Source organism: Salmo trutta, chromosome 13 (genome assembly GCF_901001165.1).
Source record: "Salmo trutta chromosome 13, fSalTru1.1, whole genome shotgun sequence".
NCBI classification, from domain to species: domain Eukaryota; kingdom Metazoa; phylum Chordata; class Actinopteri; order Salmoniformes; family Salmonidae; genus Salmo; species Salmo trutta.
In genome coordinates, this window is record NC_042969.1 from 28,281,593 (window position 1) to 28,352,967 (window position 71,375).

Here is a 71,375-nt window from a genome sequence, read left to right on the forward strand (position 1 = left end):
CCCAACCCTCTCCTGTATCTACTACAGTGTTCCCAACCCTCTCCTTTATCTTCTACAGTGTTCCCAACCCTCTCCTGTATCTACTACAGTGATACCAACCCTCTCCTGTATCTACTACAGTGTTCCAAACTCTCTCCTTTATCTACTACAGTGTTCCCCAACCCTCTCCTGTATCTACTACAGTGTTCCCAACCCTCTCCTTTATCTTCTACAGTGTTCCCAACCCTCTCCTTTATCTTCTACAGTGTTCCCAACCTTCTCCTTTATCTACTACAGTGTTCCCAACCCTCTCCTTTATCTTCTACAGTGTTCCCAACCCTCTCCTGTATCTACTACAGTATTCCCAACCCTCTTCTGTATCTACTACAGTGTTCCCCAACCCTCTCCTGTATCTACTACAGTGTCCCCCAACCCTCTCCTTTATATACTACAGTGTTCCCAACCCTCTCCTGTATCTACTACAGTGTCCCCAACCCTCTCCTGTATCTACTACAGTGTTCCCCAACCCTCTCCTGTATCTACTACATTGTTCCCCAACCCTCTCCTTTATCTACTACAGTGTCCCCAACCCTCTCCTTTATCTACTACAGTGTTCCCCAACCCTCTCCTGTATCTACTACAGTGTTCCCAACCCTCTCCTGTATCTACTACAGTGATACCAACCCTCTCCTGTATCTACTACAGTGTTCCAAACTCTCTCCTTTATCTACTACAGTGTTCCCCAACCCTCTCCTGTATCTACTACAGTGTTCCCCAACCCGCTCCTTTATCTACTACAGTTTTCCCCAACCCTCTCTTGTATCTACTACAGTGTTCCCCAAACCTCTCCTTTATCTACTACAGTGTCCCCCAACCCTCTCCTGTATCTACTACAGTCTTCCCAACCGTCTCCTGTATCTACTACAGTGTTCCCCAACCCTCTCCTTTATCTACTACAGTGTCCCCCAACCCTCTCCTGTATCTACTACAGTGTTCCCAACCCTCTCCTTTATCTTCTACAGTGTTCCCAACCCTCTCCTGTATCTACTACAGTGATACCAACCCTCTCCTGTATCTACTACAGTGTTCCAAACTCTCTCCTTTATCTACTACAGTGTTCCCCAACCCTCTCCTGTATCTACTACAGTGTTCCCAACCCTCTCCTTTATCTTCTACAGTGTTCCCAACCCTCTCCTTTATCTTCTACAGTGTTCCCAACCTTCTCCTTTATCTACTACAGTGTTCCCAACCCTCTCCTTTATCTTCTACAGTGTTCCCAACCCTCTCCTGTATCTACTACAGTGTTCCCAACCCTCTTCTGTATCTACTACAGTGTTCCCCAACCCTCTCCTATATCTACTACAGTGTCCCCCAACCCTCTCCTTTATATACTACAGTGTTCCCAACCCTCTCCTGTATCTACTACAGTGTCCCCAACCCTCTCCTGTATCTACTCCCAACCCTCTCCTGTATCTACTACAGTGTCCCCCAACCCTCTCCTTTATATACTACAGTGTTCCCAACCCTCTCCTGTATCTACTACAGTGTCCCCAACCCTCTCCTGTATCTACTCCCAACCCTCTCCTTTATCTACTACAGTGTTCCCAACCCTCTCCTTTATCTACTACAGTGTTCCCCAACCCTCTCCTTTATCTACTACAGTTTTCCCCAACCCTCTCCTGTATCTACTACAGTGTTCCCCAACCCGCTCCTTTATCTACTACAGTTTTCCCCAACCCTCTCCTTTATCTACTACAGTGTTCCCCAACCCTCTCTTGTATCTACTACAGTGTTCCCCAAACCTCTCCTTTATCTACTACAGTGTCCCCCAACCCTCTCCTGTATCTACTACAGTCTTCCCAACCGTCTCCTGTATCTACTACAGTGTTCCCCAACCCTCTACTTTATCTACTACAGTGTCCCCCAACCCTCTCCTGTATCTACTACAGTGTTCCCAACCCTCTCCTTTATCTTCTACAGTGTTCCCAACCCTCTCCTGTATCTACTACAGTGATACCAACCCTCTCCTGTATCTACTACAGTGTTCCAAACTCTCTCCTGTATCTACTACATTGTTCCCAACCCTCTCCTTTATCTTCTACAGTGTTCCCAACCCTCTCCTTTATCTTCTACAGTGTTCCCAACCTTCTCCTTTATCTACTACAGTGTTCCCAACCCTCTCCTTTATCTTCTACAGTGTTCCCAACCCTCTCCTGTATCTACTACAGTGTTCCCAACCCTCTTCTGTATCTACTACAGTGTTCCCCAACCCTCTCCTGTATCTACTACAGTGTCCCCCAACCCTCTCCTTTATATACTACAGTGTTCCCAACCCTCTCCTGTATCTACTACAGTGTCCCCAACCCTCTCCTGTATCTACTCCCAACCCTCTCCTTTATCTACTACAGTGTTCCCCAACCCTCTCCTGTATCTACTACATTGTTCCCCAACCCTCTCCTTTATCTACTACAGTGTCCCCAACCCTCTTTTGTATCTACTACAGTGTTCCCAACCGTCTCCTGTATCTACTACAGTGTTCCCCAACCCTCTACTGTATCTACTACAGTGTTCCCCAACCCTCTCCTGTATCTACTACAGTGTTCCCAACCCTCTCCTGTATCTACTACAGTGTTCCCAACCCTCTCCTGTATCTACTACAGTGTTCCCCAACCCTCTCCTGTATCTACTACAGTGTTCCCCAACCCTCTCCTGTATCTACTACAGTGTTCCCCAACCCTCTCCTTTATCTACTACAGTGTTCCCCAACCCTCTCCTGTATCTACTACAGTGTTCCCAACCCTCTCCTTTATCTTCTACAGTGTTCCCAACCTTCTCCTTTATCTACTACAGTGTTCCCAACCCTCTCCTTTATCTTCTACAGTGTTCCCAACCCTCTCCTGTATCTACTACAGTGTTCCCAACCCTCTTCTGTATCTACTACAGTGTTCCCCAACCCTCTCCTGTATCTACTACAGTGTCCCCCAACCCTCTCCTTTATATACTACAGTGTTCCCCAACCCTCTCCTGTATCTACTACAGTGTCCCCAACCCTCTCCTGTATCTACTCCCAACCCTCTCCTTTATCTACTACAGTGTTCCCCAACCCTCTCCTGTATCTACTACATTGTTCCCCAACCCTCTCCTTTATCTACTACAGTGTCCCCAACCCTCTCCTTTATCTACTACAGTGTTCCCCAACCCTCTCCTGTATCTACCACAGTGTTCCCCAACCCTCTCCTTTATCTACTACAGTGTTCCCAACCCTCTCCTGTATCTACTACAGTGTTCCCCAACCCTCTCCTTTATCTACTACAGTGTTCCCCAACCCTCTCCTGTATCTACTACAGTGTCCCCCAACCCTCTCCTTTATCTACTACAGTGTTCCCCAACCCGCTCCTTTATCTACTACAGTTTTCCCCAACCCTCTCCTTTATCTACTACAGTGTTCCCCAACCCTCTCTTGTATCTACTACAGTGTTCCCCAAACCTCTCCTTTATCTACTACAGTGTCCCCCAACCCTCTCCTGTATCTACTACAGTCTTCCCAACCGTCTCCTGTATCTACTACAGTGTTCCCCAACCCTCTCCTTTATCTACTACAGTGTCCCCCAACCCTCTCCTGTATCTACTACAGTGTTCCCAACCCTCTCCTTTATCTTCTACAGTGTTCCCAACCCTCTCCTGTATCTACTACAGTGATACCAACCCTCTCCTGTATCTACTACAGTGTTCCAAACTCTCTCCTTTATCTACTACAGTGTTCCCCAACCCTCTCCTGTATCTACTACAGTGTCCCCAACCCTCTCCTTTATCTACTACAGTGTTCCCAACCCTCTCCTGTATCTACTACAGTGTTCCCAACCCTCTCCTGTATCTACTACAGTGTTCCCCAACCCTCTCCTGTATCTACTACAGTGTCCCCAACCCTCTCCTTTATCTACTACAGTGTTCCCAACCCTCTCCTGTATCTACTACAGTGTTCCCAACCCTCTCCTTTATCTACTACAGTGTCCCCAACCCTCTCCTTTATCTACTACAGTGTTCCCAACCCTCTCCTGTATCTACTACAGTGTTCCCCAACCCTCTCTTGTATCTACTACAGTGTTCCCCAACCCTCTCCTTTATCTACTACAGTGTTCCCCAACCCTCTCCTGTATCTACCACAGTGTTCCCCAACCCTCTCCTTTATCTACTACAGTGTTCCCAACCCTCTCCTGTATCTACTACAGTGTTCCCCAACCCTCTCCTTTATCTACTACAGTGTTCCCCAACCCTCTCCGTCATCTACTACAGTGTTCCCAACCCTCTCCTGTATCTACTACAGTGTTCCCAACCCTCTCCTGTATCTACTACAGTGTTCCCCAACCCTCTCCTTTATCTACTACAGTGTCCCCCAACCCTCTCCTTTATCTACTACAGTGTTCCCCAACCCTCTCCTGTATCTACTACAGTGTTCCCCAACCCTCTCCTTTATCTACTACAGTGTCCCCCAACCCTCTCCTTTATCTACTACAGTGTTCCCCAACCCTCTCCTGTATCTACTACAGTGTTCCCCAACCCGCTCCTTTATCTACTACAGTTTTCCCCAACCCTCTCCTTTATCTACTACAGTGTTCCCCAACCCTCTCTTGTATCTACTACAGTTTTCCCCAACCCTCTCCTTTATCTACTACAGTGTTCCCCAACCCTCTCTTGTATCTACTACAGTGTCCCCAACCCTCTCCTTTATCTACTACAGTGTTCCCAACCCTCTCCTGTATCTACTACAGTGTCCCCAACCCTCTCCTTTATCTACTACAGTGTTCCCCTACCCTCTCCTTTATCTTCTACATTGTTCCCCAAACCTCTCCTTTATCTACTACAGTGTCCCCCAACCCTCTCCTGTATCTACTACAGTGTTCCCCAACCCGCTCCTGTATCTACTACAGTGTTCCCCAACCCTCTCCTTTATCTACTACAGTGTCCCCCAACCCTCTCCTGTATCTACTACAGTGTTCCCAACCCTCTCCTTTATCTTCTACAGTGTTCCCAACCCTCTCCTGTATCTACTACAGTGATACCAACCCTCTCCTGTATCTACTACAGTGTTCCAAACTCTCTCCTTTATCTACTACAGTGTTCCCCAACCCTCTCCTGTATCTACTACAGTGTTCCCAACCCTCTCCTTTATCTTCTACAGTGTTCCCAACCCTCTCCTTTATCTTCTACAGTGTTCCCAACCTTCTCCTTTATCTACTACAGTGTTCCCAACCCTCTCCTTTATCTTCTACAGTGTTCCCAACCCTCTCCTGTATCTACTACAGTGTTCCCAACCCTCTTCTGTATCTACTACAGTGTTCCCCAACCCTCTCCTGTATCTACTACAGTGTTCCCCAACCCTCTCCTGTATCTACCACAGTGTTCCCCAACCCTCTCCTTTATCTACTACAGTGTTCCCAACCCTCTCCTGTATCTACTACAGTGTTCCCCAACCCTCTCCTTTATCTACTACAGTGTTCCCCAACCCTCTCCGTCATCTACTACAGTGTTCCCAACCCTCTCCTGTATCTACTACAGTGTTCCCCAACCCTCTCCTTTATCTACTACAGTTTTCCCCAACCCTCTCCTGTATCTACTACAGTGTTCCCCAACCCTCTCCTTTATCTACTACAGTGTTCCCCAACCCTCTCCGTCATCTACTACAGTGTTCCCAACCCTCTCCTGTATCTACTACAGTGTTCCCCAACCCTCTCCTTTATCTACTACAGTTTTCCCCAACCCTCTCCTGTATCTACTACAGTCTTCCCAACCGTCTCCTGTATCTACTACAGTGTTCCCCAAACCTCTCCTTTATCTACTACAGTGTCCCCCAACCCTCTCCTGTATCTACTACAGTCTTCCCAACCGTCTCCTGTATCTACTACAGTGTTCCCCAACCCTCTCCTTTATCTACTACAGTGTCCCCCAACCCTCTCCTGTATCTACTACAGTGTTCCCAACCCTCTCCTTTATCTTCTACAGTGTTCCCAACCCTCTCCTGTATCTACTACAGTGATACCAACCCTCTCCTGTATCTACTACAGTGTTCCAAACTCTCTCCTTTATCTACTACAGTGTTCCCCAACCCTCTCCTGTATCTACTACAGTGTTCCCAACCCTCTCCTTTATCTTCTACAGTGTTCCCAACCCTCTCCTTTATCTTCTACAGTGTTCCAAACCTTCTCCTTTATCTACTACAGTGTTCCCAACCCTCTCCTTTATCTTCTACAGTGTTCCCAACCCTCTCCTGTATCTACTACAGTGTTCCCAACCCTCTTCTGTATCTACTACAGTGTTCCCCAACCCTCTCCTATATCTACTACAGTGTCCCCCAACCCTCTCCTTTATATACTACAGTGTTCCCAACCCTCTCCTGTATCTACTACAGTGTCCCCAACCCTCTCCTGTATCTACTCCCAACCCTCTCCTGTATCTACTACAGTGTTCCCCAACCCTCTCCTTTATCTACTACAGTGTTCCCAACCCTCTCCTGTATCTACTACAGTGTTCCCCAACCCTCTCCTGTATCTACTACAGTGTTCCCCAACCCTCTCCTTTATCTACTACAGTGTCCCCAACCCTCTCCTTTATCTACTACAGTGTTCCCAACCCTCTCCTTTATCTACTACAGTGTTCCCCAACCCTCTCCTTTATCTACTACAGTTTTCCCCAACCCTCTCCTGTATCTACTACAGTGTTCCCCAACCCGCTCCTTTATCTTATACATTGTTCCCAACCCTCTCCTGTATCTACTACAGTGTTCCCCAACCCTCTCCTTTATCTACTACAGTGTTCCCAACCCGCTCCTTTATCTACTACAGTTTTCCCCAACCCTCTCCTTTATCTACTACAGTGTTCCCCAACCCTCTCCTTTATCTACTACAGTGTCCCCCAACCCTCTCCTGTATCTACTACAGTGTTCCCAACCCTCTCCTTTATCTTCTACAGTGTTCCCAACCCTCTCCTGTATCTACTACAGTGATACCAACCCTCTCCTGTATCTACTACAGTGTTCCAAACTCTCTCCTGTATCTACTACAGTGTTCCCAACCCTCTCCTTTATCTTCTACAGTGTTCCCAACCCTCTCCTTTATCTTCTACAGTGTTCCCAACCTTCTCCTTTATCTACTACAGTTTTCCCAACCCTCTCCTTTATCTTCTACAGTTTTCCCAACCCTCTCCTGTATCTACTACAGTGTTCCCAAGCCTCTTCTGTATCTACTACAGTGTTCCCCAACCCTCTCCTGTATCTACTACAGTGTCCCCCAACCCTCTCCTTTATATACTACAGTGTTCCCAACCCTCTCCTGTATCTACTACAGTGTCCCCAACCCTCTCCTGTATCTACTCCCAACCCTCTCCTTTATCTACTACAGTGTTCCCAACCTTCTCCTTTATCTACTACAGTGTTCCCAACCCTCTCCTTTATCTTCTACAGTGTTCCCAACCCTCTCCTGTATCTACTACAGTGTTCCCAACCCTCTTCTGTATCTACTACAGTGTTCCCCAACCCTCTCCTGTATCTACTACAGTGTCCCCCAACCCTCTCCTTTATATACTACAGTGTTCCCAACCCTCTCCTGTATCTACTACAGTGTCCCCAACCCTCTCCTGTATCAACTCCCAACCCTCTCCTTTATCTACTACAGTGTTCCCCAACACTCTCCTGTATCTACTACATTGTTCCCCAACCCTCTGCTTTATCTACTACAGTGTCCCCAACCCTCTTTTGTATCTACTACAGTGTTCCCAACCGTCTCCTGTATCTACTACAGTGTTCCCCAACCCTCTACTGTATCTACTACAGTGTTCCCCAACCCTCTCCTGTATCTACTACAGTGTTCCCAACCCTCTCCTGTATCTACTACAGTGTTCCCCAACCCTCTCCTGTATCTACTACAGTGTTCCCCAACCCTCTCCTGTATCTACTACAGTGTTCCCCAACCCTCTCCTTTATCTACTACAGTGTTCCCCAACCCTCTCCTGTATCTACTACAGTGTCCCCAACCCTCTCCTTTATCTACTACAGTGTCCCCAACCCTCTCCTTTATATACTACAGTGTTCCCCAACCCTCTCCTTTATCTACTACAGTGTCCCCCAACACTCTCCTGTATCTAATACAGTGTTCCCCAACTCTCTCCTGTATCTACTACAGTGTCCCCAACCCTCTCCTTTATCTACTACAGTGTCCCCAACCCTCTCCTTTATCTACTACAGTGTCCCTCAACCCTCTCCTTTAACTACTACAGTGTCCCCAACCCTCTTCTTTATCTACTACAGTGTTCCCCAACCCTCTCCTTTAACTACTACAGTGTCCCCAACCCTCTCCTTTATCTACTACAGTGTTCCCCAACCCTCTCCTGTATCTACTACAGTGTTCCCCAACCCTCTCCTGTATCTACTACAGTGTTCCCCAACCCTCTCCTGTATCTACTACAGTGTTCCCCAATCCTCTCCTGTATCTAATACAGTGTTCCCAAACCTCTCCTCTATCTACTACAGTGTTCCCAACCCTCTCCTTTATCTACTACAATGTTCCCCAACCCTCTCCTGTATCTACTACAGTTTTTCCAACTCTCTCCTTTATCTACTACAGTGTTCCCAACCCTCTCCTGTATCTACTACAGTGTTCCCCAACCCTCTCCTGTATCTACTCCCAAACCTCTCCTGTATCTACTACAGTGTCCCCAACCCTCTCCTGTATGTACTACAGTGTCCCCAACCCTCTCCTTTATCTACTACAGTGTTCCCCAACCCTCTCCTGTATCTACTACAGTGTTTCCAACTCTCTCCTTTATCTACTACAGTGTTCCCAACCCTCTCCTGTATCTACTACAGTGTTCCCCAACCCTCTCCTGTATCTACTACAGTGTCCCCCAACCCTCTCCTGTATCTACTACAGTGTCCCCCAACCCTCTCCTGTATCTACTACAGTGTTCCCAACCCTCTCCTGTATCTACTACAGTGTCCCCAACCCTCTCCTGTATCTACTACAGTGTTCCCAACCCTCTCCTGTATCTACTACAGTGTTCCCAACCCTCTCCTGTATCTTCTACAGTGTTCCGCAAACCTCTCCTGTATCTACTACAGTGTCCCCAACCCTCTCCTTTATCTACTACAGTGTCCCCAACCCTCTCCTGTATCTACTACAGTGTTCCCAACCCTCTCCTGTATCTACTACAGTGTCCCCAACCCTCTCCTGTATCTACTACAGTGTTCCCAACCCTCTCCTTTATATACTACAGTGTTCCCCAACCCTCTCCTTTATCTACTACAGTGTCCCCAACCCCCTCCTTTATCTACTACAGTGTCCCCCAACCCTCTCCTGTATCTATTACAGTGTTCCCCAACCCTCTCCTTTATCTTCTACAGTGTTCCCCAACCCTCTCCTGTATCTACTACAGTGTTCCCCAACCCTCTCCTTTATCTTCTACATTGTTCCCCAACCCTCTCCTGTATCTACTACAGTGTCCCCCAACCCTCTCCTGTTTCTACTACAGTGTCCCCCAACCCTCTCCTGTATCTACTACAGTGTTCCCAACCCTCTCCTGTATCTACTACAGTGTCCCCAACCCTCTCCTGTATCTACTACAGTGTTCCCAACCCTCTCCTGTATCTACTACAGTGTTCCCAACCCTCTCCTGTATCTTCTACAGTGTTCCGCAACCCTCTCCTGTATCTACTACAGTGTCCCCAACCCTCTCCTTTATCTACTACAGTGTTCCCAACCCTCTCCTTTATATACTACAGTGTTCCCCAACCCTCTCCTTTATTTACTACAGTGTCCCCAACCCTCTCCTGTATCTACTACAGTGTTCCCAACCCTCTCCTGTATCTACTACAGTGTTCCCCAACTCTCTCCTGTATCTACTACAGTGTTCCCAACCCTCTCCTGTATCTACTACAGTGTCCCCAACCCTCTCTTTTATCTACTACAGTGTTCCCAACCCTCTCCTTTATATACTACAGTTTTCCCCCACCCTCTCCTTTATCTACTACAGTGTCCCCAACCCTCTCCTTTATCTACTACAGTGTCCCCAACCCTCTCCTTTATCTACTACAGTGTTCCCAACCCTCTCCTGTATCTACTACAGTGTCCCCAACCCTCTCCTGTATCTACTACAGTGTTCCCAACCCTCTCCTGTATCTACTACAGTGTTCCCAAACCTCTCCTGTATCTTCTACAGTGTTCCGCAACCCTCTCCTGTATCTACTACAGTGTCCCCAACCCTCTCCTTTATCTACTACAGTGTCCCCAACCCTCTCCTGTATCTACTACAGTGTTCCCAACCCTCTCCTGTATCTACTACAGTGTCCCCAACCCTCTCCTGTATCTACTACAGTGTCCCCAACCCTCTCCTGTATCTACTACAGTGTTCCCAACCCTCTGCTTTATATACTACTGTGTTCCCAAACCCTCTCCTTTATTTACTACAGTGTTCCCCAACTCTCTCCTGTATCTACTACAGTGTTCCCAACCCTCTCCTTTATATACTACAGTGTTCCCCCACCCTCTCCTTTATCTACTACAGTGTCCCCAACCCTCTCCTTTATCTACTACAGTGTCCCCAACCCTCTCCTTTATATACTACAGTGTTCCCCCACCCTCTCCTTTATCTACTACAGTGTCCCCAACCCTCTCCTTTATCTACTACAGTGTCCCCAACCCTCTCCTTTATCTACTACAGTGTTCCCAACCCTCTCCTGTATCTACTACAGTGTCCCCCAACCCTCTCCTTTATCTACTACAGTGTTCCCAACCCTCTCCTTTATCTTATACATTGTTCCCCAACCCTCTCCTGTATCTACTACAGTGTTCCCAACCCTCTCCTGTATCTACTACAGTGTTCCCAACCCTCTCCTGTATCTACTACAGTGTTCCCAACCCTCTCCTGTATCTACTACAGTGTTCCCAACCCTCTCCTGTATCTACTACAGTGTCCCAAACCCTCTCCTTTATCTACTACAGTGTCCCCCAACCCTCTCCTGTATCTACTACAGTGTTCCCAACCCTCTCCTGTATCTACTACAGTGTTCCCCAACCCTCTCCTTTATCTACTACAGTGTTCCCCAACCCTCTCCTGTATCTACTACAGTGTTCCCCAACCCTCTCCTTTATCTACTACAGTGTCCCCCAACCCTCTCCTGTATCTACTACAGTGTTCCCAACCCTCTCCTGTATCTACTACAGTGTTCCCAACCCTCTCCTGTATCTACTACAGTGTTCCCCAACCCTCTCCTGTATCTACTACAGTGTTCCCAACCCTCTGCTTTATATACTACTGTGTTCCCAAACCCTCTCCTGTATCTACTACAGTGTTCCCCAACCCTCTCCTGTATCTACTACAGTGTTTCCCAACCCTCTCCTTTATCTACTACAGTGTTCCCAACCCTCTCCTTTATCTACTACAGTGTTCCCAACCCTCTCTTACCTAGGGAACCGTCAGACAGTCCACAATGTTGTTCTAGTACTGCTGTCCCACACTCTGTTAAACTTATCAACTGTTCTTAAATGTAAATCCTACATTTTGCTTGACTCAGTTCTTTTGATTTTAAACCCCTTTTAAAAAGTGCTCAGAGCTAGGCCAGCTTTGTCACACTGCTAACTTTTTCTAATTCTTCCACATGGTCCTGGATAAGTTTAAATCAGGTGGGGTGTCTGGGTATCTCCCAGCAGAGAGTAGAGAGACACAGATTTACAACGTAATATCACAAGGAACCCATAATGTCTTGACACACAACAGCCTCAGAGACAGCATGTGCGCCCCAAATGGTACCCTACTATTTCATATATAGTGCACTTCTCTGACTTGAATTTTTTTTACAATGTGTTTATTTTGTTTCTTTTTTCTTCTGTTCACAGTGTGGTCCCAGCTGAGACAGTGTGTCCTGCTTGTGTGACTTCAGCCACCCAGACAAGATGGCCTTTCTGAACAGAGTGGAACGGGGTGACATGGCCAAACATGACCTCAGGGTGAGGAGTGTGGGAGGAGGAAAAGGAGAGGAAATGAAGCTGAAGAAGGAGAGGATAGAGAAGAAAGGTGGAAATGTATGGAAAGCATAGAGCCAATGGGTTATAGAACCTGATAGGGACCAACCATAGTCCACATATTCACACTTGTAATCAAACACTTGACAGGAGAACACCAGTATAATACATACAACTTCACTACATTTAACTTACGACACACAACTTCATAAAATAAACCCTCCATTGTGAATGGGCTTCCTAATTAAAATCTATTTTCCTCTTTTCTATTCTCTCTACCAGCTACTTTATACGCTTGCTTTCTTCCCTTTATTTAACCAGGTAAGTCATTGAGGACACACACAGTGTCTCCTGTGCGGCTGGTTATGGTCAGAGTGGTGCAGGAGGCAGCACTGGCTCTGTGCTCCAGGTCCTCTCTCCATGTCTATGAGCAGCAGAGGGGTGTGTGTGTGGTGTTCTATCATCTTCTTCACTCCTGGGAAACTCTGCATCAGCAACACAGCAGCAACAGCATAGGATGGAAAGGCCCATTTGTTAGTTTATGATGTGTTGGCATTTATTGTCATGAATCATTCCCTGGAGGCAGCTCTGCAGAGTAGTCACCCTGCTAACCCAAATGCCTAACCCTAACCTTAAATTAAGACCAACAAACAAAGAAAATGTATCATAACATTCTATGATATAGCCAATTTTGACTTTGCAGCTACCCCATCTAGAGGAAAATACTCTGTTCTGCCTCCAAGACAAGATTCATGACAATAAACGGAAACCTGCGATATGTTGAAGATCCAATGCAGCATTTTATCTCCATATCAAATCCTTTCTGGGTAACAATTTAAGTACCTTACTGTGATTGTTTTCAATTAAAATGGTCTAAAGAAACAAAAATAGCTTCTTATCAAAGAGAAATTCAAATACATTTTTCTCTGTTTTATGATCACAACCTAAAAATGACAGGTATATTTTAAATGACCGGTATAATATGTACAACTTCACACACACACAGGTGCACACGCACGCGCACGCGCACACGCACACACACACACACACACACGCACACAGTGTTTCCTGTGCTGCTGGTTCTGGTCAGAGTGGTGCAGGGTGCAGCAGGCAGCACTGGCTCTGTGCTCCAGTTCCATTCTCCATGTCTATGAGCAGCAGAGGGGTGTGTGTGTGGTGTTCGATCATCTCCTCCACTCCTGGGAAACTCTGCAGCAGCAACACAGCAGCAGCACAGCAGCAGCACAGCAGCAACACAGATTTGAAAGAGCCGGTGGTTAGTTTATGATGTGTCAGCGGGTTGGCATTTATTGTCATGAACTCTGCAGAGTGGTCAAAGCCTCAGTCATAAAATCTGATTTTAACCACCTAATGCCTAACCCTAACTTTAACTTAAGACCAAAAAGCATATTTTTGTTTTCATACATTTTTATGATATAGACAAATTTGACTTTGCAGCTGGCCCGACTAACAGAAATTGCTCAGTTCTGCCTCCAAGGCAAGATTCATGACAATAAACGTCAACCTGTGATGTGTTAAAAAATCCAATGCAGCCGTTTTTCTCTCAATATCAACATTTCTGGGTAACAGTGAAGTACCTTACTGTGATTGTTTTCAATTAAAATGGTTGAAAGAAACCAAAAATTGCTTATTTAGCAAAGAGCAATTTTTCAAGTAAGAATTTAGCTTGGACTGTCTGGGAGTGGTCTGAGTGGGGAGGGGAAAATGAAAAACTATCTTTTATTGGCAAAGAGGTTTTGAACTCTTTTTTTTATTGGTCTATTAACTAATTTACTGGTGATGTCACCAGGCAAGCCAAAACTCCTGCAAAAAAACATCCCACAAAAACCTCAGGTGGCCTTTTCAAACAGGTCGTACACAAAAATGGCATCATTTTCACAATTTCAACGTAGGAATATATATATAAAACACAGGAAAATCTTATTTTTTTCTGAGTCCCAGATGTGTTTGGAAACTGTAAGCTAATTTAGATAAAAGCGCCTGCTAGCTAGATGACCAATGTTTTTAATTGCATTCGCATGCTAAGCTGAAATTCTGTGGCCTGGCTGGTCTAGTGGTAATGGCGTGGGCACATAGTGTGGGCAAAGGTTTTAATCCCTTTGACACAACCTCTATCTTTCCCCACTGTCATCCCCTCACCATCTGTTCAATAAAATCAAGAAAAAATTCTAATAAAAGAAAAGTCACATTCTTGTTTGTGAGTGAATCCTGACAGAGCAGAGAGGAGGCTGTTTGTTTACCTCGCTACCCATGAGGCCGGTGCCCAGGTGGTATGTGTTGCCTTGGTGACGTATCTGGATGTTGTAGACCTTGCCTTGGTTCAGCACCATGAGCGTGTAGGGCTGCCCAGAAGACCCCTTAGAACTGTCCCTCACCAGAAACGCTCCATCCTGAAACACACACAGCTGCGTTGATACACAGACTATGTGTGTGTGTGAATGCTCGTGTGTTATTGAAGCCTACGAGGGTTTGGGGATTCCTGACCTTGTTAACCCATCTGAGAGATGCTTCAGCCTGGCCTCTGGTCACCAGTCCTCCATACCACTCAGGATCAATGTCCTGCACACGACAGGGAACAGCAACAGACCAACAGTGTTAGAATGCAAAAAATGAAGAGAAAACCCATTGGGTCTAGATCCACATGGTGGTTGGACAGGAACAACTAGCCGGCTGTTCAAAAACAAGAGTAAAACAGCACTCTAGACCGCACACACCGGTCTCCTCTCGTGTGAGTTTTTACACTTGTTTTTGAGTGCTGTTAAGTTCTTAGGCACGGTACCTATGGGGTGTTTCTGCATGGTGGTGTTTGGTAGGTTTTGTGTGTGGACCCTAAGAGCATTTCGCTACACTCGCAATAACATCTGCTAACCATGTGTATGTGACCAATAAAATGTGATTTGATTTGAAGAGAAGTTTGGTCATGACCCTAGTGTTTGTTTACTGAAACAGTGCTATCTTGTGGCCAGTGACACTTACTACATACCCTTGATCATTCTCATTAAAACGTAGGAGTTTTCCGCAAATCTTTATTACATGTATAATATTGTATGTTGATACGTAAATAACGTTTGAAAAGTAGTATGGCTGATATGGATTGCATAGATGCTCTGCTGGTGTAAAAAGGGTGTTTGATTGATCTGCTCACCTTCCCTGTGCCTGGCATTGTGTTGGGGACCATTGAAGGAGGTGGGTAAGAAGGACCAGGAGGTTTACTGCAGCTGGATCTGTTGGTAGAGAAGATATGCTAGTACAACATGTTAGGAGAATTGGCTCCATCTTCATCTCAATAGTACAAAGTGAATTATTCTCCTCGAATTCTCACTCTGAATTTACTGAAGGAACATGAACCGGTAAAAACAACATTATTTTAATTGTTTTCATCAAGACTGTCTTTCAATAGAAAACCAAGCAGGGGAAGAAGCACCTTCAGACTGTTGAGTTACAGCCAAGGGGTTAATGAGGATGGAGAGGTCTGGGTTACCTATAGTCTGGTGGCTTTGGGCCCTTTAGTTGAGGTGGCTTCACTTTGGCGGGCTGGGGAGAGCTGAATGGACTGCCCTCTCCTGGACACCATGGGTAGTCACCAAACAGACAAGAAAAACAGAAGTTAGGCAAAACATTGAATTCTCAACCTACTAGTCAACAGTAGCCATAATGTTGGCATTCTGTTCGTACCGTAGCTTACTTTTCTTTGTCTTTGCAAGACAACTTTAGTATATAGCATAAGAGGTTCTCAACACATTGACAATGCCTTTCTAATTGCCCCTTGGGGATTCATATTTAATTGAATTGAAAAGACTTGACCTGAATAAACAGACTAGGAGGCTAAATCAACAGGACAACAGACAGTTGGCATAGTTACTTGTAGGAGTTGTTTTGGTGTTTGTGTGATGATGTTGTTTCTTGGTGGGAGCGGGCTGTCCAGGCTTCTTGCTTCGGTCGACCAGGGGGACAGAAGGGCCTGTTGGGGATGGGTAGGAAGATGTGTCTCAAACGAACCACTAATAAGCATTCAAAGAAGTGATCTGGGGATGTTGCTTTAATTTAACTAAGGTAGGAAAAACCATCGAATTAGATTTGGCCAAGACAGCTCTAGTCATTTTAATTCTATGGTTTTACCTACCTTAGTTGAATGGCACCTCATAGAATGCACTGATTGTCCCAGTAGGTAGGAGTGTCGGCTAAATGACTCAAATGTCATCTGTCCTGATTTTCTGGCCTCATCTTACATCTGTGAGCTTAATCTACCCCTAAACCAGGGTTTCCCAAACTTGGTCCTGGGCCCCCCCTGGGTACACGTTTTGGTTTTTGCCCTAGCACTACACAGCTCATTCAAATAACCAACTCATCATCAAGCTTTTATTATTTGAGTCAGCAGTGTAGTGTTAGGGTAAAAACCAAAACGTGCACCTGGGGGGCCTCAAGACCAAGTTTGGGAAACCCTGCTCTAAACCACTGGCCTCCTGTTCCTTATTTTTCATGGTGCTGATCACAACAGAATAGTCCTGCTCTTTACAATATCAACACAAGCAGCTAAGAGACAGACCGTATGATCTCTGATAACATGGTCAGTGACTTACGTTTGTCTGCAGTTTCGAATGGCCTCTGAGGGGAGGGGTCTAGTCTGGATGTGGGAGGTCTGGCCAGCTAGAGGGAGCGAGAGAAAGAGAGTGAGGGGAAGAGAGAGTGACAGAGAGCATGCGAGAGTTGGAAACTTAATTAACAATGATTGATCTCAGAAAGAGAGGAGGATGGTAACATGAAAGAAAGAGCGGATGAAAAGGTTTAAGGTTAGTGGTATGAAAAGATGGTGGCTGTAAAGCAGACAGGATGAGAAGAGGAGAAAAATAAGGATTGTGTAATGAAGACTCTGATGAAGAAGACACTCACTGTGTTATGGCTGGTGGCCAGGGCCTGAGGACCAGGGCGTTGGGGTGTTCTCGGAGTCCTTCCAGTAGGAAGAGTTACTGACGGACCTCCACGCACAGAATCTACACACACACACATGCATTTGCATGCGCACGCGCAGGCGCACACACACACACACACACACACACACACACACACACACACACACACACACACACACACACACACACACACACACACACACACACACACACACACACACACACACACACACACACACACAGCCGAGCTATAGTACCAACAGTATGTATTTAATAAAGACAGTCAGTAATGGTTAATTGTACATCTTCTGTACCTATATAGTCACTGTTCCCTAGGGGCTTGGGGAGATTGAGGAGGCGGGGGATCTCCTCTGTAGCTGAGGGAGGAGGCTCATAGTCACCATCACTCTCCTCTTCCCCTTCTCCCTCTGCAGGTGGCAGGCGGTCAGACACGGCACAGATATAACTGTCGTCCTCGTCAGGGTTCTCATAGTCATTATCACTCATATCCTGACAGACCAGGAGAGGAAGGAGAGGAGAGAGGAGGAGAGGAGAGAGGAGGGGAGAGGGGAGAGGAGGGGGGGAGAGGGGAGAGGAGGGGAGGAGAGGAGAGAGGAGGAGAGGAGAGAGGGGGAGAGGAGGGGAGGAGAGGAGGAGAGGAGAGAGGAGGAGAGGGGAGAGGAGGGGAGGAGAGGAGAGAGGAGGGGAGAGGAGGGGAGGAGAGAGGAGGGGAGGGGAGAGGAGGGGAGGAGAGGAGAGAGGAGGGGAGGAGAGGAGAGGAGAGCAGAGAGGAGGGGAGGAGAGGAGAGAGGAGGAGAGGGGAGAGGAGGAGAGGAGAGGAGAGGGGAGAGGAGGGGAGGAGAGAGGAGGGGAGGAGAGGGGAGAGGAGGGGAGGAGAGGAGAGGAGAGAGGAGGGGAGGAGAGGGGAGAGGAGGGGAGGAGAGGGGAGAGGAGGGGAGGAGAGGAGAGAAGAGGGGAGGATAGAGGAGGGGAGGGGAGGAGAGAGGAGGGGAGGAGAGGTGGGTAATTACAGGTTGGTGATTAGTGATATGGCTTTGGACAAGGGTCTTCTGCTGATGATGTTAAGCTACATTTCTACATTGTGTGGATGGATGTGTGGCTTGGTAGCAATGTCATGTCAAAGTGAGAGTGTTCTACAGTACACGATACACTCACAAACGTTTCTGAATCCCAGGCTTCATCTTCCTCTTGTACAAAATCTACAGAGAGAAAACCAATCATACAATGAGGAGAGGGTGGGAGATGTTTCTCCTGAGATATAGTAGCTGTGGGTCTGGAGCCGTGGTACTGTACAGTTCTGTTTACCTTGTTGATGGCTCTTAGGTTCCCTTGATCTGGTGAAGACATGAGGAACATGGCTGTGAAGTGTTTCTCTACTGTCCTGTCATACAGCAGAGATGAGTTCTCATGGTGGAAATGTATGCTAGGCTAGTAGATTAGCATTTCTCACCTCTGACTGAACCCCCTCTCCTCTTCTCTCCTGTTGATCTCACTACAGATCCTAGTGATGACTCTAGAGAATTTATTGAAATCATTGAGTAACACAATGTTATCAAATTTAGTACTTTCTCTCACCTATCTCAGCCCCCGCTTGTTTGTTTCCTCTCTCTCTCTCTCTCTGGCACACGGGCACACCATCAAGCTGTCTTGCTCTCTCTCTCTCTCTCTCTCTCTCTCTCACACACACACACACACACACACACACACACACACACACACACACACACACACACACACACACACACACACACACACACACACACACACACACATACACACACACACACACACACACACACACACACACACACACACACACACACACACACACACACACATCTTGCTCTCTCTCTCTCTGCCTTTTCATTAGAAGATTCAACAGGTTATTTCCAGCTACACGTCCTCCAGCATCACATAAACCACATACAGTAACCACATCACAGTTATTAAAAGCCACTGACATATACAGCACTGTAACAGCCAAACACACACCCATGTCCAAACCAACTGTATTTGAATGTGGGTGTCCATTTCCACTCTCTGTAACAGCCAGATTAAATGGTCTCAGTTAAAGATTTTCAAGGAGGTTTGTGTGTGGTAGAGGAGACTGATTAAGACTTGCTTAAGGGACCAGAGTTGCTTCACAAGGGTTACTTTATCTGATTATGAAATTAAATAGTTTTGACTTTAGACTTACGGAATATGAATGGTGGGAAACTTTTGAAGGTCGCCATCTTTCATCTTCTGTAATGGTACAGTGACAGCATAGATCATTAAATAAAATGAAGTAACCGTCTTAGTTGTATCACAGTATACAAGAGCAGCTGCACACACACACACACACACACACACACACACACACACACATACGCACACACGCACGCACGCACACACACACACAACACACACCCAAACACACACACACACGCACACACACACACACACACACACACACACACACACACACACTTACCAGAAAGCGTGCTCCGTTCATGCTGGTCTTCATCACCACTTTGTCACAGCTGGACAGCCTCAGCTGAGAATGTCACAACACACCAGAGATGTCACACCAGGACAGAGGTCACACTCACTTTCTTAATGCATGCAAATGAGCTGGGTCTGAGCGCTGATCCAGGACCAGTTTTGGCTTTTAGATTATAATGAATGGACCAGGAGGACCTGGTCCTAGATCAGCAGTCCTACTGATTTGAGGTTAGAGCTTTGGGCCAGTAACCGAAAGGTTGCTGGATTGAATCCCAGAGTTGACACGGTAAAATTATGTCGTTCTGCCCCTGAGAAGGCAGTTAACCCACTGTTCCCCGGTAGGCTGTCATTGTAAATAAGAATATGTTCTTAACTGACTTGCCTAGTTAAATAAAATAAATAAATACAATACTCTGAGAGGCATCATACAGGCCCTGATCTGTTCCATATCAGCTGCTGGCATTCATATGGGCAATTCAGTACTAAATCAAAATCACAAGAAAGATGAGAATTGAATGCTGATGAACCACTGATGTAAAGAGCTGCATTATCTACAGAAGAAAACGGGTCATGAAGTGTCCACGCTCACCCTCTTCATATAGTCGGCTAGACTACGTGCGTTCCACCCCATCACCTCCGACCTGGAGGGAACACTGTCAAAACTCATCGTCTTCTTCTGTCCAAAGCTTTCCAAAGTTTTGTCTTAGTAAGCCTTGAGTCCAAGGCTCTTCTTCTAGATCCAAGGCTCTTCTTCTAGATCCAAGGCTCTTCTTCTAGATCCAAGGCTCTTCTTCTCGATCCAAGGCTCTTCTTCTCGATCCAAGGCTCTTCTTCTCGATCCAAGGCTCTTCCTCTAGATCCAAGGCTCTTCTTCTAGATCCAAGGCTCTTCTGTTGGTAAAGTCCAAGGCTCTTCTTCTAGATCCAAGGCTCTTCTTCTAGATCCAAGGCTCTTCTGTTGGTAAAGTCCAAGGCTCTTATCTTAGTAGGTCCAATGTTTTTGTCTTAGTATGGTCCACGGTTTGTAGTAAATTCCAAGGCTTTTCTCAAGTGTGAGTAAGGTCCAGGGCTTTGGCTTTCCACCTAGACAATTCACACAAGGGAATCAGATCCACACTCCAGGAAACCTCAGTGAATGTAGACAGGAGTTAACAGTAAGCCTCCTCTTGTTAGTCTCGTGATGGGCCTTAGCTGCTACACCATGCACGTCCTGTTAGCCATATATGTGGAGAGATAAATATTTAGCATTAATTTAATGGCGATGGTACTGTTTCTACAGGCCTCCCTGGTGTCTCTGTAACTGTGAGGAGGCAGTGTGGACTTCAGTTTGTCACCCACTGCCTTTCCTGTCACAGGCAGTCAAAAGAGGAAGTCTAGTAGGCCACAGAGGATGTAAAGAAGAGAAGAAAGTGTTTTGGCCCAAATGGCCCACTATCAGCCCTGGACCAAAGTAGTTTCCTATATAGCAAATAGGGTGCCATTTGGGACGCAAATCTAGAGCTAGCCTGCTTCACTGTGTAGGCCTGTAGACAAGCCATCTCTATACTTAGCCACTCAACATCAGATTCTAAATGTATCACTGCCCATGTGACTTTAAATGTTCTATCAATATGCCTTAAACCAGGCCTGTACTAAGGTCATTGTATTTGACACTGATCTGGTCCTTTATCGTATGGTCCTCTCTCTCTGCATCAGACCGGCTGCTATGTGTCGATCTAACATTACATTTCAGACTAATATGTGTTTTCAAACACAGACACCTAGCTACTGTTGCTAGTCTCACTCTCACTGGACCCTCCTCTTGTAAGATTGTTTAGGACAGAAAGACAGCCCTCCTTTACTGTATAGTAGGTTGAGTTTAATATCTTCCCAGCAACAGTTATTATTAGATGATATGTGATTGTGTCCTGAGTCTACGGCTGCGTTTAGACAGGCAGCCCAATTCTGATCATTGTTTCACTAATCCCTTTTAACCAATCAGATCAGCTCTGAAAAATATGTGAAAAGATCTCATGTGATTGGTCAAAATACCAATTAGTGGGAAAAAGATGAGAATTGGGCTGCCTGTCTAAACACAGCCTATGGCCCCTATGATGTCTTATTCAGGCTGCTGCCTGTGTTGGATGTCTTATTCAGCCTGTTTGATTTGATTTACCTGTATTTGAAACCCAAACACACAAAAATGGAATGACAATTGTATGTAGCTCTAAACCTCACAGGATGTTCTTCACACTCCAATATGGTGGCCAAACGGTCCACTTGGATCATGGCATTTCAATTGGAATATCTATTTTACTGCATTTCTATGAACATTATCCAGGCCTGCAGACTGTTGTGATGGCACAGATAGCCATCCCACCATCCAACCCACTACTGAACCTGGTATCTCACACCAAAGTGAGAGAGGAGGGTAGAGGGGAGGTGGTGGGGATAGAGGAGGGAAGGCTGTCCAGGGCTGTCTGGGTATGAAGACAGCCATACCCCTGGGGGGTCCTAACAAAGCCTGCCCTCCAGCCTCCAGTCTCCATCATTATTGAGAGACATTCCTTCATACAGAGGTTGCAGCTGAATGGCACACATTACCTGTACCGTGAACTGCATTCAACCAGGGCCTGGCTCTGGCTAAAAGTAGTGCACTGTATAGGAAATAAGGTGTGTGAAACCTAAGTAAGTTGAAAACAACTGGTTGGTTGAACCCCAGGGCCTCTAGAGAACAGTGTTCCAGTGTGTTGGTTGAGCACCAGGGCCTCTTGAGAACAGTGTTCCAGTGTGTTGGTTGAGCCCCAGGGCCTCTAGAGAACAGTGGTCCAGTGTGTTGGTTGAGCCCCAGGGCCTCAAGAGAACAGTGTTCCAGTGTGTTGGTTGGTTGAGCCCCAGGGCCTCTAGAGAACAGTGTTCCAGTGTGTTGGTTGGTTGAGCCCCAGGGCCTCTAGAGAACAGTGTTTCAGTGTGTTGGTTGAGACCCAGGGCCTCTAGAGAACAGTGTTCAAGTGTGTTGGTTGGTTGAGCCCCAAGGCCTCTAGAGAACAGTGTTCCAGTGTGTTGGTTGGTTGAGCCCCAGGGCCTCTAGAGAACAGTGTTCCAGTGTGTTGGTTGGTTGAGCCCCAGGGCCTCTAGAGAACAGTGTTCCAGTGTGTTGGTTGGTTGAGCCCCAGGGCCTCTAGAGAACAGTGTTCCAGTGTGTTGGTTGGTTGAGCCCCAGGGCCTCTAGAGAACAGTGTTCCAGTGTGTTGGTTGGTTGAGCCCCAGGGCCTCTAGAGAACAGTGTTCCAGTGTGTTGGTTGGTTGAGCCCCAGGGCCTCTAGAGAACAGTGTTCCAGTGTGTTGGTTGAGCCCCAGGGCTTCTAGAGAACAGTGTTCCAGTGTGTTGGTTGGTTGAGCCCCAGGGCCTCTAGAGAACAGTGTTCCAGTGTGTTGGTTGGTTGAGCCCCAGGGCCTCAAGAGAACAGTGTTCCAGTGTGTTGGTTGGTTGAGCCCAAGGGCCTCTAGAGAACAGTGTTCCAGTGTGTTGGTTGAGCCCCAGGGCCTCTAGAGAACAGTGTTCCAGTGTGTTGGTTGAGCCCCAGGGCCTCTAGAGAACAGTGTTCCAGTGTGTTGGTTGGTTGAGCCCCAGGGCCTCTAGAGAACAGTGTTCCAGTGTGTTGGTTGAGCCCCAGGGCCTCTAGAGAACAGTGTTCCAGTGTGTTGGTTGAGCCCCAGGGCTTCTAGAGAACAATGTTCCAGTGTGTAGGTTGGTTGAGCCCCAAGGCCTCTAGAGAACAGTGTTCCAGTGTGTTGGTTGAGCCCCAGGGCCTCTTGAGAACAGTGTTCCAGTGTGTTGGTTGAGCCCCAGGGCCTCTAGAGAACTATGTTTCAGTGTGTTGGTTTGGTTGAGCTCCAGGGCCTCTAGATAACTATATTGGGTTCTAATCTACAGGCCCACAATGCACATTCAATTATGATGTGTAGCCTAAACGTGCAGCCATTTCTAGATGTGAAATGGGCCCTTGCATGGATACATATCCCTAACAACACGATATGGTTGTTGGCTCAACATTTAAACGTATGCATTTAAGTCAGGTCTTTTACCTGGATAGACACAGATGTATTGTGTATGAATATAGCCTATATTCCCATACAAAATACACTATAGTAGGCTACAGTGTTTATTGTTCCTACAGGGATACACTTGGTTGGCACTTCCGGGTAGGCCAACTCTCTATACCAACTTAGATGTCATAATATATTTCTTTAGACATAATAGATCGTTTTTACAGTGAATTTGGAAAGTATTCAGACCCCTTGACTTTCTCCACATTTTGTTACGTTACAGCCTTATTCTAAAATGTATTAAATCGTTTTTTCCCTCATCAATCTACACACAATACCTCATAATGACAAATCCAAAACAGTTTTTTAGAAATCTTATTTACTTAAGTATTCAGACCCTTTGCTATGAGACTCGACATTGAGCTGAAATGCATCCTGTTTCTATTGATCATCCTTGAGATGTTTCTACAACTTGATTGGAGTCCACCTGTGGTAAATTCAATTGATTTGACATGATTTGGAAAGGCACACACCTGTCTATATAAGGTCCCACAGTTGACAGTGCATGGCAGAGCAAAAACCAAGCCATGAGGTCAAAGGAATTGGTAGAGTGGCCAGACAGTAGCCACTACTCAGTAAAAGGCACATGACAGCCCGCTTGGAGTTTGCCAAAAGGCATCTAAAGGACTCTCAGACCATCTGATGATGTCATAGGCGTCGTAAGGATTGGACCAAGGCGCAGCGGGTAAAGTGCTCTTCTTCTTAATTTATTTAAAGAAAACACTTAAACAAAATAAACAACCGACGACAAACAGTTCCATAAGGCTCCCAGGCTATACAGAAAATAACCACCCACAAAACACAAGTGAAAACAAACCCAACTAAATATGGCCTCCAATTAGAGACAACGACAACCAGCTGCCTCTAATTGGAGGTCATTGACAAAAACCCAACATAGAAATAGAAAACTAGATATACACATAGAAATAGAAAATATAGAACAGAAACCAAAAAACACCGAAACACACAAAACAAACACCCCCTGCCACGCCCTGACCAAACTACAATGACAAATAACCATTTTTACTGGTCAGGATGTGACAGTTGAAACCAATATTTAACTCTCTTTGGCCTGGAGGAAACCTGGCACCGTCCCTACAGTGAAGCATGGTGGTGGCAGTATCATGCTGTGGGGATGTTTTTCAGTTTTTCACTACATTCCTAAATACAATTATGTACTTTTTACAAATTTTTACTCCCTACGTGTTCTGACACCCAAAAGTACTTGTTACATTTTGACAGGAAAATGGTCCAATTCAGACACTTATCTAAAAAACATCCCTGGTCATCCCTACTGCCTCTGATCTGTTAGACTCATTAAACACAAATGCTTTGTTTGTAAATTATGTGTGAGTGTTGGAGTGTGCCCCTGGCTATCCATCAATAGAAATACAAATACAATTGTGCCATCTGGTTTGTTTAATATAAGGAATTTGAAATTATTTATACCTTTACTTTGATACTTAAGTACATTTTAGCAATTCCATTTACTTTTGATACTTAAGTATATTTAAAACCAAATACTTTTAGACTTTTACTCAAGTAGTATTTTACTGGCTGACTTTCACTTTTACTTGAGTCATTTTCTATTAAGGTATCTTTACTTTTACTCAAGTATGACAGTTGAGTACTTTTTCCACCACTGCGAACTACCAATCTAACAAGAGAAAGACAAAGGATGCACTACCACATTTAGACATTGCACCTGTTGTATTCTACTATTCTAATGCTCAATAGTAAGTTGAGACCCCGACTGAGATCCTAATTTTTAAAAGTAATAATTGGTTGGGGGCCCCCTAGAGGCCGGGGGCCCTAAGCGACTGCTTTTGTTGCATATGCCTGGAACCGGCCCTGCGATTAGCAAGCATTAAAACAATACAATATGATCTGAATAGGTGTTATAGTAACACCTTATCAATGACAGTGGCGTGTATTCATGGATGCCAAATGAAGCCAGGCTTCCCCAAAAAATGGACCAATAAAAAATAAATAAAAAATGTATCATTCCTCTCTTTCTGTTTCATCATGTTCCTTAAATTCGCAAGAGGCTGAATGTATCTCACCGGAGAAAGCATTCTAGCAAGCAAAACAGTGCCCCTCTGTCTCTGTATGTGGCTCGGTGGCTAGCTAGCTAACTAAATTTTGCACTTTGCTAAATTAGCCATGGATGGAGATAGGGATTTGGACATGTGGTTTTACTTAATTCTCCGTACTGGCCAATGATTATAACGGTGATTCTGATCCAACCATTAATTCAAACATTGTTGTGCCATGTTTTGTGGACTTCATCAGACAGAGGGTGCTCTCCGGTTTTGTGATGAAACCAAGGTGTGGTTGAATTGATTCTGCCACTGTGACATATTACTTAACAGGTTATAGAGCAAACAACGCAATTATCACAACACATAGGTTGTAATATGTTTTTTTTTCCTGGCATCCCCAGTGATTTGACCCACGCACCGCTACTGTAAAAAACATTCAATGTTACCAGGCTACATTCTTTTTTACCTTTATTTGACTAGGCAAGTCAGTTAAGAACACATTCTTATTGACATTGACGGCCTACGCCGGGCCAATTGTGCACCGCCCTATGGGACTCCCAATCACAGCCAGTTGTAATACAGCCTGGAATCAAACCAGGGTCTGTAGTGACACCTCTAGCACTGAGATACAGTGCCTTAGACCGCTGCGCCACTCAGCAGCCCCTTGGGAACATCCATATTATGGTTGTTTGTTTACAAAGAAGTATACAGGCAATACATTTATCTCTAATTATTAGACCAAGTTTTTGACCTGGTTTTCAATACTACAGGGATATCAGGCTTGTAGTTGTATTAATTATGATTAATGACTTGTCTGAACTATAGGTGTGAATGTGCTGATTAAACTTCTGTCTCCCTCTACTGGGCCAAACTGTCTGCAAATACCCACTATTGCCATGATCATTCCATCCACTCAAGAATCATGTATTATTTCATAATTAAATGTATTGTATTGGTAGTTTAATGTGGTATATTGTTATATTCTCAGTTTGGACTGTCCATACCCCCCTTCAGACTACTATCTTATTCTCATTCATCGTCAGAGAAAGTCACACCCAAATCGGTCGTTTTGTATTATACCATTTTGTCTTTATTTCATAAAGAAAAGTAAAAAGTGAAATATGAAAACATCTCAATAATCCCCCCACCTTCCCCTCTTAGCCTGGATGCCTGACTTGGTTTGGTGTTCAACAACAAAACTGACTGATTAAGAAACAACCCCCTAGCCCTTAGCCCCTACTCTTGGTACTTCTGAGTGGTTTGGATGGGTATACGATAGGAAATAAGGGCTAGGGAGTAAGGGGGTTAGAGTCTAGGGTGTAGGGACTAGGGAGTAAGGGGGTTAGAGGCTAGGATGTAGGGACTAGGGAGTAAGGGGTTAGAGGCTAGGGTGTAGGGGCTAGGGAGTAAGGGGGTTAGAGGCTAGGGTGTAGGGGCTAGGGGGTAAGGGGGTTAGAGGCTAGGGTGTAGGGACTAGGGAGTAAGGGGGTTAGAGGCTAGGATGTAGGGACTAGGGGGTAAGGGGGTTACAGGCTAGGGTGTAGGGGCTAGGGAGTAAGGGGGTTAGATGCTAAGGTATAGGGGCTAGGGAGTAAGGAAGTTAGAGGCTAGAGTGTAGGGGCTAGGGCGTAAGGTGGTTAGAGGCTAGGGTGTAGGGGCCAGGGAGTAAGGGGGTTAGAGGCTAGGGGGTAGGGGCTAGGGAGTAGGGGGGTTAGAGGCTAGGGTGTAGGGGCTAGGGAGCAAAATGGTTAGAGGCTAGGGTGTAGGGGCTAGGGAGTAAGAGGGTTGGAGGCTAGGGGGTAAGGGAGTAAGGGAGTAAAGCCTAGGGTGTAGGGGCTAGGGAGTAAAGGAGTAAAGCCTAGGGTGTAGGGGCTAGGGAGTAAAGGAGTAAAGCCTAGGGTGTAGGGGTTAGGGAGTAAAGGAGTAAAGCCTAGGGTGTAGGGGCTAGGGAGTAAAGGAGTAAAGCCTAGGGTGTAGGGGCTAGGGAGTAAAGGAGTGAAGCCTAGGGTGTAGGGGCTAGGGAGTAAAGGGGTGAAGCCTAGGGTGTAGGGGCTAGGGAGTAAAGGGGTGAAGCCTAGGGTGTAGGGGCTAGGGAGTAAAGGAGTAAAGCCTAGGGTGTAGGGGCTAGGGAGTAAAGGAGTGAAGCCTAGGGTGTAGGGGCTAGGGAGTAAAGGAGTGAAGCCTAGGGTGTAGGGGTTAGGGAGTAAAGGAGTAAAGCCTAGGGTGTAGGGGCTAGGGAGTAAAGGGGTGAAGCCTAGGGTGTAGGGGCTAGGGAGTAAAGGAGTGAAGCCTAGGGTGTAGGGGCTAGGGAGTAAAGGGGTGAAGCCTAGGGTGTAGGGGCTAGGGAGTAAAGGAGTAAAGCCTAGGGTGTAGGGGCTAGGGAGTAAAGGGGTGAAGCCTAGGGTGTAGGGGCTAGGGAGTAAAGGAGTGAAGCCTAGGGTGTAGGGGCTAGGGAGTAAAGGAGTAAAGCCTAGGGTGTAGGGGCTAGGGAGTAAAGGAGTGAAGCCTAGGGTGTAGGGGCTAGGGAGTAAAGGGGTGAAGCCTAGGGTGTAGGGGCTAGGGAGTAAAGGGGTGAAGTCTCGAGGGTAGAGGGTTTCTGGCCCAGTACTTGTTATTTAAAACAGAATCATCCTGGCAGACATGTTACAACTCCATCCTCCTAATGAAAGATAGACCCCTGTGAAGATGGCATGCTGTGTCTCAAATGGCACCATATTCCCTATAGAGTGGACCAGGTCAAAAGTTTTGCACTATATAGGGAATAAGGTGCCATTTGGAATGCATCCCATGTACCCTCCTCCACTACTGCATCTCCTGGTGCCCTACAGCACCCTGTTATACAACACAAAGTGGCTTAAAGTAGAATACTGACAGACAGACAAAACAAAGTTATTTTGTTGGTGGCATCTCTGTCTCCTCTCCTGTTTTCCTCTCCTCCTCTTCTCCTCTTCTTCACCATTCACATCAAGGAGTGGCATCCCCTTTCCTTTCCTGTTCAATGGCTGAAACAGAAGACAGCAAGACACATACTGTATACATGTGGTGGAGATGTTGGGGAGGGAGAATGTGAATTGGGCTCCGGTGGTGTGTGGTTGTGTTGCAGAGACAATACAGAGTCCATCCCAAATGGTACCCTATTCCCTAAATAGTGCACTACTTTGACCTGGGCCTATAGGGAGAGAGTGATGCTGCTGATTCAGTGATTTGTAGTAAAGAAGTGTTTGTATACTGCAGAGCTAGAGGAAGGTTGACAGCAATAGAACTGACAACACCTATAGCTGCTAAGACGATGGCAGGGGAGAGAGAGAGAGGGGGGAGAGAGATAGGGGGGAGGGGGGGTGCAAGAGAGAGGAAGGAGGAGAGGAAGAGAGAGAGAGAGAGAGAGAGAGAGAGAGAGAGAGAGAGAGAGAGAGAGAGGAAGGGAGGGAGGGGGAGAGAGAGAGTGAGGGGGAGAGAGGGGGAGAGAAGGAAAGGAAGAGCACTGCAGAGGCAGAATGAACCCTTCCCTTACCACACCCTTAAAACACACACACCACACTGTCGTGATCACTCACTCTCTTTGGTTGGCAGGGGGTTCTTCTCTTTCGTCTCAGTCTTCTTCAGTTTGGTCTTGTCGAAACAGGCGATCTCTGTCAGGTCAGGTTTGTCAGACATTGTTGCTGTGAAAGAGAGTGATGGAGCACAGAGAGTGGTGGAGCAGGGAGAGAGAGAGAGAGAGATGGAGCAGGGAGAAAGATGGAGCAGGGCGAGAGTGAGAGAGAGAGAGAGATGGAGCAGGGAGAGAGATGGAGCAGGGAGAGAGAGGGAGCAGGGAGAGAGAGATGGAGCGAGAAAGGGAGGAAATGAGGGAGGGAGAGAAAAGGAGAGAGAGGAAGAGAGGGAGAGATGACCTGAAATATTCTGCTTTTACAAAATGTGATGCTGTTTTCAAATGAAACACAATACCTTGCTCTTGTTAAAGCTTTTAGAATTGAGAGAAATCCTTGTGTCAGTTATTTGACCTTGGCTGATAAACGAGCTACACACAAGGCAGAATCTTGGTAAAATATTTACTGTTCATGTGTATGCCATCGTGTTGAACACAGAAGATGATGAATATGTGAATTTTGCCATTCTAGTTCCTAGTAGATATAGGGAGTGTGTCCACCATGAGATATGCTAAACACGCACGCACACACACACACACACACACACACACACACACACACACACACACACACACACACACACACACACATACACACACACACACACACACACACACACACACACACACCTCTTTCCCCACATACACACGTGAGCTGCAGCCGCCCCCACATGTGTTCGGGTCCATCATGCCACCTTTCCACATGCCTACACACACGCTATCATTCTGACACCATCTCTCTCTCTCTCCCTCCTTCCTTCCCCCCCTCTCTCTCTCCATTTACTGAAGCTGGTCTCTTTGTTCTCTCCCTCTGCAGTCTCTCTCTCTCTCTCTCTCTCTCTCACTCTCTCTTTTGTTCTCTCTTTCTCTTTTTTCTATCTCTCTCTCTCTCTCTCCCTCTCTCTCTCAGATCTCTCTCTCTTTCTCTCTCAGATCTCTCTCTCTAAGATCTCTGCATCCTTGCCGTCTTTTCTCCTCCTGAGTCTCAGCGCTGTTCCACAATGTTAAAATGCAGTCCTGGCCATCATTGCCCCTTTCATAGCCCAGTCCTACCTCAGCCTCAACCCCAGCCCTACCTCAGCCCCAGCCCTACCTCAGCCCCAACTCTACCTCAGCCCCAGCACAACCCTACCTCAGCCCCAACTCTACCTCAGCCCCAGCACAACCCTACCTCAGCCCCAGCCCTACCCCAGTTCCATGTCAGCCGCAGTCCAGTCCAGCTCTACCTCAGCCCCAGCCCTACCTCAGCCCCAGCCCTACCTCAGCCCCAGCCCTACCCCAGGCCCTGCCCTACCCCAGCCCCAGCCCTACCTCAGCTCCAGCCCTACCTCAGCCACAGCCCCAGCCCTACCCCAGGCCCAGCCCTACCTCAGCCCCAGCCCCAGCCCCAGCCCTACCCCAGGCCCAGCCCTACGTCAGCCCCAGCCCTACCCCAGGCCCAGCCCTACGTCAGCCCTACCTCAGCCCTAGCCCTACCCCAGCCCTACGTCAGCCCCAGCCCTACCCCAGCTCTACCCCAGCCCTACCTCAGCCCTACCTCAGGCCCAGCTCTAACCCAGCCCTACCCCAGCCCTACCCCAGCCCTACCCCAGCCCTAACTCAGCCCTAACCCAGCCCTACACCAGCCCCACTTCAGCCCCACCTCAGCCCTACACCAGCCCTACACCAGCCCCACCTCAGCCCCACCTCAGCCCCAGCCCCACCAGAGCATCAGCCCTATCCCAGCCCTACCTCAGCCCCAGCCCCACCAGAGCATCAGCCCTATCCCAGCCCTACCTCAGCCCCATCCATCTATTCCTCCATCTTTCCATTAATTTGTTCTTTCCATCCTTCCATCAGATCAGTACACTTCAGTCTTCAGTGTTCAGCCACACCCCAGATCCTTTGTTTCAGTACACAGAAACAAAGCTAAAGAAATAAAGATGGAGAGAGATAGAGAGGAACGAGAGAGAGGAGAGAGACTGAGGCTTACCTTTGTTACACACAGCAGTGTGCTCTAATCCGTCGGGGTAAGGATGGAAAGAGATGGAGGTAGACAAGGCTGTGAGTGTCTTCGGGTGTCTGCACGTCTAGGTCTGCACAAGAGTGTGGGTTTAAGACAGAATAAGGGAGGAGGGAGGAGGGAAGAGGGAAGGAGGGAGAAACTAAGAGGGAGGGGGAGAGAGGAAGCACTAAAATATTGGTAGGGAGCAAAAAGAGAGAGCGAGAGAGAGAGACGATAAGTCTGCCGTCTCCTTTCTCTTTCTTCATCTAGTTAATATTCATGTTCTCCAGGGAAGACATTGGTGGAAGAGACAACCAATAGCAAGCTGTCATGCTGTGCTACTCATTAAGATAGTGTATGATGCATTATTTAATCAATGCGCTGAGGTGATTTTGGGGAATTGGCATTCTGAGGTCAGGGACAGATGACGTAACACTTGAATGTCTCAAATACCATTATTTATTTATTTTTCATAACAATTTAGTAAAATAATTACATTGGTTTTTATAATACATAATGTAATCTTCTAAATACTGTAATTTGTCTGTACAGTATATAGTTTTCTGATCTTTTTCCATATTTTTTATGTTTTTGTTCAAAATGGCACCTTATTCCCTTTATACCAGGGCCAATGGTGCTTTGAACAAAAGTAGTGCACTATATAGGGAATAGTACATACAGTGGCTTGAGAAAGTATTCACCCCACTTGGCATTTTTCCTATTTTATTGCCTTACAACATGAAATAAATAAAAAAATGTGGGGGTTTGTATCATTTGATTTACACAACATGTCTACCACTTTGAAGATGCTAAATATTTTTGATGGTGAAACAAACAAGAAATAAGAAAAAAAACTGAAAACTTGAGCGTGCATAACTGTTCACCCCCCAAAGTCAATACTTTGTAGAACCACCTTTTGCAGCAGTTACAGCTGCAAGTCTCTTGGGGTATGTCTCTATAAGCTTGGCACATCTAGCCACTGGGATTTTTGCCCATTCTTCAAGGCAAATCTTCTCCAGCTCCTTCAAGTTGGATGGGTTCCGCTGGTGTACAGCAATCTTTAAGTCATACCACAGATTCTCAATTGCATTGAGGTCTGGGCTTTGACTAGGCCATTCCAAGACATTTTAATGTTTCCCCTTTAACCACTCAAGTGTTGCTTTAGCAGTATGCTTAGGGTCATTGTCCTGCTGGAAGGTGAACTGCCGTCCTAGTCTCAAATCTCTGGGAGACTGAAACAGGTTTCCCTCCTGAATTTTCCTGTATTTAGTGCCATCCATCATTCCTCCAATTCTGACCAGCTTCCCAGTCCCTGCAGATGAAAAACATCCCCACAGCATGATGCTGCCAACACCATGCTTCACTGTGGGGATGTTGTTCTCGGGATGATGAGAGGTGTTGGGTTTGTACCAGACATAGCGTTTTCCTTGATGGCCAAAAAGCTCAATTCTAGTCTCATCTGACCAGAGTTCCTTCTTCCATATTTTTGGGGAGTCTCTTAAGCCACTTTGAGTGCCTTTTGGCGAACACCAAACGTGTTTTCTTATTTTTTTCTTTAAGCAATGGCTTTTTTCTGTCCACTCTTCCGTAAAGCCCAGCTCTGTGGAGTGTACGGCTTAAAGTGGTCCTATGGACAGATACTCCAATCTCCGCTGTGGAGCTTTGCAGCTCCTTCAGGGTTATCTTTGGTCTCTTTGTTGCCTCTCTGATTAATGCCCTCCTTGCCTGGTCTGTGAGTTTTGGTGGGCGGCCCTCTCTTGGCAGGTTTTAATGGTGCTCCATGGGATGTTCAATGTTTCAGATATTTTTTTATAACTCAACCCTGATCTGTACTTCTCCATAACTTTGTCCCTGACCTGTTTGGAGAGCTCCTTGGTCTTCATGGTGCTGCTTGCTTGGTGGTGCCCCTTTCAAAGTGGTGTTACAGATTCTGGGGCCTTTCAGAACAGGTGTATATATACTGAGATCATGTGACAGATCATGTGACACTTAGATTGCACACAGGTGGACTTTATTTAACTAATTACGTGACTTCTGAAGGTAATTGGTTGCACCAGATCTTATTTAGGGGCTTCATAGCAAAGGGGGTGAATACATATGCACGCACCACTTTTCAATTATTATTATTATTATTTTTTTTAAACAAGTGATTTTTACATTTTATTTTCACATGTAGTGTATGTGAATGTGTGTGGATTTTGTGTGGGAGTGTCAATGTAGTGTGTGTGAGTGAGTGTGTATATGGTGTGTATATACTGTCTAGTGAGTGTGTATATGGTGTGTATATACTGTCTAGTGAGTGTGTATATGGTGTGTATATACTGTCTAGTGAGTGTGTATATGGTGTGTATATACTGTCTAGTGAGTGTGCATATGGTGTGTATATACTGTCTAGTGAGTGTGTATATGGTGTGTATATACTGTCTAGTCAAAATCAAATCAAATCAAATTTATTTATATAGCCCTTCGTATATCAGCTGAAATCTCAAAGTGCTGTACAGAAACCCAGCCTAAAACCCCAAACAGCAAGCAATGCATGTGAAAGAGGCACGGTGGCTAGGAAAAACTCCCTAGGAAAAACTCCCTAGAAAGGCCAAAAACCTAGGAAGAAACCTAGAGAGGAACCAGGCTATGAGGGGTGGCCAGTCCTCTTCTGGCTGTGCCGGGTGGATATTATAACAGAACATGGTCAAGATGTTAAAATGTTCATAAATGACCAGCATGGTCAAATAATAATAATCATTGTAGTTGTCGAGGGTGCAACAAGCACGTCCGGTGAACAGGTCAGGGTTCCGTAGCCGCAGGCAGAACAGTTGAAACTGGAGCAGCAGCATGGCCAGGTGGACTGGGGACAGCAAGGAGTCATCATGCCAGGTAGTCCCGAGGCATGGTCCTAGGGCTCAGGTCCTCCGAGAGAAAGAAAGAAAGAGAGAAAGAGAGAATTAGAGAGAGCATATTTAAATTCACACAGGACACCGGATAAGACAAGAGAATACTCCAGATGAAACAGACTGACCCTAGCCCCCCGGCACATAAACTACTGCAGCATAAATACTGGAGGCTGAGACAGGAGGGATCAGAAGACACTGTAGTGAGTGTGCATATGGTGTGTATATACTGTCTAGTGAGTGTGCATATGGTGTGTATATACTGTCTAGTGAGTGTGCATATGGTGTGTATATACTGTCTAGTGAGTGTGCATAGGATCAGTGCAACATAGTCAGTGCAGATAGTCCAGGTACCATTAATTGACTATTTAGCAGTCTGGCTATTTAGCAGTCATATGGCTTGGGGGAAGAAGCTGTCTCGGAGCCTGTTGGTCCGAGAGCCGATGCTGGACGGCAGCAAAGTGAACAGTCTATGGCTGGGTGGCTAGAGTCTTTGCCAATTTTTTGGGCCTTCCTCTGACTGCGTGATATAGATTTCCTGGTTGGCAGGGAGCTAGGCCCCGGTATAGAGTTCCTGCTTGGCAGGGGGCTAGGCCCTGATATAGAGTTCCTGGTTGGCAGGGAGCTAGACCCTGAAATAGAGTTCCTGGTTAGCAGGGAGCTAGACCCTGATATAGAGTTCCTGGTTGGCAGGGGGCTATGCCCTGATATAGAGTTCCTGGTTGGCAGGGAGCTAGACCCTGAAATAGAGTTCCTGGTTGGCCGGGAGCTAGACCCTGATATAGAGTTCCTGCTTGGCAGGGGGCTAGGCCTTGATATAGAGTTCCTGATTGGCAGGGAGCTAGACCCTGATATAGAGTTCCTGCTTGGCAGGGGGCTAGACCCTGATATAGAGTTCCTGCTTGGCAGGGAGCTAGACCCTGATATAGAGTTCCTGGTTGGCAGGGAGCTAGACCCTGATATAGAGTTCCTGCTTGGCAGGGAGCTAGACCCTGATATAGAGTTCCTGGTTGGCAGGGAGCTAGACCCTGATATAGTTCCTGGTTGGCAGGGAGCTAGGCCCTGATATAGAGTTCCTGGTTGGCAGGGAGCTAGACCCTGATATAGTTCCTGATTGGCAGGGAGCTAGACCCTGATATAGATTTCCTGCTTGGCAGGGAGCTAGACCCTGATATAGAGTTCCTGGTTGGCAGGGAGCTAGACCCTGATATAGTGTTCCTGATTTGCAGGGAGCTAGACCCTGATATAGTTCCTGGTTGGCAGGGAGCTAGGCCCTGATATAGAGTTCCTGGTTGGCAGGGAGCTAGACCCTGATATAGAGTTCCTGGTTGGCAGGGAGCTAGACCCTGATATAGTTCCTGGTTGGCAGGGAGCTAGACCCTGATATAGAGTTCCTGGTTGGCAGGGAGCTAGACCCTGATATAGAGTTCCTGGTTGGCAGGGAGCTAGACCCTGATATAGAGTTCCTGGTTGGCAGGGAGCTCTGCCCCATTGATGTGGGCTGTCTGCACCACCCTCTGTAGCGCTTTCTGGTCAAGGACAGTGCATTTGCCATACGAAACGGTGATGCAGCCAGTCAAGATGGTCTCATTTTGAGGATCCGACGGACCCATGCCAAATCTTTTCAGCCTCCTGAGGGGTAAAAGGCGCTGATCTTGCCCTCTTCACAACTGTGCGGGTGAGTTTGGATCAGTCCTTAGTGATGTGGACGCCAAGGAACTTGAAACTCTTGATCCGCTCCACAACGGCCCGTCCTTCCTTGGTATGGGGGTTTCTCTGACCAAAGAGCTAGATTAGTGAACATAATATGATGATATTTACAAACCAGAATTCAGACACCACAAGATTGACTCTGAAGATTCATCCAATCATTTCCTGAACTCTTCATTTCAACTTGCATTCCATTCCCCAAATTCATGTACTTATACATTCATGTAGGCCTACCAACAATTGGAATTGGCATGTAAGTTTACTTCTTATATTGATTGAATTGAAATGGAATTGACCCAAAACCTTGCTTCCCTAAGCTGAGAACATTGTGTACAGATTGTTTTGAAGTTTGTGAAAGCTTTTATGAGTGTGTGTGTGGGTGTGTGTGTGTGTGTGTGTGTGTGTGTGTGTGTGTGTGTGTGTGTGTGTGTGTGTGTGTGTGTGTGTGTGTGTATCTGTGTGGACGGACTGACGGAAGAGGAAACCATCTGTGACCTTCACTCTGTGTTCAGTGTCTCTCATTTACCTTTGTGTTGTAACTGTTAACATTGCTGAAAGCTTCACTACACAAAGGTCAGTCTGACCAATATAAATTACCTGTCCGAAGAAACCTGCAGCGTGTCTTTGGATCATAACAAACGTCTAAACATGTTTAATTAAAGTTGTCTGTTATTTATCTGAACGAACCCAGTGTCTGATTCATGATGTTTCATAGGAGTGGTAAAACGACATGGTCTGTTGCATGTAAAAGGGTGGAATGTCTATGAATGGCCACACTGGGGCAGCAGTGGTTGAAGGTGGAATGTCTATGAATGACCTCACTGGGGCATCAGTGGTTGAAGGTGGAATGTCTATGAATGACCGCACTGGGGCAGCAGTGGTTGAAGGTGGAATGTCTATGAATGACCTCACTGGGGCATCAGTGGTTGAAGGTGGAATGTCTATGAATGACCGCACTGGGGCAGCAGTGGTTGAAGGTGGAATGTCTATGAATGGCCCCACTGGGGCAACAGTGGTTGAAGGAGGAATGTCTATGAATGACCACACGGGGGCAACAGTGGTTGAAGGTAGAATGTCTATGAATGGCCCCACTGGGGCAACAGTGGTTGAAGGTGGAATGTCTATGAATGGCCACACTGGGGCAACAGTGGTTGAAGGTGGAATGTCTATGAATGACCTCACTGGGGCAGCAGTGGTTGAAGGTAGAATGTCTATGAATGGCCACACTGGGGCAGCAGTGGTTGAAGGTGGAATGTCTATGAATGGCCACATGGGTGCAGCAGTGGTTGAAGGTAGAATGTCTATGAATGGCCCCACTGGGGCAACAGTGGTTGAAGGTGGAATGTCTATGAATGGCCACACTGGGGCAGCAGTGGTTGAAGGTGGAATGTCTATGAATGGCCACACTGGGGCAGCAGTGGTTGAAGGTAGAATGTCTATGAATGGCCACACTGGGGCAGCAGTGGTTGAAGGTGGAATGTCTATGAATGGCCACACTGGGGCAGCAGTGGTTGAAGGTGGAATGTCTATGAATGGCCACATGGGTGCAGCAGTGTCATACAAAGTGAGAACAGATGAGCTGACAGTGGAGATCCTACTGAGTAGCAGTTTTACACCGTTCCAAAACCGACTGGTCCTGTGTACGCCTGTTGAATTTAGATACATCTAAATCATATGTGTTTTGTTTGTGGCTGTAGGAGAATACGAGGATTGTATTTGTTTGACTGACATCAAGAGAAGAAGTCAAAGACTGTGTGGACAGAGAGAAGGACTGAGAGATGGACAGACAGGACAGAGAGTACAGAAAGGAAGACTGGGAGAAGACTGAGAGAATCTCAGAGATGAGGACAGGGAGAAGGACATAGCGAATTACAGGGAGAAGGACAGGGAGAAAGACAGGGAGAATGATGCACCCACAGACTACCACACACACTTCAAGGACTCATTTCTTACAAGAAAAAGTAAAGGCAGAGTTTGACGAAGAGAAAGGAAGTGACAAGAATGTTATCAGAAAAGATAAGGAGAGGGAGGAGAGGAGAGAGAGGAGAGGAGTGGAGAGGGAGGACAAGAAGGAGAGGTGAGGGAGGACAAGAAGGAGAGAAGAGGAGAGGGAGGACAAGAAGGAGAGGAGAGGAGAGGTGAGGGAGGACAAGGAGAGGGAGGAGAGGAGAAGAGGGAGAGGAGAGGGAGGAGAGAAGAAGGACAAGAAGGAGAGGAGAGGGAGGAGAGTAGAGGGAGGACAAGAAGGAGAGGAGAGGGAAGAAAAGAAGGAGAGGAGAGGAGAGGAGAGGAGAGGAGAGGAGGAGAGGAGGAGAAGAGGAGATGAGGGAGAGGGAGGAGAGGAGAAGGAGGACAAGAAAGAGAGGAGAGGAGAGAGAGAGAGGAGAGTAGAGGAGAGGAGAGGAGAGGGAGGGAGGGAGTGAGGACAAGAAGGAGAGGAGAGGGAGGACAAGAAGGAGAGGAGAGGAGAGGAGAGGAGAGGAGAGGAGAGGAGAGGAGAGGAGAGGAGAGGAGAGGAGAGGAGAGGAGAGGGAGGACAAGAAGGAGAGGAAAGGGAGGACAAGAAGGAGAGGAGAAGAGAGGTGAGGGAGGACAAGGAGAGGGAGGAGAGGAGAAGAGGGAGAGGAGAGGGAGGAGAGAAGAAGGACAAGAAGGAGAGGAGAGGGAAGAAAAGAAGGAGAGGAGAGGAGAGGAGAGGAGAGGAGAGGAGGAGATGAGGGAGAGGGAGGAGAGGAGAAGGAGGACAAGAAAGAGAGGAGAGGAGAGAGAGGAGAGTAGAGGAGAGGAGAGGAGAGGGAGGGAGGACAAGAAGGAGAGGAGAGGAGAGGAGAGGAGAGGAGAGGAGAGGGAGGGATGGAGGACAAGAAGGAGAGGAAAGGGAGGAGAAGAAGGAGAGGAGAGGAGAGGAGAGGGAGGACAAGAAGGCAAGGAGAGGGAGGACAAGAAGAACAGGAGAGGGAGGAGAGGAGAGGGAGTGTGAGAGAGAGTGAGAGAGGGAGTGTGAGAGAGAGAGTGTGAGACAGGGAGTGTGAGAGAGAGTGTGAGAGGGAGTGTGAGAGAGAGTGCGAGAGGGAGTGTGAGAGGGAGTGTGAGAGAGGGAGTGTGAGAGAGGGAGTGTGAGAGAGAGAGTGTTTATTTGAATGCAGTTAAAGCATGTATGACACTATACACTTCTCATCACGTCATTGTCCAAACTTCGTCTGTCTGTCTGTCTGTCTGTCTGTCTGTCTGTCTGTCTGTCTGGCTTTAGAGACTAGGTTAAGGTTGAATCAATGGTGATGTTGGCCAGACTGACATGGCAGAAGAGCAGGGGAGGTCTGAGGTAAGTAGAGAAAACATCAACTTCTCCCTTAACCCTAAATCCATAACCCTAATTGTAACCCTAACTCTAAACCTAACCCCTAAGCCTAAAAAAGCTTTTTCCTTGTGGGGACTGGGAAAATGTTTTCCTTGTTTACTATCTTTGTGAGGACTGGTCCCCACAAGGAGAGTAAAACCAAACACACACACACACACACACACACACACACACACACACACACACACACACACACACACACACACACACACACACACACACACACACACACACACACACACACACACACACACACACACACACAGTCAGAATGTTTCCTGAGATATGTTATTATCCTGTTTCCATGGTGAGAGGTTCCGCTGCGGAACAGTCTGCCCCATCGTCAGGGTAACAAGAAACACTGGATTAATAGGGTCGGTGTTTGTGTGTGTGTGTGTGTTTATTAGTGTGTGTGGTGATGGTCTTCGTTTGTTTCTATTGACGAGATGACGCTGGGACATGGTGTGTGTGTGTGACTGGCACAGAGACAAAGAGAGTACAGGCCCTTCTCTACTCTCTGAAACAGCAGACTTCAGTATGGAAGAAGACTACATATTAAGGCTAATCATAGTTTAAATGTTAGCAGGGAATGCCCCACAACTAATGAGAAAAAGGATCTGGAGGGTCAGAGCTTCTAGTTAATGAGTACCGTCTGGCATGCACGCACACAAATAGACTGAGGAAACTGGAGTATTCAACTGAACTTCATTAGCACACTGTTACTTGGATATGAAGCAATCACACTCTAAAGACAAAACCTAGCATTCAAAATGTGACAGCAAAGTAACTCATGTGAAACACTTAACACGTTTACAGGTTTTTATGGGGCTTGATAACGACTATCAATAATCAATGTAATTAATGTAATCAACAATAACAATGATCAATAATAATTTATTTCCCCCTACGTTCTAAAAGACCCATAGGATCTTCTCTCTTCCTCTCTTCTCCTCACCTCTCCTATCCTCTCCTACGCCCTCCTCTCCTCTCCTCTTCCTCTTGTCCTCTCCTACGTCCTCTCTTCTTTTCCCTCGTCTCTCCTCTCCTACTTTCTCCTCTCTTCTCCTCTCCCCTCCCCTCCCCTCCTCTACTCTTCCCTCCTCTATTTATTTCTCTTGGCTTGGCCTCCGCTCACCCCTACAGGGACACCATCTCCACACTCTCCCCCTCTTCTCTCTTCTTCCTCCTGGTGGTGTTGAAGTACAGATAGAGGGCCGTGGGGGTGCTGAAGTACAGATAGAGGGCCGTGGGGGTGCTGAAGTACAGATAGAGGGCCGTGGGGGTGCTGAAGTACAGATAGAGGGCCGTGGGGGGTGCTGAAGTACAGATAGAGGGCCGTGGGGGTGTTGAAGTACAGATAGAGGGCCGTGGGGGTGCTGAAGTACAGATAGAGGGCCGTGGGGGGTGCTGAAGTACAGATAGAGGGCCGTGGGGGTGCTGAAGTACAGATAGAGGGCCGTGGGGGGTGCTGAAGTACAGATAGAGGGCCGTGGGGGTGTTGAAGTACAGATAGAGGGCCGTGGGGGTGCTGAAGTACAGATAGAGGGCCGTGGGGGGTGCTGTAGTACAGATAGAGGGCCGTGGGGGTGTTGAAGTACAGATAGAGGTCCGTGGGGGGTGCTGAAGTACAGATAGAGGGCCGTGGGGGTGCTGAAGTACAGATAGAGGGCCGTGGGGGTGTTGAAGTAGAGATAGAGGGCCGTGGGGGTGCTGAAGTACAGATAGAGGGCCGTGGGGGGTGCTGAAGTACAGATAGAGGGCCGTGGGGGTGCTGAAGTACAGATAGAAGGACGTGGTGGTCGTCACCAACATCAGCAGCACTATGACCAGTCTAATGGGGAAAGCTGTAAGAGGAGAGGCTGCGACAGAAACACATTTGATAAGTAAGGGGATTGATCATCATCAGAACCATCTGGGAAACTGACATAGTAAAAAGTCTGGTTCATTCTCAATGACCTGTGACAGTGAGGTAGAGGAGCTCAGAGGAGGTTATAAGAGAAAACATAATTGTCATAAGCACAGCTGTAGTTCACTTGGTGGTGGTCATCTGCAGCAGGGAAGAGGAAGGCAGCAGAGTGATTATGTAACGTGGGTTGACAAAAGGGGACCAAGGCGCAGCGTGTAGAGTGCTCATTTCTTAACTTTAATGAAGACACTTAAACAAAACAACAAAACGACAGCCAACAGTTCCGTCAGGGACATAGACAAAATGGAAAACAACTACCCACAAACACCCATGAAGAAAAACTCCAACTTAAATATGATCTCCAATCAGAGGCAACGAGGACCAGCTGTCTCCAATTGGAGATCACGCCAAAAAACAACATAGAAATAGAAAACCTACAACACAAACATAGAAATAGAAAACATAGAAAAACAAAACACCCCCTGTCACACCCGGACCTACTCTACTATAGAAAATGACATCTTACTAGGGTCAGGACATGACAGATTGACAGCTGGCTGGGTCTGGGTTCTGTTGGAGCCGGTGAACGTGAGGAGGAAGGAGCCTCCTGGGTAGTGTGGTTGAGTGGAGCAGGTGATGGTGCAGTTGTGGCTCCTGAACACCTATGGCCCGTGGAGACCCCTCCCATTGAGACATTCAGGGAGATCTTAGACTGTAGCAGGAGATCTGAGCATAGGGAGCTGGTATATCACCTCTGTAATACTGCCTTTCACACTCCCTGTGTGCATGCTTAGAGCCATGGCAGTTAAACCTGTTTAGGATAGGGGGCAGTATTTTCACGGTCGGAAAAACGTACCCGATTTAAACTGGTTACTACTCTTGCCCAGAAATGAGAATATGCATATTATTATTAGATTTGGATAGAAAACACTCTAAAGTTTCTAAAACTGTTTGAATGGTGTCTGTGAGTATAACAGAACTCATATGGCAGGCAAAAACCTGAGAAAATTCCAAGCAGGAAGTGGACTGTCTGAGAATTGTAGTTCTTCTTTTGATTCTCTATCAAAACTACAGTATCTGTGGGGTTACGTTGCACTTTCTAAGGCTTCCATTGACTGTCTAAAGCCTTCAGAAAGCGGATTGAGCCTTCTCCTGTCTCTGGGCAGAGTATAGTAGCTCAGTTTCTCAGTGGTCTGCCTGGGGACAAAGAGATTGGATATGCGCATTAACGCGAGCACGCTGTTTTTTCTTTTCCTCCTTGAATGAATACACTATTGTCCAGTTGGAATATTATTGCTATTTTACGAGAAAAATACCATAAAAATTGATTTTAAACAGCGTTTGACATGCTTCTAAGTATGGTAAAGGAACATTTTGACTTTTTTGGTCTCGAAATGCGCTCGCGCGTTACCCTTTGGATAGTGACCTGAACGCACGAACAAAACGGAGGTATTTGGACATAACTATGGATTATTTGGAACAAAAACAACATTTCTTGTGGAAGTAGCAGTCCTGGGAGTGCATTCTGATGAAGATCAGCAAAGGTAATACAATATTTCTAATACTAATTCTGAGTTTAGTTTGCCCCGAACTTGGCTGGTGTCAAAATAGCTAGCCGTGATGGCTGAGCTATGTACTCAGAATATTGAAAAATGTGCTTACGCGGAAAAGCTATTTTAAAATCTGACACAGCGATTGCATAAAGGAGTTCTGTATCTATAATTCTTAAAATAATTGTTATGTATTTTGTCAACGTTTATGATGAGTAATTTTGTAAATTCACCTGAAGTTTTTGGTGGGAATACATGTTCTGAACATCACACGCCAATGTAAATAGCTGTTTTTGGATATAAATATGAACTTGATTGAACAAAACATACATGTATTGTATAACATAATGTCCTAGGAGTGTCATCTGATGAAGATCATCAAAAGTTAGTGCTTCATTTAGCTGTGTTTTGGGTTTTTGTGACATATATGCTTGCTTGGAAAAAGGCTGTGTGATTATTTTGGTCTATGTACTCTCCTAACATAATCTAATGTTTTGCTTTCGCTGTAGAGCCTTTTTGAAATCGGACAATGTGGTTACATCAAGGACAAGTGTATCAATAAAATGGTGTAAAATAGTCGTATGTTTGAGAAATTGAAATTATTGGATTTTTGAGGTTTTTGTATTTCGCGCCACGCTGTTCCATTGGATATTGGCTAGACGTTCCGCTAGTGGAATGCCTAGATGCAACAGGTTTTAAAACGCCCTAAAGTCAATGTCCGCAACCCTGTAGAAATCTAGTTAGCATAATAAAAAAATCAGTCACTTTAAACTAGAGATTTCTGCCTTCCGCATCTGTGGTGGAAGGTGGCACAAGTCTCACGGCACTCGTCTGAGGTTGGTACAGTCGATCTGCCAACTTCTGTCTGTAGCATCCGAACAGTTTGGGCCAGTGGAGAGGGGGGGGGGGGGGGGGGGGGGGTAAACTGGGTTTGGGAGGGAGAGAGATGTGGGGGGGTGTAGGTTGTAGGCTAAATACGGCTGCTAGAATCCTGACTAGAACCAAAAAATTTGATCATATTACTCCAGTGTTAGCCTCCCTACACTGGCTTCCTGTTAAGGCAAGGGCTGATTTCAAGATTTTACTGCTAACCTTCAAAGCATTACATGGGCATGCTCCTACCTATCATTCCGATTTGGTCTTGCCGTATATACCTACACGTACGCTACGGTCACAAGACGCAGGCCTCCAAATTGTCCCTAGAATTTCTAAGCAAACAGTTGGAGGCAGGGCTTTCTCCTATAGAGCTCCATTTTTATGGAATAGTCTGCCTACCCATGTGAGAGATGCAGACTCGGTCTCAACCTTTAAGTCTTTACTGAAGACTCATCTCTTCAGTGGGTCCTACGATTGAGTGTAGTCTGACCCAGGAGTGTGAAGGTGAACGAAAAGGCTCTGGAGCAACGAACCGCCCTTGCTGTCTCTGCCTGGCCGGTTCCACTCTCTCCACTAGGATTCTCTGCCTCTAACCCTGTTACAGGGGCTGAGTCACTGGCTTATTGGTGTTCTCCCATGCCGTCCCTAGGAGGGGTGCGCCACTTGAGTGGGTTGAGTCACTGACGTGGTCTTCCTGTCTGGGTTGGTGCCCCCCCCCCCCTTGGGTTGTGCCGTGGCAGAGATTTTTGTGGGCTATACTCAGCCTTGTCTCAGGATGGTAAGTTGGTGGTTGAAGATATCCCTCTAGTGGTGTGGGGGCTGTGCTTTGGCAAAGTGGGTGGGGTTATATCCTGCCTGTTTGGCACTGTCCTGGGGTATCATCGGATGGGGCAACAGTGTCTCCTGACCCCTCCTGTCTCAGCCTCCAGTATTTATGCTGCAGTAGTTTATGTGTCGGGAGGCTAGGGTCAGTCTGTTATATCTGGAGTATTTCTCCTGTCTTATCCAGTGTCCTGTGGGAATTTAAGTTTGCTCTCTCTAATTCTCTCTTTCTCTCTTTCTTTCTCTCTCTCAAAGGACCTGAGCCCTAGGACCATGCCTCAGGACTACCTGGCATGATGACTCCTTGCTGTCCCCAGTCCACCTGGCCGTGCTGCTGCTCCAGTTTCAACTGTTCTGCCTGCGGCTATGGAACCCTGACCTGTTCACCGGGTGTGCTGCCTGTCCCAGACCTGCTGTTTTCAACTCTCTAGAGACAGCAGGAGCGGTAGAGATACTCTCAATGATCGGCTATAAAAAGCCAACTGACATTTACTCTTGAGGTGCTGACTTGTTGCACCCTCGACAACTGTGATTATTATTATTTGACCATGCTGGTCATTTATGAACATTTGAACATCTTGGCCATGTTCTGTTATAATCTCCACCCGGCACAGCCAGAAGAGGACTGGCCACCCCTCATAGCCTGGTTCCTCTCTAGGTTTCTTCCTAGGTTTTGGCCTTTCTAGGGAGTTTTTCCTAGCCACCGTGCTTCTACACCTGCATTGCTTGCTGTTTGGGGTTTTTGGCTGGGTTTCTGTACAGCACTTTGAGATATCAGCTGATGTACGAAGGGCTATATAAATAAATTTTATTTGATTTGTGTAGACTGGGTTTGGGAGGGAGAGAGATGTGGGGGGGTATAGACTGGGTTTGGGAGGGAGAGAGATGTGGGGGGGTATAGACTGGGTTTGGGAGGGAGAGAGAGATGTGGGGGGGTATAGACTGGGTTTGGGAGGGAGAGATGTGGGGGGGTGTAGACTGGGTTTGGGAGGGAGGGAGATGTGGGGGGTGTAGACTGGGTTTGGGAGGGAGAGAGATGTGCGGGGGTATAGACTGGGTTTGGGAGGGAGAGAGATGTGGGAGGTGTAGACTGGGTTTGGGAGGGAGAGAGATGTGGGGGGGTATAGACTGGGTTTGGGAGGGAGAGATGGGGGGTATAAACTGGGTTTGGGAGGGAGAGATATGGGGGGTATAGACTGGGTTTGGGAGGGAGAGAGATGTGGGGGGGGTATAGACTGGGTTGGGAGGGAGAGAGATGTGGGGGGGTGTAGACTGGGTTTGGGAGGGAGAGAGATGTGGGGGGGTCTAGACTGGGTTTGGGAGGGAGAGAGATGGGGGGGGGTGTAGACTGGGTTTGGGAGGGAGAGAGATGTGGGGGGGTATAGACTGGGTTTGGGAGGGGAGAGAGATGTGGGGGGTGTAGACTGGGTTTGGGAGGGAGAGAGATGTGGGGGGGTGTAGACTGGGTTTGGGAGGGAGAGAGATGTGGGGGGGGTATAGACTGGGTTTGGGAGGGAGAGATGGGGGGGTATAAACTGGGTTTGGGAGGGAGAGATATGGGGGGTATAGACTGGGTTTGGAGGGAGAGAGATGTGGGGGGTATAGACTGGGTTTGGGAGGGAGAGAGATGTGGGGGGTATAGACTGGGTTTGGGAGGGAGAGAGATGTGGGGGGGTGTAGACTGGGTTTGGGAGGGAGAGAGATGTGGGGGGGTGTAGACTGGGTTTGGGAGGGAGAGAGATGTGGGGGGGTGTAGACTGGGTTTGGGAGGGAGAGAGATGTGGGGGGGTATAGACTGGGTTTGGGAGGGAGAGAGATGTGGGGGGGTATAGACTGGGTTTGGGAGGGAGAGAGATGTGGGGGGTGTAGACTGGGTTTGGGAGGGAGAGAGATGTGGGGGGGTCTAGACTGGGTTTGGGAGGGAGAGAGATGTGGGGGGGTGTAGACTGGGTTTGGGAGGGAGAGAGATGTGTGGGGGGTATAGACTGGGTTTGGGAGGGAGAGAGATGTGGGGGGTGTAGACTGGGTTTGGGAGGGAGAGAGATGTGGGGGGGTGTAGACTGGGTTTGGGAGGGAGAGAGATGTGGGGGGGTATAGACTGGGTTTGGGGAGGGAGAGATGGGGGGTATAAACTGGGTTTGGGAGGGAGAGATATGGGGGGTATAGACTGGGTTTGGGAGGGAGAGAGATATGGGGGGTATAGACTGGGTTTGGGAGGGAGAGAGATGTGGGGGGGTATAGACTGGGTTTGGGAGGGAGAGAGATGTGGGGGGGTGTAGACTGGGTTTGGGAGGGAGAGAGATGTGGGGGGGTGTAGACTGGGTTTGGGAGGGAGAGAGATGTGGGGGGGGTGTAGACTGGGTTTGGGAGGGAGAGAGATGTGGGGGGGTATAGACTGGGTTTGGGAGGGAGAGAGATGTGGGGGGGTGTAGACCGGGTTTGACTCAGGTGTTAGTAAACAAACGTAATAACACACACACTCTCATTGGTAGAGGAGCAGATGTTGATATTTACCAATTAATAAACGGAAGTGGAGCAACATCACGGACAAATACACATATGGGTTGGCTATATATACAGTACCACTCTAAAACTATTCTCTCTCTCTCTCTCTCGCTCTCTCTCTCGGGGTTGTTCTTATGTAACAGAATCATCCAGATTCCTTGGATCTGAATTCCGTTTGTTCGTCTGCAATCGGAGTGAGGGAGCGTTGCCATGACAATGCCATTAAAAAATGTGACAGTGGAGGTGAAAAAGGGGGGAGGAGAGAGGAGGGAGGGAGGAGTGGAAAAGGGATGATAGAGGAAGGAGGGAGGTGAGGAAAGGGAGGTAACGAGTAGAGGGGATGAGGTGAAGGGAGGGGGAGGGACAGAAGGGGATGAGTACAGAAGGGGGATGGAGGGATGAGAGATGGAGAGAAAGTAATTAGGGTGTGTGTGTGTGTGTGTGTGTGTGTGTGTGTGTGTGTGTGTGTGTGTGTGTGTGTGTGTGTGTGTGTGTGTGTGTGTGTGTGTGTGTGTGTGTGTGTGTGTGTGTGTGTGTGTGTGTGTGTGTGTGTGTGTGTAGTTCTGAATATCTGTTTTTATATTGAACTTCTCAGCAGACTCCATTAGTTTAATCCAAACATTTATCTTGCTTGTGTTTCCTATATTTTAAACCAGTCTTATCCTCTACATCCCTTTTTATTTGCCCTGGCAGGGAATCGTCCTGGTTGGAGATAATTTAATATCTGTCTTTAAATTGTATGCAGGGGTGCGTTCAGTTGCCTGATGGTTTGCACTGAATGACACATTCCCCAAAACGTTGCTCACCGTTCTTTAACTGCCTTTGAGATACGTTTCCTATATGTGTGACCATGTACCAATAGGTGCCCTTCTTTGTGAGGCATTGGAAAGCCTCTCTGGTCTTTGTGGTTGAATCTGTGTTTGAAATTAACTGTTCGACTGAGGGACCTTACGGATAATTGTCACGTCCTGGCCAGTATAAGGGTTAATTGTTATTGTAGTTTGGTATTTGTTTTATGTGGTTCAGGGTGGTGTGTTAGTTAGGAGGGCGTTTGATTTATTATTTCAGGGTTTTGAGTTGTGGTCTATGTTTATGTATTTCTATGTGTAGTCTAGTGAGTGTGTTTCTATGTTGGGTTAATTGGGGTGGACTTCCAATTGAAGGCAGCTGTTTGGTGTTGCCTTTGATTGGAAGTCCTATATTAGTTGGGTGTGTTTGTCTGTGCATTTGTGGGAGATTGTTTCTTGTTTTGCTGAGTGAGCCTTTCAAGACTGTTTCGTCGTTTGTTTCATTTTGTTATTTTTGTATGTTCATTTTGAGTAAATAAATGTCAAGATGAGCGTACACATACCTACTGCGTTTTGGTCCTCCATTTCCAACGACAAGCGTGACAGAATCTCCCACCTAACCAGGACCAAGCAGCAGAGGAAGGAGCAGAGGAATTTCGAATTGGACAAACGAGAGAGATGGACTTGGGAGGAGATCTTGGAGGGAGAAGGCTCCTACACTTGGGAGGAGATCCAAGCAGGAAAAGATCGCCTTCCATGGAAACAGGTGGTAAGCGAGAGAGAGGAAAGGAGTAAGGCTGGTATGGACCGGGAACGTTTCCGAGGGACAAGACTGGCGTTGAAGCCCGAGAGGCACCCCCAAGATTTTTTTTGGGGGGGGCACACGGGTAGTTTGGCTAGGCCTAGGAAGAGCCGGAGGCCAGCTACCCGTGGTTATATGGAGGAGCGTATGAGGTGGAGAGCGCCATGTTTCGCTGAGAAGCGCACTATCTCACCCATACGCACGCACAGTCCGGTGCGCGTTATTCCAGCTCCTCGCAGGTGCCGTGCTAGAGCGGGCATCCAGCCTGGTAGGAGGATGCCTGCGCAGCGCATCTGGTTGCCGGTACGCCTCCGAGGACCAGGCTACCCAACTCCCGCTCTACGCACGGCTACCATCAGGCCCCTTCACAGCCCAGTCTGCCCTGTACAAGCACCCCGCTCGTACAGGGCTACTAGTTCCATCCAGCCAAGACGGGTTGTGCAGGAGGTAAGATCAAGACCGACTGTACGCCTCCATAGCCCTGGGTTTCCAGCTCCTGTCTCTCGTGCGGACCCGGAAGTGCGTCAACCCAGTCCGACTCGTCCTGTTCCCGCTCCCCGCACTAGCCTGGAGGTGGGTGTTCACAATCTGGTATGCCCAGTACCAGCACCACGCACCAGGCTTCAAGTGCGTGAACCCAGCCTCGCCAGTCAACAGTCACCAGAGCTGCCAGCCAGTCAACAGTCACCAGAGCTGTCAGCCAGTCACCAGTCACCAGAACTGCCAGCCAGTCACCAGTCGCCAGAGCTGCCAGCCAGTCAACAGTCGCCAGAGCTGCCAGCCAGTCAACAGTCGCCAGAGCTGCCAGCCAGTCAACAGTCGCCAGAGCTGCCCGCCAGTCAACAGTCGCCAGAGCTGCCCGCCAGTCAACAGTCGCCAGCGCTGCCCGCCAGTCAACAGTCGCCAGAGTGGCCAGACTGCCCCGAACTGCCAGAGTGGCCAGACTGCCCCGAGCTGCCCAGACTGCCCCGAGCTGCCGGACTGCCAGACTGCCCCGAGCTGCCAGACTGCCCCGAGCTGCCAGACTGGCCAGACTGCCCCGAACTGCCAGAGTGGCCCGACTGCCTGGAACGGCCAGAACCGGAGCCACCTCCTGATATAGGTGGGTTGGGTAGCGGGGGTGTAGCACAGTGCCGTCGTTGACGGCAGCCACCCTCCCTTCCCTCCCTTTTAGTAGAGGGGAAATTTGTTTTGTTGTTTGGGGTTGTGTTTTTTTTTTTTTTTTTTTTTAAGGTGCTTCCGGGGTTAGCACCTTTAAGGGGGGGTACAGTCACGTCCTGGCCAGTATAAGGGTTAATTGTTATTGTAGTTTGGTCAGGATGTGGCAGAGGGTATTTGTTTTATGTGGTTCAGGGTGGTGTGTTAGTTAGGAGGGCGTTTGATTTATTATTTCAGGGTTTTGAGTTGTGGTCTATGTTTATGTATTTCTATGTGTAGTCTAGTGAGTGTGTTTCTATGTTGGGTTAATTGGGGTGGACTTCCAATTGAAGGCAGCTGTTTGGTGTTGCCTTTGATTGGAAGTCCTATATTAGTTGGGTGTGTTTGTCTGTGCATTTGTGGGAGATTGTTTCTTGTTTTGCTGAGTGAGCCTTTCAAGACTGCTTCGTCGTTTGTTTCGTTTTGTTATTTTTGTATGTTCATTTTGAGTAAATAAATGTCAAGATGAGCGTACACATACCTACTGCGTTTTGGTCCTCCATTTCCAACGACAAGCGTGACAATAATTGTATATGTGGGGTACAGAGATGTTATTCAAAAATCATGTTAAACACTATTGCAACTTATTAAGTGATTTGTTTAGCACATTTTTACCCTTGAACTTATTTACGCTTGCCATAGCAAAGGGGTTGAATACTTATTGACTCAAGACATTTAAGCTTTTCATTTTTAATGAATTTGTAAACATTTCAGGCTATTGTGTGTAAATTCAGGCTATAACACAACAAGGTGTGGAAAAAGTTAAGGGCTGTGAATACTTTCTGAAGGCACTGTACCTGAGCTCCTATCTCTAGCTGGTTCTCTCTGTCAGTCACCACCGGACCTCTGCCTCACAGGCTTGAAATTGTCATCACGCTAGTGTGAAGAGAAAATATTTGGAATGAGTGATTCCTACTGCACACTCGCTCGTTTTTACGCTTGCTCACCCTCACTAACACACACACACACACACACGCGTGTATGGTGTTTCCATCTGTCACTGTGTGTGTGAGCCGTGGTAATGAAGCCTCTGTCTGGCTGCTTTATTTCCCCAATGTCCTCTCATATTATTGCTGCCTTCCTCAGGTCATTTATAGTGCTTAAAGACGGCTCAGCTAGCTAGCTTCTTCCACCATAGACAGCAGCTGCCCTATTCTACCATACACTACTAGCAGTGGTGGATTTATGTATAGGCGACATGGGCAGCTGCCCAGGGCGGCATCTTGCCGGGGGCACGCGGAGCCCGCACCAAAAAAATCCAGAATGGTGACATTTGCACAATCTGTTTTCTATTGCTCATTTGCACATCATGTCAATGATATCATGTCACCGTGTGGGACTGTGGGTCAATTAACCTTGTTGGAGTGTGCGCCCTGATTGTAGTTTGTGAGCTAGGCAGGCTACTGCCTGGGAAGGTCTCCCACTCAGAAGTATGAGATGGGGAGGAGGGCGTGGGTAGGTTGACCTCAGGTCTCCCCACTGGAAGCCCGAGGTAGGGGGAGTGGGGGAATCTGAAGGGGGGTCCGCCCAGGGAGCCATACAAGCTAGAACCACCACTGACTACTAACTATTGATCGATTGATTACTTTTGTAAGATCATTTAAAACACATATTGGGCTGCGTCACACATGATGAAAATTAAACAGAACAGGAACAGAAAGCAGGGAAGAAAAAATGCAGGGTTGTGTGTCCCAAATGGCACTCTATTCCCTTAGTGCACTACCTTTGACCAGGGCCCATATCTCGCACGCACGCACACGCACGCACGCACACGCACACACACACACACACACACACACACACACACCGAGGACTAGACATGGTTTAGGCTTATCTAGCCTCTCTGTCCTTGTTAGGAATAGTGTGCCATTTGGGATGCACCCAGGGAGATGAATAAGTACTAAAGAGGGTTTGGGGTGTCAGGGAGTTGAATAAGTACTAAAGAGGGTTTGTGGTGCCAGGGAGTTGAATAAGTACTAAAGAGGGTTTGGGGTGCCAGGGAGTTGAATAAGTACTAAAGAGGGTTTGGCTTGAATTCATTTCTTCATTTGTTTCCCAGCATTGCAAAAATAACCCAGCGCATGAGAGGCACATCAACATCAACTAATTGGCCTGGATGGATCAGAATAGCCCCAGGGAACAATCTCTGCTAGCTCTACTTCCACTTTCAGAGAGAGAGAGAGAGCGAGAGACAGAGAGAGAGAACATTGAATTCCTGGCTGACAGAAGCGTCTATTGGGAGGTAATTGATATATCAGTACTAACACTGTGTGACTGAAAACACAGAACAGCTCAACAAAGCCCAAGCACAGTGCCAGGACCGCTTGGCATCACCGTGTGATGAGGCTGGCATTGTTCCACCTCAGTGGAGGCTGGTGACTTGATTAATTCAGGAGGATGGGAGACAGTGCCCCTGTGACAACAATTTTGGACCCCCTTGTGGCCCCCCTAAATGTGGAGTATGAAATAACGTATCTCAGGTCCACAATGTCAGATGACAGATTAAGCAATTTAGGTGTATTAAGAGGAGGAGGGCAAAGGCCTTGAGTCTAGTTGAATTTGCTGATCTTTTTGCAAAACAGCACAAAAACCAGAGAATACAGTTGATGTGACCTGATACTGAATATGTAATACGAATGAAAATTATAATGGAAATGCAAATAAATTGTTGAATGATTATGAACATGGTATTTTGCCTGCTAATGCCTGCAATGCAGTGAAGAAAACGATATGACAACAATAACGTCTAATGTAACTGGCCCCTCTAACAGTACAACTGGCCCAGGCTTGGCCCCCCCCAGTTGTAATGGTCTAGAACCGCCACTGTCTTGCGGAGTAAACTGCACTCTGGCGCTGGTAGCTAGATAGCTACTGAAGTTAGCAAGGCAAATTTAAATAAATTGCACTAACTGGACACAAAAATAAAGTTCTAAAACCAAGAAAACTATTTATAATATACCTCCTCCTTCTTCTGTAATTTGAAAAAATTAATTTGAATTGAATAATAAAAAAAGCTAAACTATCAAATCAAATCAAATCTACTTTTTTTATATAGCCCTTCTTACATCAGCTGATATCTCAAAGTGCTGTACAGAAACCCAGCCTAAAACACCAAACAGCAAGCAATGCAGGTGTAGAAGCACGGTGGCTAGGAAAAACTCCCTAGAAAGGCCAAAACCTAGGAAGAAACCTAGAGAAGAACCAGGCTATGAGGGGTGGCCAGTCCTCTTCTGGCTGTGCCGGGTGGAGATTATAACAGAACATGGCCAAGATGTTCAAATGTTCATAGATGACCAGCATGGTCAAATAATAAGAATCACAGTAGTTGTCGAGGGTGCAACAAGTCAGCACCTCAAGAGTAAATGTCAGTTGGCTTTTCAAAGCCAATCATTGAGAGTATCTCTACTGCTCCTGCTGTCTCTAGAGAGTTGAAAACAGCAGGTCTGGGACAGGCAGCACATCCGGTGAACAGGTCAGGGTTCCATAGCCGCAGGCAGAACAGTTGAAACTGGAGCAGCAGCACGGCCAGGTGGACTGGGGACAGCAAGGAGTCATCATGCCAGGTAGTCCTGAGGCATGGTCCTAGGGCTCAGGTCCTTTGAGAGAGAGAAAGAAAGAGAGAAAGAGAGAATTAGAGAGAGCAAACTTAAATTCCCACAGGACACTGGATAAGACAGGAGAAATACTCCAGATATAACAGACTGACCCTAGCCCCCCGACACATAAACTACTGCAGCATAAATACTGGAGGCTGAGACAGGAGGGGTCAGGAGACACTGTTGCCCCATCCGATGATACCCCAGGACAGTGCCAAACAGGCAGGATATAACCCCACCCACTTTGCCAAAGCACAGCCCCCACACCACTAGAGGGATATCTTCAACCACCAACTTACCATCCTGAGACAAGGCTGAGTATAGCCCACAAAAATCTCTGCCACGGCACAACCCAAGGGGGGGGGGGGCACCAACCCAGACAGGAAGACCACGTCAGTGACTCAACCCACTCAAGTGGCGCACCCCTCCTAGGGACGGCATGGAAGAACACCAATAAGCCAGTGACTCAGCCCCTGTAACAGGGTTAGAGGCAGAGAATCCTAGTGGAGAGAGTGGAACCGGCCAGGCAGAGACAGCAAGGGCGGTTCGTTGCTCCAGAGCCTTTCCGTTCACCTTCACACTCCTGGGTCAGACTACACTCAATCGTAGGACCCACTGAAGAGATGAGTCTTCAGTAAAGACTTAAAGGTTGAGACCGAGTCTGTGTCTTTCACATGGGTAGGCATACCATTCCATAAAAATGGAGCTCTATAGGAGAAAGCCCTGCCTCCAGCTGTTTGCTTAGAAATTCTAGGGACAATGAGGAGGCCTGCGTCTTGTGACCGTAGCGTACGTGTAGGTATGTACAGCAGGACCTAGAACAAGCATCTCTGTTTTGTCCGAGTTTAAAAGTATAAAGTTTGCAGCCATCGACTTCCTTATGTCTGAAACACAGGCTTCCAGCGAGGGCAATTTTGGGGCATCACCATGTTTCATTGAAATGTACAGCTGTGTGTCATCCGCATAGCAGTGAAATTTAACATTATGTTTTTGAATGACATCCCCAAGAGGTAAAATATATAGTGAAAACAATAGTGGTCCTAAAACGGAACCTTGAGTAACACCGAAATGTACAGTTGATTTGTCAGAGGACAAACCATTCACAGAGACAATCTGATATCTTTCCGACAGATAAGATCTAAACCAGGCCAGAACTTGTCCGTGTAGACCAATTTGGGTTTCCAATCTCTCCAAAAGAATGTGGTGATCGATGTTATCAAAAGCAGCACTAAGATCTAGGAGCACGAGGACAGATGCAGATCCTCGGTCTGACACCATTAAAAGGTCATTTACCACCTTCACAAGTGCAGTCTCAGTTCTATGATGGGGTCTAAAACCAGACTGAAGCGTTTCGTATACATTGTTTGTCTTCAGGAAGGCAGTGAGTTGCTGCGCAACAGGTTTTTCAAAAATGTTTGAGAGGAAAGAAAGATTCGATATAGGCCGTTAGTTTTTTTTATATTTTCTGGGTCAAGATTTGGCTTTTTCAAGAGAGGCTTTATTACTGCCACTTTTAGTGAGTTTGGTACACATCCGGTGGATAGAGAGCCGTTAATTATGTTCAACATAGGAGGGCCAAGCACAGGAAGCAGCTCTTTCAGTAGTTTAGTTGGAATAGGGTCCAGTATGCAGCTTGAAGGTTTAGAGGCCATGATTATTTTCATCATTGTGTCAAGAGATATAGTGCTAACACACTTTAGTGTCTCCCTTGATCCTAGGTTCTGGCAGAGTTGTGCAGACTCAGGACAATGTTGCTTTTGAGGAATATACAGATTTAAAGAGGAGTCCGTAATTTGCTTTCTAATGATCATGATCTTTTCCTCAAAGAAGTTCATGAATTTATTACTGCTGAAGTGAAAGCCATCCTCTTTTGGGGAATGCTGCTTTTTAGTTAGCTTTGCGACAGTATCAAAAATACATTTCGGATTGTTCTTATTTTCCTCAATTAAGTTGGAAAAATAGGATGATCGAGCAGCAGTGAGGGCTCTTCGATACTGCACGGTACTGTCTTTCCAAGCTAGTCGGAAGACTTCCAGTTTGGTGTGGCGCCATTTCCGTTCCAATTTTCTGGAAGTTTGCTTCAGAGCTTGTGTATTTTCTGTATACCAGGAAGCTAGTTTCTTATGACAAATGTTTTTAGTTCACACTTCACTCTTACTCTCTATCCAACAATGTCACCAAGCTTCTCAACACATAGAACCCCCGTAATGCTCTGCGACACAATCCCAATACAACTCACTAGGTCCATTCTCTGATCCTAATTCTATGATTGAATTGACAACATGTCAGTTTATACTGCAAAAGCTTTGATTGGTTGGAGGATGTCCTCCGGAAGTGGTTATAATTACCATGTATGTCTATGGAATGGTGTGAGGCCTATGAGCCTCCTAAGTTTTGTATTGAAGTCAATGTAGCCAGAGGAGGACGGAAGCTAGCTGTCCTCCAGGCACACCATGGTGATTCCCCAGAAAGTGCTGTTAAAGTTACTGTAGACCTTCATTGCAAACAGTGTATTGTAATCAATTATTTGGTTGACATATTAATATATTTAGTATAGTTTTAGCTAAAAAAGGTTAACTTTTTAATGTTTCACAATTCTTATGACATTTCACTGAGGAGGATGGTCCTCCCCTTCCTCCTCTGAGGAGTCCCCACATTTCCACCTCTGTTCCAGTGCTGTGTGTGTTAGCCACATTTCTCTCTCTCTCTCTCTCTCTCTCTCTCTCTCTCTCGCGCTCTCTCTCTCTCTCTCGCTCTCGCGCTCTCTCTCGCTCTCTCTCTCTCTCGCTCTCTCAATTCAATTCCAGGGCTATATTGGCATGGGAAACATATGTTAACATTGCCAAAGCAAGCAACTCTCTCTGTCTGAGGGGGTTGTCTAATGTAACAGAATCATGCAGATTCCTTGGATCGCCTGTCGTCTGTCTGCCTGCTCTCATTATACGAACCGTAGCAGCACTGCAACACATACACACAGAGCCCTAATGGATGATAATGTGGAGCTCAGTTTTCTCACTGCTTTTCACACTGCACAGAGTTGGGCTGGGCAACTGCACTGCCACCATCCCCCAGGCCCCAGTTAAAGACCAGCAGCATCACCACAGTCCCCCAGGCCCCAGTTAAAGACCAGCAGCATCACCACAGTCCCCCAGGCCCCAGTTAAAGACCAGCAGCATCACCACAGTCCCCCAGGCCCCAGTTAAAGACCAGCAGCATCACCACAGTCCCCAGTTTATTTTTTATTTGACCTTTATTTAACTAGGCAAGTCAGTTAAGAACAAATTCTTCTTTTCAATGACAGCCTAGGAACAGTGTCGTTCTGCCTGTTCAGGGGCAGAACGACTAATTTGTTCCTTGTCAGCTCAGGGATTTAAACTTGCAACCTTTCGGTTACTAGTCCAACGCTCTAACCACTAGGCTACCCTGCCACCCCAGCAGCATCACCACAGTCCCCCAGGCCCCAGTTAAAGACCAGAAGCAGATTAGACAAAGGACAGAAGTGTTTAAGACTAGTTGGATTGAAATGTATATTTGCCTGAAAATCTATACATTTGTCATACTTTTTCATACCACAGAAAATCAACCAAGCTCAGTAATTTTTCCAGGTGTTTAATTGTTTATTGTGCATTGAGTTTAGAACATACTTTACTACTGTCTCTGACGAGGGGCGATTAGTGCGGTTCCGTCTTAAATGGCTCACTATTCACTATGTAAGGCGCTATAGGGGTCTGTGTCAAAAGTAGTGCACTACATTGAGAATAGGGTGCCAATTTGGCAGAATCTGTATCCATGGGTTACTGCCCCTGTTGAGGACCAAGTCTGGAATCAAGCTGTAAAAAAGTGATGTATTCATATAACCTCTAATGCAACAGAACTCATCAGGCCCAACACTATGAATGTTAGATCAGGCCAGATAGGAACGATTGGTTTTGTCCAAAATAGCACCCTATTCCCTATCTAGTTTTTACCCATAAGGTGCCAGTTGGGACAATATTAAAATAACTGCCTGTCTTAGAAAGGAAACACAAGGCCCCCCGGGATGGTGCAGTGGTCTAAGGCCACGACCGGGAAGCCCATGGGGCAGCGCACAATTGACCCAGTGTCGTCTGGGTTAGGGGAGGGTTTGGCTGGCAGGGATGTCCTTGTCCCATCGTGCACTAGCGACTCCTGTGGTGGGCCGGGCGCATTGCACGCTGACACGGTCGCCAGGTGTACGGTGTTTCCTCTGACACATTGGTGCGGCTGGCTTCCGGGTTAAGTGGGCATTGGGTCAAGAAGCAGTGCGGCTTGGTTGGATTGTGTTTCAGGGGACGCACGGTTCTCAACCTTCGCTTCTTCCGTGTCCGTACGGCAGTTGCAGCAGTGGGACAAGTTTGCAACTACCAATTGGATACCATGAAATTGGGGAGAAAAAGGGGTACAAATATATACATGTACAGTTGAAGTAGGAAGTTTACATACACTTAGGTTGGAGTCATTAAAACTCGTTTTTCAACCACTCCTCAAATTTCTTGTTAACAAACTATAGTTTTGGCAAATCGGTTAGGACATCTCCTTTGTGCATGTCACAATGAATTTTTCCAACAATTGTTTAGAGACAGATTATTTCACTTATAATTCACTGTATCACAATTCCAGTGGGCAGAAGGTTACATACACCAAGTTGACTGTACCTTTAAACAGCTTGGAAAATTCCAGAAAATTATGTCATGGCTTTAGAACCTTCTGATAGGCTAATTGACATCATTTGAGTCAATTGGAGGTGTACCTGTGGATGTATTTCAAGGCCTACCTTCAAACTCAGTGCCTCTTGATTGACATCATGGGAAAATCAAAAGAAATCAGCCAAGACCTGACCTACAAAAATTGTAGACCTCCACAAGTCTGGTTCATCCTTGGGAGCAATTTCCAAACGCCTGAAGGTACCACGTTCATCTGTACAAACAATAGTACGCAGGTATAAACACCATGGGACCACGCAGCTGTCATACCTCTCAGGAAGGAGATTCCTTCTGTCTCCTAGAGATGAGCGTACTTTGGTGCGAAAAGTGCAAATCAATCCCAGAACAACAGCAAAGGACCTTGTGAAGATGCTGGAGGAAACGAGTCCTATATCGACAAAAGGCCACTCAGCAAGGAAGAAACCACTGCTCCAAAACCGACATAAAAAAGCCAGACTACGGTTTGCAACTGCACATGGTGACAAAGATCATACTTTTTGGAGAAATGTCCTCTGGTCTGATGAAACAAAAATAGAACTGTTTGGCCATAATGACCATCATTATGTTTGGAGGAAAAGGGGGGAGGGTTGCAAGCCGAAGAACACCATCCGAACCGTGAAGCACGGGGCTGGCAGCATCATGTTGTGGGGGTGCTTTGCTGCAGGAGGGACTGGTGCATTTCACAAAATAGATGGCATCCTGTTGTTGAAGCAACATCTCAAGACATCAGTCAGGAAGTTAAAGCTTGGTCGCAAATGGGTCTTCCAAATGGACAATGACCCCAAGCATACTTCCAAAGTTGTGGCAAAATGGCTTAATCAGCCTGACTAACTGGTGTCTGTATGTAGCCTCGCTATTTTTATAGCCTCGCTACTGTTTTTCACTGTCTTTTTACTGTTGTTTTTATTTCTTTACTTACCTATTGTTCACCTAATACCTTTTTTGCACTATTGGTTAGAGCCCGTAAGTAAGCATTTCACTGTAAGGTTGTATTCCTGTTGTATTCGGCACACGTGACAGAAAACTTTGATTTGATAAGGACAACAAAGTCAAGGTATTGGAGTGGCCATCACAAAGCCCTGACCTCAATCCTATAGAAAATTTGTGGGCAGAACTGAAAAAGCATGTGTGAGCAAGGAGGCCTACAAACCTGACTCAGTTACACCAGCTCTGTCAGGAGGAATGGGCCAAAATTCACCCAACTTATTGCGGGAAGCTTGTGGAAGGCTACCCAAAACGTTTGACCCAAGTTAAACAATTTAAGGACAATGCAACCAAATACTAATTGAGGGTATGTAAACTTCTGACCCACTGGGAATGTGATGAAATAAATAAAAGCTGAAATAAATCATTCTCTCTACTATTATTCTGACATTTCACATTCTTAAAAAAAAGTGGTGATCCTAACTGACCTAAGACAGGGAATTTTTACTTGGATTAAATGTCAGGAATTGTGAAGAACTGAGTTTAAATGTATTTGGCTAAGGTGTATGTAAACTTCTGACTTCAACTGTATAAGAAAAAGAAAAAAGGAAGGAAACACTGAATAGCATATATTAGCAGGTTAATTTTACATGATATCAATGAGCATTGCTTTGATTCGGAGATAATTAGGGCATGCCTGTGTACTGCGCTACTGTGTTCACAATACAGGCAAAACAGGAGGTGAAGAGACATTCTTATTGCTTGTCTCTCTCTCCTCTCCAAGCTGGCATTGTCTTGTTAGTGCTTGTGTGGGTATTTATATATCTTTGTGGGTGCATTTGGTTTTTAGTGTATTTATGTGTGTGTGTTTGTGTGATGCTTTGAGAAGGTTATTTGTGGCTTACTACAGCGGGGCCTTTGTTTCCCCTGCCTGCCTGTGTGTCAGAGTGCGACTCAGACTAGAGAGGAGGAATCACTAGAGCACTACCACTTTGATCCATGCTGGAATAGCTTCAGAGAGAGTGTGAGGGAGAGAGAGGGAGAGGGAGAAAGAGAGAGAGAGAGAGGGAGAGAAAGAAAGAGAGAGAGTAGCTTCAGAGAGAGTGTGAGGGAAAGAGAAAGGGAGGGAGAGGGAGAGGGAGAGGGAGAGGGAGAGGGAGAGAGAGAAAGAGAGAGAGAGTAGCTTCAGAGAGAGTGTGAGGGAGAGGGAGAGGGAGAGGGAGAAAGAGAGAGAGTAGCTTCAAAGAGAGTGTGATGGAGAGAGAGAGGGAGAGGGAGAAAGAGAGGGAGAGGGAGAGTAGCTTCAGAGAGAGTGTGAGGGAGAGAGAGAGGGAGAGGGAGAGGGAGAAAGAGAGAGATAGTAGCTTCAGAGAGAGTGTGAGGAAGAGAGAGAGGGAGAAAAGAGGGAGATGGAGAAAGAGAGGGAGAGGGAGAGGGAGAGAGAGAGGGAGAGGGAGAAAGAGAGAGAGAGAGAGGGAGAGGGAGAAAGAGAGAGAAAGAGAGAGAGAAACATCTGACTCTGACAGAAATGAAACCCTGCAGCCAATGGTGTCACCCTGCAACCCAGAGGGAGATTTAAAAAATGGTAGAGAAGAGAGGGAGGGAGGTATGAAGGAGGGAGGGAGGGTGTGTGAGAGAGGGAGAGAGGTATGAGGGAGGGGCTGTGTGTGTGTGTGTGTGTGTGTGTGTGTGTGTGTGTGTGTGTGTGTGTTGTGTGTGTGTGTGTGTGTGTGTGTGTGTGTGTGTGTGTGTGTGTGTGTGTGTGTGTGTGTGTGTGTGTGTGTGAGAGAGAAAGAGAGAGAGAGAGAGAGGGAGAGATTTATGAGGGAGAGAGAGAAAGAAATTAAGAGGGGTATGAGGGAGAGAGAGAAAGAGATGGAGATGGAGAGGGAGAGAGATAGAGAGAGGGAGGTATGAAGGAGGGAGGGTGTGAGAGATGGAGAGAGGTATGAGGGAGGGAGTGTGTGTGTGTGAGAAAGAGTGAGAGAGAAGGAGAGAGGTATGAGGGAGGATGGTGTGAGAGAGAGAGCGAGAGAGGGAGAGGTATGAGGGAAGGAGGGTGTGAGAGAGAGGGGGAGAGAGGTATGAGGGAAGGAGTGTATGAGAGAGGGAGAGAGAGGTTTTAGGGAGGGAGATAATGAGAAAGAGAGAACGGGAGCGAGAGAGAGAGAGACAAATAGAGAGGGGTATGATAGAGGGACGGTATGAGAGAGAGAGAGAGATAGGTTTGAGGGAGGGAGGGTGTGAAAGAGAGAGGGGGAGAGAGAGAGAGAGAGAGGGAGGTGGGTATGAGGGAGAGCGAGAGAGAGGGAGAGAGGTATGAGGGAGGGAGGTTTTAGAGAGAGAGAGAGGGGAGGAGATAGGTATGAGGGAGGGAGGGTGTGTGAGAGAGAGATGGAGAGGGGTATGAGGGAGAGAGATGGAGAGAGAGAGGTATGAGGGAGGGCTGGTGTGTAAGAGAGAGAGAGAGAGAGAGGGAGGGAGGGTGTGAAGAGAGAGAGCGGGAGAGAGGTATGAGGGAGGGAGGGTGTAAGAGTAGGAGAGGGAGAGATATGAGGGATGGAGGATGTGAGAGAGAGAGTGAGAGATATGAGGGAGGGTGTGAGAGAGAGAGAAGGAGAGAGAGGTATCAAGGAGGGAAGGGTGTGAGAGAGATGTATGAGGGAGGGAGGGTGAGAGAGAGAGAGAGAGAGAGAGGGAGAGAGGTATGAGTCAGGGAGGTGTGAGAGAGGGAGAGAGGTATGAGGGAGGGAGGTGTGAGAGAGAGAGAGAGAGGGAGAGAGGTATGAGGCAGGGAGGTGTGAGAGAGGGAGAGAGAGAGAGAGAAATGAGGGAGGGAGGTGTGAGAGTGAGAGAGGGAGACAGGTATGAGTCAGGGAGGCGTGAGAGAGCGAGAGAGGGAGAGAGGTATGAGGGAGGGAGGGAGGTAGGTGAGAGAGAGGGAGAGAGGTATGAGGGAGGGAGGTGTGTGAGAGCGAGAGAGGTATGAGGGAGGGAGGTGTGAGAGAGAGAGAGGGAGAGAGGTATGAGGGAGGGAGGTGTGAGAGAGAGAGAGAGGGAGAGAGGTATGAGGAGGGAGGTGTGTGAGAGAGAGAGGGAGAGAGGTATGAGGGAGGGATGTGTGTGTGAGAGAGAGAGAGAGGTATGAGGCACGGAGGTGTGTGAGAGAGAGAGAGGGAGAGAGGTATGAGGGAGGGAGGTGTGAGAGAATGCTGCATACCATTTTCCTTGAATAACTTTCTACATCTCACAGCACAGATTGTGTCCTGATGGTAAAGGTGAACTTTTGACTGACATATCGAGAAATAACAGGAGCAAAGTGAAGTGGTGGGGTGTACGAAGGAACAACAACCACACTGGCTGTAGAGGTGGAGTGTACGTAGGAACAACAACCACACTGGCTGTAGAGGTGGAGTGTATGTAGGAACAACAACCACACTGGCTGTAGAGGTGGAGTGTATGTTGGAACAACAATCACACTGGCTGTAGAGGTGGAGTGTATGTAGGAACAACAACCACACTGGCTGTAGAGGTGGAGTGTACGTAGGAACAACAACCACACTGGCTGTAGAGGTGGAGTGTACGTAGGAACAACAACCACACTAACTGTAGAGGTGAAGTGTACGTAGGAACAACAACCACACTGGCTGTAGAGGTGAAGTGTACGTAGGAACAACAATCACACTGGCTGTAGAGGTGGAGTGTACGTTGGAACAACAACCACACTGGCTGTAGAGGTGGAGTGTATGTAGGAACAACAACCACACTGGCTGTAGAGGTGGAGTGTACGTAGGAACAACAACCACACTAACTGTAGAGGTGGAGTGTACGTAGGAACAACAACCACACTAACTGTAGAGGTGGAGTGTACGTAGGAACAACAACCACACTGGCTGTAGAGGTGGAGTGTACGTAGGAACAACAACCACACTAACTGTAGAGGTGGAGTGTACGTAGGAACAACAACCACACTAACTGTAGAGGTGGAGTGTACGTAGGAACAACAACCACACTGGCTGGAGAGGTGGAGTGTATGATGTATTTGATTCCATTCCACCTGTTCTGCTCCAGCCGTTAACACTCGCCTGTTCTCCCCCAGTTAAGGTAACACCAACCTCCTGTGCTCTTAGCAGCCTCTTTTAGGATGCGTCCCATTTGACACCCTATTGCATTTGACCAGGGCCCTATATTCTGAAAAGGAAATAGGGTGCCATCTGGGATACATGTCTGGCTCTGAGAAGCCTGACACAGCTTATTCTTCAGGACTGTTTAATATTCCTGTCCTATTGTATTGTATTTCTGGCACAGCGAGCAGAGCATTGTTTTTCTGACTCCCCTGACCTGGAGGACTTTAGCATTACTTTGACAGGATCCTGACCTTTATAGAATTCATGTGAATGGTGGAGGTTTGAGTTAATAATTGGTGCTTTGTGTTTCTATACTTGTGTGTGGTGGGGAGGGATGGAGGAAGGGATGGACAGGGAAAGAGAATGAGGGAGAAAGAAAGACACGGACGGACGGACGGACGGACGGACGGACGGACGGACGGACGGACGGACGGACGGACGGACAGACAGACAGACAGACAGACAGACAGACAGATTTTACTAACTGTGTCCTCTTTATTGGACGGGGTAGTAGACTGAGATGGGATGTAATGGGTTCAAGTAGAGTGGGATGTAGTGGGTTCAAATACCTAGGTGTCTGGTTAAGCCATTTTGACACAACTTTGGAAGTATGCTTGGGGACATTGTTCATTTGGAAGACACATTTGTGACCAAGCTTTAACTTCCTGTCTTGAGATGTTGCTTCAATATATCCACATAATTTTCCTGCCTCATGATGCCATCTATTTTGTGAAGTGCACCAGTCCCTCCTGCAGCAAAGCACCCCCACAACATGATGCTGCCACCCCCGTGCTTCACGGTTCGGATGGTGTTCTTCAGCTTGCAAGCATCCCCCTTTTTCTCCAAACATAACGATGGTCATTATGGCCAAACAGTTCTATTTTTGTTTCATCAGACCAGAGGACATTTCTCCAAAAAGTATGATCTTTGTCCCCATGTGCAGTTGCAAACCGTAGTCTGGCTTTTCTATGGCAGTTTTGGAGCAGTGGCTTCTTCCTTGCTGAGCGGCCTTTCAGGTTATGTCGATATAGGACTCATTTTACTGTGGATATAGATACTTTTGTACCTGTTTCCTCCAGCATCTTCACAAGGTCCTTTGCTGTTGTTCTGGGATTGATTTGCACTTTTTGTTCCAAAGTACGTTCATCTCTAGGAGACAGAAAGCGTCTCCTTCCTGAGCGATATGACAGCTGCGTGGTTCCATGGTGTTTATACTTGCGTACTATTGTTTGTACAGATGAACGTGGTACCTTCAGGCATTTGGAAATTGCTCCCAAGGATGAACCAGACTTGTGGAGGTCTACAATACTTTTTTTGAAGTCTTGGCTGATTTCTTTGGATTTTCCCATGATGTCAATCAGGAGGCACTGAGTTTGCAGGTAGGCCTTGAAATACATCCACAGGTACACCTCCAATTGACTCAAATGATGTCAATTAGGCTATCAGAAGTTTCTAAAGCCATGACATACATTTCTGGAATTTTCCAAGCTGTTTAAAGGCACAGTCAACTTAGTGTATGTAAACTTCCGACTTCAACTGTACATATGAAATTGGTAAAACAGTATGTAAACATTATTAAAGTGACCAGTGTTCCATGAATATGAACATAGGGCTGCAGCCTCTAAAGTGCATGGTAGTGACAGTGAGTACATTCAGAACAAGGTACTAGTGGTGACAAATTAACAGTCTGATTCCTTGAGATAAAAGCTGTTTTTCAGTCTCTTGGTCTCAGCTTTGATAAACCTGTACGGACCTCGCCTTCTAGATGGTAGTGGTGTGGATAGGCCGTGGCTCGGGTGCCTGAGGTTCTTGATGATCTTTCTGTGACACTGGGTGCTGTAGATGTCCTGGAAGGCAGGCAGTGTGCCTTCGGTGATGTGTTTGGCAGACTGCACCACCCACTGGAGAGCCCTGCGGTTGTGATCAGTGCAGTTGCCGTACCAGGCGGTGATACAGCCTGGATGCTCTCAATGGTGCATCTGTAAAGGTTTGTGAGGGTTTTAGGGGCCAAACCAAATTTCTTAAGCTTCTTGAGGTTGAAGAGGCACCGTTGCAACTTCTTCACCACACTGTCTGTATGGGTGGACCATTTCAGATTGTCAGTGATGTGTACGCTCAGGAACTTGAATCTTTTCACCATCTCTACTGTGGCACCGTCGATATGGATGGGGCCGTGCTCCCTCTGTCTCCTGAAGTCCACGATCATCTCCTTTGTTTTGTTGACGTTGACAGAGAGGTTATTTTCCTGGCACCACTCTTAAACGTCTAAAGTCTGAAAAGAGGCGTGCTCAGCCTCCGTCTCTCCAGGGCTTGGTGCCATGTCCATCCCAGCCACACACTAGAGCTTGTCAGGCAGGGCTGGGTGCTCTGCCTTTGGGGTAGCGAGAACTGGGTCTGTGGGAGCTAAAGCGTGTGTGTGTGTGTGGTGTTAGAGGGTATGGTTAGGACAGGGGATGAGGGAGATAAGGAGTTGTACTAGTCAGTTGTCTCAGTGTTCAGGAAGTGGATCTTGTCTCAGGTCTAGGCTACATTCCAAATGGCACCCTATTCCCTTTGTAGTGTATTGCTTTTGACCAGGGCCCATAGGGAATATGGAATAGGGTGCCATTTGGGATGCAGAGATTTGGGATGCAGCCCCAGTTGACAGATAAAAGGAGGGACAACATCGCTCTACTGCTCTCCCTGGTTTTGATGCTCCATACTGCATCTGCAGAGTCAGTATAGCGGTACAGTAGGTTGTCAAGGTGTTAACTCGGTCTGATGAAGATCTCTGACCCAAACATCACAGTACATTTTTAAGTTTGGATCTACAATGAACACTGAACAAAAATATAAACGCAATGTAAAGTGTAAGTCCCATGTTTTATGAGCTGAAATAAAAAATCCCAGAAATGTTCCATACCCACAAAAAGCTTATTTCTATCAAAGTTTGTGCACAATTTGTTTACATCCATGTTAGTGAGCATTTCTCCTTTGCCAAGATAATCCATCCACTTGACAGGTGTGGCATATCAAGAAGCTGATTAAACAGCCTTACACAGGTGCACCTTGTGCTGGGGACAATATAAGGCTGCTTTAAAATGTGCAGTTTTGTCACACAGGTGTGTCACACAGGTGTCACACAATGCCACAGATGTCTGAAGTTTGAGGAGCGTGCAATTGGCATGCTGACTGCACGAATGTCCACCAGAGCTGTTGCCAGAAAATTGAATGTTCATTTCTTTATCATAACGTCGTTTGGCAGTACGGCCTCACATTGCAGACCACGTGTAACCACGCCAGCCCAGGACCTCCACATCCGGCTTCTTCACCTGCGGTTTTGTGGGGAAAAACTAATTCTGATTTGCTGGGCCTGGCTCCCTATTGCATGGGCCTGGCTGCCAAGTGGGTGGGCCTATGCCCTCCAAGGCCCACCCATGGCTGCACCCCTGCCCAGTCATGTGAAATCCATAGATTAGGGCCCAATGAATTTATTTGAAATGACAGATTTTTTTCACCCAACTTTTAACCTAAATCAAATGTCATGAAGACATTTGTTGTTGATTTAATGTTGAATTCACGTTAGTTGACAACTCAACTAAATGTAAATCAAAACTATATGTTGAACTGACGTCTGTGCCCAGTGGTTAGTAATTGAAGAGAAACCAGAGTTAGTTTTATTTTTATTTTCTTGATCTTGTGTGTGTGTGTATACCTGGAACCATTCTAAAGAACATGAACATTCTAGTTAAAACAGGGGTAAATAACAGTCCTTGAAAAGACAACAACTTTTTATTTTCCAAGAGCACACTGACGTCAAAGAAAGCTGTGAATGAGGAGAGGTGTTTTGTGACCCAAATAGCACCCTAATCCCTAGACAGTGTATTACTTTTAATGTAGTGCACTATGTAAGGATTAGGGTACTATTTGGATCACAGCTCTTGCTGGTTCAGAATGGGATTTTAGCTGAATGTGAAAGCAGTATTTCACTCTCAAAAATGATCTCCACTAAATGGCTCTAAACTAAAGCAACAACAAAGAAAAGACAAGAGCCACAACTCCAAACAGAAACTCTAGGAGAAAAAACATTGTTCTTTAACAACAAATTGAATTCCTAGAATATCTTAAACGTCTCTCTCTCTCTCTCTCTCTCTCTTTCTCTCTCCCCCTCTCCCTCTCCCTCCCTCCCCCCCCTCCCTCCCTCAAATAGGAACTGACAATGAGGGGGTGAGAAGGACAGTGTTGAAATCCTTCAATGATCGCTTTTATTATTGTTCTCATCATCTCTCAAATAAATCAGTGACAGGTGCGAGCTTGGCTGTCACTCATCTGATCTGACAGGCAGAACAGATTGTTATAATTGTTTTATATAGCAAAGTTATTCATCATCTTCCTGAAACAGAGTGCTTGTCCAATCCCTGAAGGATCAATCTGGTCGATCTGGTGTGATCAAATGCCTCTGTATTTCCCTCTGATCTCTAAAAGACTACTACACTAAGTATTTGTCCCAAATGGCACCATACTTCCTATATAGTGCACTATTTTGACGTTAGCCCACTGAGCTAAAGCCTATAGGTATTACTGTAGCTCGTGGAACTGACACAAGTTCCACCAAGGTCACTTATAACACGAGTGTAGTTCACTGAGCTACGGTGGAACTGACACAAGTTCCACCAAGGTCACTTATAACACGAGTGTAGTTCACTGAGCTACGGTGGAACTGACACAAGTTCCACCAAGGTCACTTATAACACGAGTGTAGTTCACTGAGCTACAGTAATGCCTGTAGGCTTTAGCTCTGTGGGCTACAAAAGGATGATGAACAGAAACCAGCTCACCAGTTCTGATCTGGCATTATTTTACCTTTATTTAACAAGGCACATCAATTAAGAACACATTCTTATTTACAATGACAGCCTACCCCAGGCCAGGACAACACTGGCCAATTGTGCACCGCCCTATGGGACTCCCGATCACAGCCGGTTGCGATACAGCCTGGGATCGAACCAGGGTCTGCAGTGACGCCTCTAGCACTGAGATGCAGTGCCCTAGACCCCTCCCCTTAATCTACACTGATTGGAGTGGAATTAACAGGTGACATCAATAAGGGGTCATAGCTTTCACCTGGGTTCACCTGGTTAGTCTATGTCATGGAAAGATGTTTTGTACACTCAGTATATACATTTAATCCGATAATCAAAATCCGGATAGATAACTTTTGAAAACTGGGCTTGGTCCCATTTCCTTTTTTAAACTCTATCTCTTTCTTTCTCAATTCAATTCAAGGGGCTTCATTGGCATGGGAAACATATATTTACATTGTTGAGCCAGTGAAGGGGGTTTTACTATTCTTAGGTAGCGGAATGACTTTTGCTTCCCTCCAGGCCTGAGGGCACACACTTTCTAGTAGGCTTAAATTGAAGATATGGCAAATAGGAGTGGCAATATCGTCTGCTATTATCCTCAGGAATTTCCATTCAAGTTGTCAGACCCTGGTGGCTTGTCATTGTTGATAAAAATTGATGATAGACAGTGTGTATTTTGTCCTGTAGTTCAATTTGGGGTGGCAGGTAGCCTAGTGGTTAGAGTGTTGGGCCAGTAACCGAAAGGTTGCTAGATTGAATCCCTGAGCTGACAAAAATCTGTCGTTCTGCCCCTGAACAAGGCAGTTAACCCACTGTTCCTAGGCTGTCATTGTAAATACGAATTTGTTCTTAACTCACTTGCCTAGTTAAATAAAAGTTAAAAAATTTTTTTATATAATTGGAGAATCCAGTGTGTTCTGGTAGTCAGCAAAAGTGATATCCTGCCTGTTTGGCCCTGTCCGGGGGTATCGTCGGACGTGGCCACAGTGTCTCCCGAACCCTCCTGTCTCAGCCTCCAGTATTTATGCTGCAGTAATTTGTGTCGGGGGGCTAGGGTCAGTCTGTTATATCTGGAGTATTTCTCCTGTCTTATCCGGTGTCCTGTGTGAATTTAAGTATGCTCTCTCTAATTCTCTCTCTCTTTTTCTCCCTTTTTTTCTTTCTTTCTCTCTCTCGGAAGACTGAGCCCTAGGACCATGTCTCAGGACTACCTGGCATGATGACTCATTGCTGTCCCCAGTCCAACTGGTTGTGCTGCTGCTCCAGTTTCAACTGTTCTTTCTGTGGATATGGAACCCTGACCTGTTCACCGGACGTGCTACCTGTCCCAGATCTGCTGTTTTCAACTCTCTAGAGACAGCAGGAGCGGTAGAGATACGCTGAATGATCGGCTATGAAAAGCCAACTGACATTTACTCCTGAGGTGCTGACCTGTTGCACCCTCGACAACTATTGTGATTATTATTATTTGACCATGCTGGTCATCTATGAACATTTGAACATCTTGGCCATGTTCTGTTATAATCTCCAACCGGCACAGCCAGAAGAGGACTGGCCACCCCACATAGCCTGCTTCCTTTCTAGGTTTCTTCCTAGGTTCTGGCCTTTCTAGGGAGTTTTTCCTAGCCACCGTGCTTCTACACCTGCATTGCTTGCTGTTTGGGGTTTTAGGCAGGGTTTCTGTACACCACTTTGTGACATCAGCTGATGTAAGAAGGGCTTCATAAATACATTTGATTGATTGATAGTCTTTAATTGTTGATTCTAAGATTTGTATTTGATCATGTGTATGTTTTTGCTGTTTGTTCTTTGTTATAGAGCTAAACAGATTGGAGAAATGGTTTATCCATGTGTCATGACATTGGCCTGTGGGTAAGGTTTATGACCCCCCCCATAAATACCTTTCTCCCTTCCCCTCTCTTACTGACCCTACTGAAGGACTGCTGTCCTGTTAAATATAGAGAGTCTGGCAACATCAAACAAATGGGGAAAGGAACCATATTTTGGTAATAAAACCAGTTGGAAATATGCTTGATAACGTAATGAGTATGGATGTCAGTTCATTGTTATCTGTGACATTATGACTGATGACAGGACGACATAAACTATACATGGGAAAGTCACCACCCTCTAGTTATCAGAGTCACATGGAATTGTTATGCAATTGAAATGTTTGATATTGAAATTGTTTGTTAGGAGATTAAATGTAATTTTAGCTTCCAAATGAGAGATTTGGGTTTTCATAAGGAAAGTGCCCTGCTTGATTAGTGGCCCACCCCTGTGAAGAGGAGGGGTTATAAACGATGAAACACATCCTTCCCCCCTCTCCACTATATAAGCCTTTGACGAAAAGATAACCACAGTGGTTCCAGTACGTGAGGTCTGCAGCCTCTACGTTAGAAGGACACACATGTCAAGAACAGAACTAAGCCAACCTTGGCGTGAGCTATGGTATGAACTGGTATGAACTTTGAGCTTATTCACTACAGAAGTGATACTTCCTAGCCGTTGAGTTAGCAGCGTCCGCTGTCGACGTGGGCTAGGAAAGGACGGACGACGGCTCCAGTCTAACAAACAGACGAAGATACCACCACGTATCCAATTTACCACCAGAGACATTGTTCCGAGTACAGGAAGATCTGTTGGCCAACCCGGCCAGCATCTACGACCAATCTACCGAAGCGCAGCTCAGAGTAAATATTTATTGCATTTTCCTTTTCCAAATGGGCGGTAATTTAGAATGCATAAGATAATGTATTTACGATAGCATAGCTGCTGTTTGTGGTTCCTAAGTCTTCCCGCTATTTCATTCAAGCCCAACCCCCTTTCCTTTGTGTAACCAGCCGTCATATCTGTTCTGTCCACCGGGACGTTTCCTGTATGACATCATTGGTATTCTGTGTATTTGTAATTCTGTGTGATTAGTTTAGGTATTTAGTAAATAAATAATTAAACCCAATTTTGTATTGCTGATTCAACTTGTTAGCCAGGGTTCGTGAAGATAACCAAGAATTTACAACTTTCATTATGAGACTGAAAATAAGATAAGGGTTAATATTGACTGCTATCGATGTAAAATATTACTAAGTATTTTAAGAGTTTATTCGGAAGATAACGGCTCTATAAACGTTCTTCCGTGGTGCCCCGACTTTCTAGTTAATTACATTTACATGATTAGCTTAATCAGGTAATATTAATTACAGAGAAATCATTTTATAAATTAGCATGTCATATCACTTAATCCGGCATAGCCAAAGACACGACACATGCATCTCTATTTTGGATAGATAACTCTTCGTGTTGTTGTTTGTTTAGTGTGTTTCAATTTTCCCAGAAGTGGTTTGATTCTATGGATTCTTCAATTACATTGAGCTGATTTCTGACATGCTGTTCCTTCTTTTTTCGTAGTGTATTTCTGTATTGTTTTAGGGATTCACCATAGTGAAGTTGTAGGCTCAGGTTTTCTGGGTCTCTATGTTTTTGGTTGGATCGGTTTCTCAGTTTCTTTCTTAGGTTTTTGCATTCTTCATCAAACCATTTTGTCATTGGTGCTAATCTTAGGTTGTCTGCTTGACATT

The 71,375-nt window shown here is 46.6% G+C and overlaps 2 protein-coding genes across 3 annotated transcripts; both read right to left on the minus strand.

Moving 5' to 3' along the window:
• Nucleotides 1-11,813: 11,813 nt before the first annotated feature.
• lcp2b (lymphocyte cytosolic protein 2b) lies at nucleotides 11,814-20,722 on the minus strand. 2 transcript variants are annotated; one of them, XM_029771748.1, is made up of 16 exons: nucleotides 20,013-20,722; nucleotides 19,413-19,475; nucleotides 19,137-19,183; nucleotides 18,390-18,452; nucleotides 18,245-18,273; nucleotides 18,095-18,138; nucleotides 17,233-17,428; nucleotides 16,899-16,999; nucleotides 16,589-16,655; nucleotides 15,871-15,969; nucleotides 15,490-15,571; nucleotides 15,154-15,232; nucleotides 14,493-14,567; nucleotides 14,249-14,398; nucleotides 13,046-13,196; nucleotides 11,814-12,472 (listed from the first exon to the last, which is right to left on the minus strand). In XM_029771748.1, the coding sequence occupies exons 1-15, from the start codon at nucleotides 20,088-20,090 to the stop codon at nucleotides 13,074-13,076; spliced, it is 1,296 nt and encodes a 431-aa protein (XP_029627608.1). In that variant the 5' UTR covers nucleotides 20,091-20,722; the 3' UTR covers nucleotides 11,814-12,472; nucleotides 13,046-13,073. The 2 variants fall into 2 exon arrangements, with proteins under 2 accessions (XP_029627608.1, XP_029627607.1); XM_029771747.1 differs by having other exon boundaries at nucleotides 11,814-13,196.
• A 7,305-nt stretch (nucleotides 20,723-28,027) lies between these two features.
• tmsb2 (thymosin beta 2) lies at nucleotides 28,028-31,375 on the minus strand. The gene is made up of 3 exons (XM_029771749.1): nucleotides 31,172-31,375; nucleotides 29,108-29,212; nucleotides 28,028-28,555 (listed from the first exon to the last, which is right to left on the minus strand). Exons 2-3 carry the CDS (start codon nucleotides 29,205-29,207, stop codon nucleotides 28,518-28,520), a joined length of 138 nt encoding a protein of 45 aa, XP_029627609.1. The 5' UTR covers nucleotides 29,208-29,212; nucleotides 31,172-31,375; the 3' UTR covers nucleotides 28,028-28,517.
• Nucleotides 31,376-71,375: the final 40,000 nt, after the last annotated feature.

Bases quoted from the DNA above. Each gene is read 5' to 3' on its own strand.
- lcp2b (XM_029771748.1), bottom strand. From the start codon at position 20,090: ATGAGTTTTGACAGTGTTCCCTCCAGGTCGGAGGTGATGGGGTGGAAC. The intron at 19,476-20,012 runs GTGAGCGTGGAC...TGACATTCTCAG, and splicing joins TAGCCGACTATATGAAGAGG to CTGAGGCTGTCCAGCTGTGA. The intron at 14,399-14,492 runs GTCAGGAATCCC...TGTGTGTTTCAG, and splicing joins CTCTCAGATGGGTTAACAAG to GATGGAGCGTTTCTGGTGAG.
- tmsb2 (XM_029771749.1), bottom strand. From the start codon at position 29,207: ATGTCTGACAAACCTGACCTGACAGAGATCGCCTGTTTCGACAAGACC. The intron at 28,556-29,107 runs GTGAGTGATCAC...CTTCTGTTTCAG, and splicing joins CCCCCTGCCAACCAAAGAGA to CCATTGAACAGGAAAGGAAA.